Source organism: Sturnus vulgaris, chromosome 11 (genome assembly GCF_052056855.1).
Source record: "Sturnus vulgaris isolate bStuVul1 chromosome 11, bStuVul1.hap1, whole genome shotgun sequence".
Classification (NCBI taxonomy): domain Eukaryota; kingdom Metazoa; phylum Chordata; class Aves; order Passeriformes; family Sturnidae; genus Sturnus; species Sturnus vulgaris.
The window spans coordinates 14,698,188-14,770,276 of record NC_142253.1 but is presented as its reverse complement, the minus strand read 5'-3'; the positions used below and the strand labels follow the sequence as shown (position 1 = coordinate 14,770,276).

General features: G+C 44.8%; 1 long non-coding RNA gene across 1 annotated transcript; it reads right to left on the bottom strand.

The window, feature by feature from the left end:
• Nucleotides 1-36,403: 36,403 nt before the first annotated feature.
• LOC148222501 (uncharacterized) lies at nt 36,404-49,368 on the bottom strand. The gene is made up of 3 exons (XR_015805915.1): nt 49,230-49,368; nt 37,159-37,365; nt 36,404-36,845 (listed from the first exon to the last, which is right to left on the bottom strand). It is a non-coding gene; the product is annotated as an uncharacterized LOC148222501 (long non-coding RNA).
• Nucleotides 49,369-72,089: the final 22,721 nt, after the last annotated feature.

Sequence of the window (72,089 nt, the reverse complement as noted above, 5' to 3'; positions counted from 1 at the left end):
AGCCACCAACTCCAGCTAAGAGCAAGATGACCATGTGTAGTTCCCCCAGGGAAATACTCACCGGCTGCCTTCCCACAAGAGAGGAACTGAGATTGCTCCAGCTGTGCTGGCTCTGTGGGAAGCAGTGGGTGGCAGGGGCAAAGAACAGCCAGCCACAGGACAGGATGGATTTTTGGGTTTTAATTTGTTTTTTTACAGGCTGAAGGGAGACCTTTAGACTCAGTGAAGCTCCGGGGGATATGAGTTCTCCATTTAGCCCCTTGGGCATGGTAGTCCTTACAGCAGCCAGTTTAACTGGGAAAGGAAGGAGGGTTTGGTGCTAGGCAGATCACTCTTCCTAGAGCAATGGCAGCAGAAAGCTGGGCAGGGGTGTTCCATACAAGTCCAATCCAGGATCAGATCAGGACCATAAAGTGTTTCAGTTCAAGACAAGCACTATCAAAGCTGTTCCACAACTGCTCTGTCTCCAGGTCCCACTGTCTCACATTTTCTGCAGTCCTTACCAGCAGTGGGATGGGCACAGCTCGAGCTGAAGAGAAGATGCTTAAAATCTCCAAGCCCCAGCTTTGGGAGCACTGAAAACAAGCCAGGCCTGGGTGGAAAGATTCACTGAAGCCACCAATGTCTTCTCAGCAGCACATGCAGGCAGTGTGGTCATGTTGTAGGAGTATGGGAGCACCTTACAGCTTCCTGGCTGCATCCAGCTAGGGCTCTGTCATCTGTTCTAACATCACACATTCTTTGGAGACTTTCACTAGCTGAGCTCTGCTGGAGGAATACAGTGTGGCCTATCAACCCTGTTTATTGGGGATTTGTCTGGACCACCCCCACTAAGGATCTTGCAGATCTCACCTGTGGAGCTGAAGTAAGTCTGCTTTGCCTTTAAAAAGGGGCAGTGCTAAACAGACTACTTTTGTGACCCACTTGCTTGCCAGAGACTCAGCTCCTCTAAAAATTAGGGCCATTAGAAAAGACTCTGCAAATAGCCTTTGTCACATTAAATCTGAGCACTAAGCCAGGCTCAAAGAACACAAGGCAAAATCATGCCATGCCTGTCCCAGCTCTGCAGCCAGGTAACCAGGGAGACTGCACTGCTGAGCAGGGCTGGTGATGGTGTGAGGCTGGGATGGAAACCAGCCTCCAGCAGCTCTCAGCAGTGTGCTCAGCACTGCAGCTCCTTGGAGAGGCTCAGCACAGAGGCCAAGACTTGAAGCCCTGCAGCAGAGTCAGTGCTGAGCTCTCCATGGACCCCTCTCAGGTGTCAGGCCCTGATCAAAGCAGGTCAGAGAGGACAGAGATAGGTCCATAATTTGTGGCCAAGCTCTGACTTCACTGCCAGGACCCAAACCCCACCTGGCTGTGCTCACAGGACTGCACCACCCCTGTGCTAGGGCTGAACCCCAGCTCTCTGCTCAGCTCAGTGCTGAGTCCATCATTTTCCAGTGACCAACCCTTGGTGCTCTTCCACCAAACAACTCACTGGGACAGTTTGTGTTCCTGCAATACCCCACAGAGGCACAGCCCATGGCCAGACTGGGCTGACTGTGTGTGGGGGTCACCTTGAGTCCCTGCCTTTCTCCACTGGGTGCTGCAATGATAAACACACCCCAAACCATTGCCGACTACTCTGGTGGGTGCATAAATCAGTTCTGTATGGCTCAGGCTAAGGTGAGCCATAGCTCATGGGAAGCTGTTCTCAAGGTGGTTTGAAACTCTCTGCCTTCACTTCCCCAGCCTTCTAGGGGTCATTACAGAAGATCTGTGAGGGGCAGTAAATGCTTGTGAGATACATAATTGAATGGAATAAATAACTAGTGAAATGTGAGGATAAGTATCAAAACTGACTAAAAGCTATCCAAGCTGAAGAGAATTAAAAATACATGAAGCCCAGCTACAAGCCTAATGAACAATTGCTTTCCAACAGCTCCAAAATAATCTTTAAAATATATTTTTAAAAAATACTTTTAAAATTACAGATTAAAAAAAAAAGTAAGAAAAAGGAAATCAAATAGGACCTTGTAAGGATTCATTTAAACTCTTCATGTAAAATAGCTCTGGTTCCTACTTCCCTCAAGTATGGATTGTAAGAAATCCCCAACCATTTTTTTGCCCATTTAAGCAGGTTCTCTCTCCCTGTGCCTCCTGGACACTGTGTGCTCTTCCAGTATTAAGGATAGCCAAATGCTTTCACACCTTTCACTCCATAACCTGTGTCAGCCTTCTGTGTGGGGATGGAGGGCCACGAAAGGTCAAATGCACCATTTGGTAACAGACTCTCCCTTTTCTGGACTTCCTGCAGCCTTTTGTTCTCCTCACAGTGGCAGCTCCCAGCCTTGACACCCCATTTACTCTGGGAGCACTTAGCACCTCTTGGTCAGGAAATGGCTGGAGCTCCTCCGAGGCACAAAAGCCTCAGTTTAGCACAAATCCAATTTTAAATGCAAAAGCCGGTTCTTAAAAACAAAACAGAAAAAAAAAGAAAAAAGAAAAAAAGCCATCAAGGCAGCAGACTGTGATGGATATTAGCCATGCACATAAGTGTCCTGCTGAATCAGGGCCATGGCCTATCGATTACCACGCTACATTAATGACGTAATTTTCTCAGAAATGATGATGGAGTCTGGATCGTGGCCAAGGTTATCCAACACATACTGCATCAACAGCCCCAACAACAGCCCATGCATCTGCCCCCATGGCCTGGCAGCACACCTCTACATGCCCTGTGGGCCCAGCACCCTGGGTCCCCGGGGTTGGCAGCTCCTTGTCGTGCCAGGGGCAGATCTGAGCAGGGGACATTTGTGCTGATTGCAGGTGGGCTGTGCAGAGGTTGCTACTGGGCCTGTTGGGTTTAACTCAGCCAAGCACCACAGAGCTGCTCACTCACTCCCCCCACAGTGGAATGGGGAGAGAATTAGGGAAAAAGCCATTCCCCCTTGTTCTATCACTGCATGCTCTTGTAAAAATTGCCTCTCCATCTTTTTTATTATCAACATTATTCTCTTCCTAATTCCAAACAACAACACCGCACAAGCTGCTAGGAAGAAAACAAGTTTTACCCCAGCTGAAACCTGGACACCACGTGTCCTAAAATGTGACCTAATTAATAAAAATTAATTGACTAACATTAATCAAGTAAAATGCATTAGCAATCGCTCTAAGAGCTGTACAGAAACGTTGCAAAGGAAAGTCTATTCAAGATTCAAACTACAGCCTCAGCACCATCCCCACTGCCTATATTTAATAGCACCAATGCTTTAACATTCCAGGCCAGTTCCCCACATGGAGTGAATCTCCAGACTGTTTGGTGCCTGCCAAGCACCAGGCTTGGCTCTGGCTCCCTGCTCCAGGCAGAGCTGTGGACAGGAGGAGCAGCCATCCCACAGAAGATGCTGTTTTTCTCTGCAGTTCTCAGCTGCAAAGGGCTGATCCAAACCAGAGGCACTGCCAGTTTGCTGTGCATTCCCTCTCCTTACACCCCTTTGGCCAACATCAGGAATATACAAAGCCAGGACATACAAATCCCATCCCATTCATCCTGAGCACCATCATGCACTGCTAACAGGCTTTGTGGCCTCTTCATATTCCTGCAGTAGTGCTGCAAGGTGCAAGCCTGTAGTTACAGCACCTGATGGTGAGCTGGTCCTGGGGAGCTGCACTCTGTGTGTTGGTGTATCTGTCCTGAAGCACCCAAGTCATACATTTCTGCATCTAGTCAATGTACAGAAGATTTCCCCTCTCCTCGTCTTGCATTTTCATCCCAATTTTAAAGCCACACAGCTTTCTGTCACTCGAGCCTATTGCCAGGATGGGGTTTTATTTGCAGCATATAGGGGACAGCAATCTCTCCTTCTTTCCCCAGGAGCAGTATGGATTTGTGCAGGAATTACCGCTGGAGATCCAGGCACAGGGACAGACCCAGCAGGGTCCAGCCGTGCCCTTTTTGGAAGCTGCAGCTCCTCCATTCACATCTGCTGCCCTGAATTAAAGCCGATCCACGCCCAGCTGCTCTCGCAGGGCAGCTCTGAGTTAATGATGCAGGAGAGCAGTCGGGTGTGACTTCGAAGGACGGGGAGAATGTGCTTCCAGCTCTTCCATAAGAGTTAATCATTAACACCTTTCATGGTCGCAGAAGGTGCTGGCCTCCTTGCAAGCTCCCCTTATCAGCCATAATTATTTCCTGATCCGCTCTCGCCTGACTACCTGGCAGACTTATGCACAGCACCCCTGAAGCACCTGACCACATTTATTGCCCTATATTCCCAAGCCAAATGGGTCTCTGCTGTGTCAGCTGCAATATTTACAGCATAACAGTTATTTCTCCCTGCCCATGCCCAAACATAAAAGTTGTTCTGCTCCCCACTTCGCCCTTTACACCATCCCTCTTTCTGTGACAAAACAAAACAGAGCAGTCATCTAAATACTTCAGCATTCCTTTCTCCTCTTCTTCCCCAAAAGCAACAGCTCCTCTTGCATACAGCCCAGGGAGGTATTGCTGCTATATCCCTAAATCCACTTTAAGTTTTCAACTATTTTAATTCTATTGATATTGCCCCAATATCAAATGAATACATTTCTATTGACACTTCTGGTTTTTTGGGTTTTTTAATTTTCTGACAAAGTAGCTCGTCTCCATAGAGGAGAGAGATATAAATCCAAGGGATAGACAGAAATGTATCACCCACATGGTGTTATCTGCCTCAGGAGGGGAGTTCAGAGTCACCAGCTTAACTCTGTAATTGAATAAAAATGGACAGCATACCCTGACCAGCAAGGTTGGTCAGAACAAATGCAGCCCTCTAGAAATGGGAGAGTGGAAATTGCCAAGAGTGGGAGGATAGCTTGTATTAGATAAATAAAAGAAACTCAAATAAAAGCAAAAACTGGAAATGCAGCCCTTACTGCATCTCTGATGCACAAACCTATAGCCAGCAAAAGAAGAAGCTGAGTAGTCTGTAGGTAGCACATGCCCATGTAACACACATGGTGTCCAAGAGTTTTACATCAGAACACATACAAAAGGGAGCAGAGGTCTCCAGGCACAGAAGGGAAGAGGGGAGAAATGGGAATATGATAATTCATGATCAAATTCATTTTTTCAGTGAGACAATAGCATCTATAAAAAGAAATAAAAATGCCATGAAGGGGGATTTCATCTTCATTACCAAAGTTTAGGAAAAAACCTTTTTAGGGAAATTCAAAACCACAAAAGGAGCAGGGGATGTACACAGAATAATCCCAGGGCCAGATTACACTGGTGCTGTTACCAGCAGCAGTGCCTGACGCATGGCTGACTCCACATCCTGGAGGTTACAAGGCCACTCTGAAACATTTGCAATCTACAACTCAAACCAATGCTTCCTCTTTCTTCCTAGCACATAACCCAGCCAGGAACTCAGGGAGTTCTCAAATATGACCAAGAATTTGGAAATGCTTTGGTCTGCTTGTCTTGATTGTTGGACTCAGGCCACTTTTAAGGCTGACCAAGCAGATCTGCCCCGTGCTCCAAGAGCATAAATAATACACTGGCAAAGTATAAAATCAGAAATTGTTCAGAGCTTACCTGCACATGCAGTTCTCCATTCTGTGAGCACATGGTGCTTCCTTCTGCTCTCAGTCATCTATTATTTTGCTTGGGATTGCTGCTGGTAGCACTTTAAAAATTCCAGCTTGGGGCTCAGGAATGGTCACAAGCACATATAGGATCTCAAAGGATCACTGAAAGCTGGAGCAAAGGAAGGTAAAACCTTCCATTTTTAAAGCCACCATGAGAAAATGATCCTGTGGTTCACCTAAGTCATAGTGTGTGAGATTGTCTCATGCTCTCTCTTAGCAAGGATAGACAAGGCATGAAGAAGAATGGACTGACCAGTGATTTTGCAGCTTCTTTCTCCATGTAGGAGAATGTCTCAGCTCAGACAAGAGGTGACACAGGGAGGAGACCAAGGTCTGCAGAGACAAAAAAGACAGAAAAGTGATTAAAGCAAAAGTGTTCAGTATTTCTCACAAATATCTCTCCCTGCCCCCTTCTCCTCCAGATAAAAAACTCTAAACCACCAGACCAAAACCCAAATCTAAAACCAGTGCAATCACAGGATGCATCAAAAAACATCGGGATGCTGATGCCAACAGATGTGCCCATGGGCCTGAGGTTGTGCCAGAGGATGGCTCCTACTACAAACAGTTTCTGTCTCACACTCCTCCTACACAGTACTGGTTCCAACCAGGGAGAAGATAATGGTTAAGATGAGCCTCTGGCCAGAGCCAGTACAGATGTTCCAGTGATCATGGTCCCACTACTGAGTCACAAGCTGAGAGTTGATCTTGGAAAACAAGCTACGTTTCACCCCAAGCAACACTCAGACATGCAGCTCCTGGAAAATATAATTTGATTTTTTGCAACCTTTTATGTCAGGCCTTTTCCTGTTGCTTTCTTTTGGCTTATTTTTTTCAGCATTAAAAATACACCCAACTTTAACTTACTGTGAAATACACTGCAATAAGCACCCCTGCAAGTTGATGTCAGCTGTCTGTCCACAAATAATCCCAAAGTCCCCCTTGACTGCTGCCTGTCCATGTGCTCTGACCCATAACTAAAGAGGTCTCCTCTAGAGCAAGCCCAGAGCTCATTCCCCACAGTGCATTCTCAGACTCTCTGCCGAGACAGCCAAGACCAGTAGCTGCTATGGAAGTCACTCACTGTGACATCATGTCCCATCCATGGGGCACACAAGTCAAACCACTCCTGCAAGACCCACTGGAGCGAGGGAGTCACCAGGGAGCAGCCCAGGGCTCCCTTTTGCCTGCAGAGCACGTCTGGCTCTTTCATACATGGACACCACAGCTTGACCTGACCACTGAACTCTCTAATGCAACAAGCCCTCTGTAATCAGCAGCCGTGGAAATTAATAGCACCATTCTTTCCATTTTCAATTCAGTTTGAGAGACTTTAATCAAATCTGATGAGGGACAATGCAGCCAGCCATGAATTTATGCATGAAGCACGTTACCTGCACTACAGTTATGCCTTGTGCCAATGCTCCTACAAGTCTGCTACCAGAAAAACCTAAACAACTTCTAAAGGTATCTTGGCATAACCAAACCATGCAGGGCAAGTTATGGCTGTGTATTCTGATTTGTTCTGGTTTCTTTACTGTAGTTCACCTCTGTTGTAGATGAGTATTGGGATGATTTGCTCTCACAAGGGATGAATATTGTGTGTATGTTAAGAGAAGCTTTATTGATGTATAGTTATTGTAGTTTGTTGTTTAAATATCCTCTGTTCTCCCCACAGACCTCTTCCCCCCTGTATTGTTGCTACCAGGCCATGCCATGTGGAGACAAGGTGTGTATGTGTGCCCCTTGCATGGGGCTGTTGGGAATGGGGAAAGCATGACAACACCTAACCTCCAATCAAGGTGCAAGAAATCTCCACCCCTGGACAGCAAAGAAGAGCAGACTGACAGAGTTTGGGGGGCCAGGGCTGCCTGATGAAACCCCAGAAGCATAAAAGGCAAAGCAGATGTTTTATAGAGCTCGTGGCTGCTGGGCCACCAAGTCCCAGCACACTGTCCTTTTTCCTTCTTCAGTCTTCTGTTGTATTTTGTTAAGATTTAATAAACCTTTGAAATTTTAAAAGTGAGCATCATTTCTCACACCTCCCTGCTTAATTGGCATATATGGCCTTCTCTGTGAAAGGTCTAGAAAGGATCCTACTTCCTTGGTTTTTAGTGGATTTCTGTGCAAAGTTCTACCTCCAGACAGAGTTAGGACCCCGACTTTTAGCAAATACTTGCATCTTCTTGTTCAGGGCTTACTGAGCTGTTTGGGACACATTCCCAATGGTGCAGTTCCTGGTTCACTGCAGGCATAGGTGGGAGCTTGCTGGCTTTTCCCAGCCTGGAGCCTGTGCCCGCCAGCCCCAGGGCATGCAGGGCCCTTCACCCCCATCAAGCTCCATCTTGCCCATCCACTGCTCAGCCTTGTTAACCACAGTGGGGGAGCAGGGAGTTGTTTCCTGCCTTCTGAGAAACATTTCATGGAACTGGAATAGGTTTATCACTCTATTTTTCTGAAGGAGTTTTTGGTTCTCAGGTAAGTTTTCTTTCCTAAAATCTAAGTCAAATATACATCCCCCTACAAGAAACCCCACAGTAGGGATGTAGGAAAAATTGGCTTTTGGTGAGCAAAACTTGTTGTCTCACACACTCCTACCACCAAAAGTCCTGAAAAGTCCTGATGGAAATAGCTGGGTTTGAAGCACACGCATCTATCAGCTTCCAATGATCACAAAAAAAAAAAAAAGAAAAAAAAGGCTTCTGAGTTGCCTTATGTTCTGAAACAAGCCGAGAGAGGGCTGGTGACTGAATCTGACTGAATCACAGCAGACTGAAGCTCACAGAGCAGTGCAAATCGCTGCCCTGTGCTCACACGGGTGCCCCAAAGACGCTTCCAGGCTCTCCCTCCTCCCATCTGCCAGAGCTGAGCTCCCGAGCTGCTGCCTGTGCTGAGCTGCCCGGGCCACTCACTCCCCAGAGGGGATCCCCAGTACCAGCAGGGACAGATGCCACCAGTCACATCCATTCCCCGTGGCACAGGCAGGCTGTCAGCCCCGGTGACAGCTCTGCTGTGACGGCTCTCGCAGCCAGAGCCCAGAGCCCAGCCAGCACTGCTGAGCTGAGTGTGGACAGAGGGCTGGGCCTGCCTTTGCACCTCTACAGTCACAGTGGGCACTTTCTTATGGTTAAAGAGCTTTCACTCCACCTTCCAGGCCTTTTTTTTTCCTCCATTTTCCCATGTTTGGCTTTTTCTTTTCACATAAAAACCAACCCATCTTTACCACTAACCATGTATGTGTTCACATGCAAAGCCCTGGGACTGGACTACAGCTCCCAGAGGAGAGCACTGGAAGGGAAAAACAGAGAAACAAACTGTATCAATATGATTGCTGTTTTGCACAGGGGCTCCACCCTCTCTTTCAAGACCATGCCTTCAGTTAATGAGAAACAGGGTATTCCCACCCCTTGTGCACAATCCCCTTTTTATTTCATACACAGTGAGGAATTAAGACATGAGACTTTCTCAATCACTTCCCACAAGAGCTGTCTCTGGCTTTGACTTTGATAATCCAGCTTGACTGATCTTTCCCTGGAAGTGGCACTGGCATCAGTAGCCAAAGTGATGGATGGCCTTTACAGCTCAAACAGCTTTCAGGGTAGCTGGTTGAAGACAAGTGCCTAAACCCAGAAATTTATGCTTTCTCATGTTCCTAAGCCACAGGATGTTTATGAAGACCTTTTTTCTTTACTGGTGGCTTTGAAACAGGAGCAAAATAAAAAGGGTGAGACTCTCAAGTAGCTGTACTGCACCCATTGCTAGAGGAGAGTGAATTTTATGACTGGGAAGCAGCAGCATCTACCCAAATTTTACATAATCCCAAATTCCTGATGACATTGGCTCATATACTGCTTCCTAGTTTCCTTCCTTTACCTGAATTTTAACTCCTGTGGGCCAGGTGTGACAGGAGTGAATGCTGCTGTCTGCAGGCAGAAAATGAAGGTAGGAGACAAGAGAAGACAAATAGCTCAGCTGCCACAGAAGACAGTGGCATCAGTGCAGTCTCTGTGCATCCTGGAGAGATGAACGAGTAATTTTAGGCAGTTAGAGACATTGCAGTTGTCAGGTCACAGTTTCAGATAAACTCATATTCTGCTAAATCTTCCCCAAGTTATCTCTGCCATCAGAGGATCTGTGATCGCTTGGGTAATGTAACAATGGCTGAAACTTTAAATGCAGTCAGATTGATAGGCCCCATTAAGATGCTCATCACAAGCTACTAAAAACCCACTGATTTATGGCTAGCAGCAGGAAAATTTCCTTACAGGCAGTTAAATTTTTCTTCTTCAGCTTTCAGAGCTGCTTTTGTAGAGGTTGCACTGTTTAAGCACTTAGAGCTTAATGAATACTCAGGCGATTGTCTCATGTTAAGCTCCCTGGATGCCAGTGATGACTGAGGTTGAAGATAACTTAGAAAAGAGCCCAAAAGAAAACGGTGAGCACCAAGGCTCCTCCTGATAAGCACAATTGCTTAGTGCCCCTCAGAGCTTAAATTCATGACTAAGTTACCACAAAATGAATGCAAATGCACTTCAAATGACCTCAGCAACTTGCTGTGTATACAATCTTAACCCTTAGCAAAGACAGGGATCCAAGTGACACAGACACGCATGGACTTAGCAGCAGACATAGGGCAGAGCCATGCTGAACACAGACCCAAATCCCTTCAAAGTCATAAATAGGAAAAAAATTCTTCATTTGCTTCTTCCACACTGACACAGTGTCCAGGGCAGGAACTGAGGGGGTAGTCCAAGATGTTTCTGTCTGACATAAACATAATATGTATTTAACATCTTGGAGGTATAAACCTGTGTTGGCTCTCCTGGAGGTTTACAACCAGGAGATTCTGAGCACAAGCAGACAGCAAAACTGAGCTGTCTCAACACCTGAGAAATGATGGGACTAATACACAGCTGTGCTTCATCAAGGAATGTGACATCCAACCTACTTCCTCATTATAAAAGCAGCAGGACTATGTTTTTAGGAAGATGGCAATTTCAAAATTTGTTGTGCTTGAGGACTTTCCCAACTATCACACAACCACGCAGTAAACAGATGTACCAGGGTGAATTCGGGTAAAGAGTGACTCAGGATTTCTGAGGCATCATCAAGTGCAAACAAGACCTTTGAGATCAATTACCGGCAGCCTAAAGTAAAACAGAACTGACAGATGCACTGAGTGTCACAGGGCAGTCACCTTTTCTCTTCAGAGATGATTTTTCCTGGAGATCAGACCTATGAAAGTGGCGACTTCACAGATTCCTCACATTACATAAGGAAGGCAACGCCTCTCCGAGGTCACTCCATGTGCCCCATTACCTCTGGGAATTGTCCTATTTTAACCAGGAGAAAAGCCACCAACATACTGAGTTCCTTATGAATTTTGAGAAAACTGAGAGGCAAACTGAGCAAGAAGTCCCTGCTGGTGCCCTGCTAAGGGAAGAACTGATGAACTGAGCTTTCCCTTGTCACCAAAGAACACCCAGAAGGATGTGTTAGAAAGAAGGTCTGACTGCTGACACTGCTTGTGACACTGCTGGCTTCGCCTTCCATTACTCTGTGATGCTCCCTGATGTTCCTCAAGCAGCTGAGATTCTGTCTTGTAGGACACTTCCTGCTCCTGACCACTTGTGCCAGCCTTGCTGGGCTTGGCCTTTAAAGAAACTCTGCCTTTACCCAGAGCTTGGGGGCAGCTCTGGATTCATAGTTCAGTCTGTGGTTTTCTTCTCAGAAGAAGCAGCAATTCCTGAAAACCTCTACTGGCTTTCAAAGGGGGCTTTTTCTCCTCATTGCTTGTAGTGCCTGAAACCCTCTCAAGTCAATTTGTTGCTGTAAATATTTAGGGACTCCTCCAGCTTCCCAGAGTGCTGTGGGCTCTCATCTGCAAGATCCCTTTGGAGCAGGTCTGGAGGATACCCAGCTAACCAGCCACTTCCCTGCCACACTGGGGGATTTGATTCAAAGCCTAACTGGGCAGGAAGCTGAGTCCTGATTTCAACAAGCCTGCAGAACAACTCATCTCTACGCTATGTGTGAGAGAAATTCTTAAACCTTTGTTCACAGTGAGTGGCAGCTGACACTCCTCATATCACAGAGAAGAAAGGAAGGGATAGAAAAATGTCTGCCTTCCAGCTCTTACTGAGGCTTTAAAATGAAAACTTTCCTGAGGGGGGGTGGTGCTGGTTCTTGTCCAACTTTCTACATTGTTCCTTTGAAGCATCCTGCTCTTAGATCCCTTTGAAAACAAGGTACAGGTAGTTTTAGTGGGTAAGTTATAGTCTTCCCCAGACAACTAAGAAAACTACAGACAATCCAAGTGAGAATCCTTCCCATATCTATTATGAAATGACCCTGAGGGACTGGAAACACTGAAGCAGCCTAACAGTAGGGTAGTGTACCAGCACAGTATCAAAGCCTCTAAAACAGAAGTTCCCCAGATTTTCCAGTACTCCCTTGTTGTTCAAAGACTCCAAATCCATCAAAGCTCAAACTGTTGCAGGACCAACAGATCACGTGAGAGACATCAGAGGATTATTAATTTGAAAGAAATGGGTGGAAAGTGTGTCAAGCACAACCAATCTTTGAACTGGGTACTTTAGAAGATCATTGCAAAATAAAACACAACTGCACATTCATTTCTCTTTAGGAAGAACATATTGCACAAAGCCACAAAAGCTACATGACCTTCATGTGAAGGAGAACAGAAAGACCAATCTTCACTCATTGCAAATTGACTTGGAAAGGCAACAAAGCAATGCCAGTTTCCACCAGCTGACGATACGACCAAATGTCTGCAGTGCTCAAAGATGAAACTGTAAGGCCTATTCATTGCAAACCCTTCTGGGCACATGTTAATCAGGGAGAAATTTCTTTCCAGAGATCATTATGGTGCAAATAGAAGTCCGTGATTTTGGCCTGTTATGAAGATTGTGCCTTGCTCTGAAGCATGCAGTGGAGAGTGGTATCTATTAACTGTGTCTGGCTGCAGAAAATCCTACAGTCTGTGCTTGTGTCTGGTAGCTTCTGTTTATTTGTGGCATCACCTTTCCTGTGTTGTCTCCAAATCCCTGTGCAGAAGACAGGCCAAGAACAGAACAAATGTTTTTTCCATTGACACTGTCTGGTCCAGCAGCACTGACAAGGGGAATCCATGCCTTGTCCCCATTCTGGCATCTTATGGGAGAGATACAACTCAGTGCCTCTGAACTGAAGGTTGCTGTTAATGCACCCTTAAAGGATAATGGCACTGGCCATCTGCCTAGAGCCCACAGCACAGGCAGGGCTTGGTTCAGGATCATTTCCTTCCAAAAGTGAAAGGGGATGCTCTGCATTTTCTACAGTGATGCAGAGACCTGAAAGGAGAACTTCATCTTTGTAGAAAAGCCCCACTGCTCCTGTTTGTAGCAGATGGCGTCCCTACCACCCCAGGCTGTACCACTGACACCTCTAAAACACCCCAAAACTTGGTGGCATCACCACTGAGGTCATATCCAACGTTTTCCACTCTAAGACCCTTGCAGGATTTAATATTGGTGACACTAACGCTGGTCTAACATTAATGAACAGAGAAATGAAGATAGCAAAAAAACATACCTATGACTGGTATTCAACTACCCAGCAGCCAACAAACATCAAAAACAACCAAAAAAATCCTCCCAAAAAAACCCCACAAACAAAAAACACCCCTTCCAAAAAAACAACCATAGCTACAAAAAAATCCATCAACATGAATGTCTCCTAGATCTCTTATTTGCACTGGAAAAACTCTTGACAAGAAAACAGTACTGGCCTGGTTCCATAAAATTGCACATGAGAGAATTCTGACAGCCTTCAGTTTGGATAAGGAAATCACAAGCAAAGAGATGTTTGTAACCAGAATTCCCCACTCACAAGTGTTCGGGATAGTCATAACAGCAGTAGGAAACAGATTTGTAAAGTTTTTTTTCCTATTAATAAAAGCAGCCAATACATTTCTTCACACTTATGGCAGTACTGGGCCCAGTGGCACAGAGACCCCCCTGTGCCCAGTTTTTAGGTGAGCTGAATGCTGGCTGAGGCAGGAAAATCCAAAGTTGGAATGAAAAGTCAACTTTGTTGCCTCTAGCTTTGATCTGCCCATGTCCATCAACTCTGTAATAGCCATTCACAATTCAGTCCTTTTTCTTTAGTTTACAAGTTAATTAGCAGCAGACTGAAAGAAGAAAGGGCTGATACTTGTGGAGACAGAGATGCCAAACTTCCCAAACTCCAGTAGAGAGAGAACAGCAAATTTGGAGTTAGCCTTGACTCCAACATCTTCAAGAGAGCACTGGGTATAGAACAACACTGACACAACTTGTGCTTCCCAAAGGATCCCAACAGCCACATCCCAGCTGCTGTGCACACTCCTCAGGGGTCAGAACATGCCAGGAAGGCTCTTCTGGTGTTTCCCCAGCAGGAACACCAGGGAAGCAGACATTAAACCCTTAGCTGCACCTCCAGAGGTACAAGCTGTAGCACACAGTGTGTCCATGGTCTAGAAGGCTGCTGTAAGGCAGAAACAGTGAATTACAGGTGGCAGGGTAAGAAAGGTCTGAAGCTGGGAAGGCTCTGCAAAACGGTGGTGGAGGACAGACCCCTGAAGGGCTTTGAAGTGCAGATCTGGCTACAAGTAACACTAGCTAGCACATACCTAGATTGTACATCAAAAACCCTCATATGCTCAAGGAGGAATGTCAAAACCAGGCACAGAGTTCATAGCAGCCAAACCCTTCCACCTCTGAGCCCCTGGGCTCTTCCCCAGGGGGCTGAACTCAGATACCTCTGAAGTGGAAGACAGAAGAAGGCTTGGCTGGGTGGATACCACATGGACAGCCTAACCCCAGGGCAGGGGCAGCAAGAGCTGCAGCCAGCAGCACTGTGCAAAGGAAGCCTTTACAGTGACCTCCCAGCTCCCCTGGCCTTCAGCGAGGCTGAGCCCAGGAGACACCAGCCCGAGTCACACTCACATCCAGCCTCTCTGCTCACCAGGACTTGCCTTGGGTTTTAAGTCATCACACCTTGACAGTAACCTCTTCACCAAGGCAACCCATCTGACTTGCAAAACATGACACAAAAAAGGATGGATCAGAAAAAGGTGGCAGGCATGAAAGAAAGGGAAAAAATACAAAAAAAAAGAGAAGAAAGGGAAATATGGAGCAGAGCAATCTTGTACTCTTCATTCATGTCATGTTCCAGCACAGCTCATAGCTTTCCTCTCTGCAGCCTCCACATCGATGCAGGCAGCACAGGAATCAGCAGCCTGGGCACAAGCACTGGACTCAAGTCTGACACCGAGTGCCCTGCAGGCATCCCCTCCTTATCCACACATCCTGACCAGGGGCCAGAGGCACTGATGCTCACTGTAATTAAGCCCTGCTTATATTTTCTCCCTAGGAACTGTCATAATTAAGTCAATGAATTATGGATGTGTTACTTAACTGAGACTATGAACCAGCTTGTAAAGAATTCACTGGAAGTCTCGGTCTTGCATTACAGAAAGGAATGTGACATTCAAGAGCAGTATCATTAGCAGCATGGCAGGGTCATGCCTGCACTCCTGGGTTCTCCAAGCCTACAGATTTCTTTGAGCATCAGAAGAAATGACAGGATCAGACCTAGGGCGTTAGTGTCTTCCTTCCTCATTGGGTCATTGAAAAGTCTCTGTGTCTGCAGAAGTTTCACTATTTACAACATTGCTCCAAGCAAATGCTTTGGATGGGTGGGAGCTCCACACACTTGTTAAAAAAACAAGGATCTTCATGGCTATGGGGAGGTTCCTCTGAAGACCATGCTGAGGGCTAGGACAGCAGTGACTGGCACAGACACAGGCCAGGCCATGTCCCAGCTGTGCTTTCTCAGAGCAGCTGCACAGAAGGATGATATGGAGAGATAACAAATCACATCTACAGGTAATACTTTAAAATGCTGTTTCCCATACAGTCATTGCTGTAAAATGCCAGGGACATGGGGTCTTCAAATGAAACAGTTTCCAGACAGAGTCTGTCCAAGGCAATACAACACATTTACTTTTAGACATTTTTTTTTCCAAATTAATAACATTCAGCAACTGAATAGAGTCAGATATTAATCATCATACAGATCCTGTTAAGATAAGACGATTATTAAAGGATAAACCACAAAGCTACCTTCATTTGAACATGGCTCTTTGAACACAGCTCTTCTTGCCATCTACTTTCAGATTAATATTGAGCCACAACTTTTTTTCATATCAGAGAGCTCCCTTTCCTTCTTTCTCTCTAAATATCACTGATCCATCTAGAACAGAGAATGGAGCATAACTTATTTTCATATTTGAAGTCCCAGGTTACATACTCAGTTCCTTCCCTGTTTCTGAAGTCAGCTCTACCAGAAAAACTCTTGTTGGGCTAGACTGTGCCCTTTGGAGTCCCAGAGCAGGACAACAATCTTTCCAATGTGAGCAAAGGTGGTATGGTGTATCCCATACTCTTCCTCCCATTTCTTCCACAATCTCCAGAAGGCATTCTGTTGCTAACAAACAGATTGTGACTCACTGAGACATTTAAAATTACATTCCTGTAATTTCCATCTTCACTCATTCAAATCCAGCCTGTTGTGGCTTGCCCATTTTCTGTTTGGCAAATCCTCACTGGCTGTCCTCATATGGCAGTAGAGTATGTTTGAACATCAGCTCAAATTAAGTTCTAGCCAGGACAGTGTTAGAACAGACCAGTTTCTTTAGGTGGTGAAAAGCAAAATGAAGCAAGAACCCGAAATATCAGTGTCTCCTCAATCAGTATCAGTAACACAGTGCCAAAGAAATGAAAAGTAAGAGCTCAAATGCAGCAATGCAAAGAAGAGCCCCAAGTCACCACGACATCAGTGCATTATCAAAAGCACCCTACAGAGATGCTGTAAAGTCCCCAAGGTGTGGGATGCAGTCCCTGCTCTGCCCAGCTGGGAATGGGAAGGACTCACCTCCTGCCAGAGCTGGACAGTGGCTCTGGGACTGAATGTGCAACAAGTGAAACTTAACATCCCAGTTTTTATTCTGCATATTGTGATCTTTAGACTACAAGAACATCAGCCAGTTACTCAGGAGGATGTCACAGGGCCTGGATTGTCTTTCCTGAAATGCAAACTGCTTCCAGTCAACAGAGAAGGAGGGCAGGCATTGCTAGGGGTGGTCGGGAGTTCAGACACTGCTAAGATACAGCAATACTTCACTGCCTACTCTGCTATTCATACAGTTACTGGTCACAGTATTTGAATATGGGGCTTTTTAAGAAGAGACCTGCTTGGTTTTAAGGACCACAGCATTCACAGAATATATTTAAGATGCTTTGTTAGTTCTTTCCTCCCAGCTGATTACAGGGCTCTGCCCAGAGTTCTGCTCATGCTTTACTACCCCGCCTGACATGTAAGCTTTCCCAGCTTCATGCAGTAGCTTTCACTGGACAGTGCAGTCAGAAAAACAATGTATTTCACTTCCCTTGTATTAACACCAATCCTAATTAGCATTTTAGAGCTGATGGGACTGACTTGGGCCAGGGAGCCATTGCTGACTCCTGGCTCTGGCTCCAAGCACTCCTGCAGAAACTTCTTTACCTCACTACCCAGCTTTACTGTCCATGTCAATGCCCCAGGAGAGCCTTGCTTAGAGGATCATAGTCCTGAAACTCCTTGCAGGTGCTCCTCTCAAATAGCCTGCTCTGGAGGATTACTGAGTCTACAGGCAGAAGAGAGAGCAGAAATGAAAATGGTACTAAAATACCTGGTCTCAAAGATACAAGTACCCCAGAAGTTATTTAGGGAAGGAAGATTTCTATTCATGCTGAAAACACTAAAGAAACTATTTTAACCAAATAACTGCATTTTAAAGGAGTCTTTGTGGAACTGAAACAGCCCAGATACCATGCTCAGCTTGACTGGATTTTCCTAGGACTATGATGAGTTCTATTCTTAGGTTAAGGCATTCTGTTTGTGGATCTGTTTGGGTTTTTTTGTCCTGTAGGTTCCCAGAAGAACATGGCCTAAATATCTGAGGGTCTTGGCATTTAGAATTGCAGAATCATGGAATATTCTGTGTTGTAAGGGACCCAAAAGGATCATTGAGTCCAACTCCTGGCCCTGCACAGGACACCCCAACAATCCCACCATGTGCCTGAGAGCATTGTCCAAACATTCCTTGAATTGTGCAAGGCTTGGTTCTGTGACCACTGCCCTGTGGAGTGTGTTCCAGTGCTAAGCCAGCCTCTGGGGGAAGAACCCTTTTCCTAATATCCAACTTAAACCTCCTCTGACACAGCTTCATACCATTCCCTTGGGTAATGTCAGCATTTTCAACAGCATTCCTTATCTGCCTGGTTTCCTAATCTGAAGGGCATTCATGAAGCAGGTTCTCTAACATCCATTTGCAATTTCTCAAGAGTAAACACACCAGAAGCTGCTAAACGTTCCCTCTCTCCCTATCACACACTCTCAACTCCACTTCACAGAAAATGCTATGTTTACATAACATATACTTTGGGTTACAGATTGCATTACCGTGCTCCTGGTACAGCCTGGCCAGGACCTCTCAGCATCCAGCTCTGTTCTCTTTTGCACATAACTTGGCTAAGTTTTAGCTCCTTGTGTTGCAATTTTCCATAAAAGGCAACTACCTCAAGCTGGATTTTTAAGCTATTTCTATTCTTAAATCTAAGAAAATTGATGTTTTTACAGCCCAAACCAATCTCCCATGCCACCTAAACCATACAGACATTTCAGTGAGAAAGACTCCTGTCCATATGTTTGAGTTTGGGAGCAAGATGTGTGATTTGGGAGCATTCTGAGGTTTCCCCGAGGCACACAGTTGTATCAGGTTGCCATTTTCCTTGCTTTCCTTATTCCTCTTATTGCCTATTTTAAGTTTTTCCTTCTCTACATGAGATAGAAGAGAGGAAATATAATCCATTCCAATGATTACTGGTCAAAGTTTAGGAATTTTGCAAAGGACTGAATCAGTTCTGAAGAACCTTAAAATGCTCCAAATATTGGCATCACCTCCTTCTCATGGAGCTCTAATGGACAGGAATCATAGAACGGTTTGGGTGGGAAAGGACCTTTAAATCCTTCCCCTCCAACTAATAATCCTCCCACAGGCAGGATTTCTTTCATTACATCAGGTTACTCAAAGCCTCAGATGAGCAAATAAATCCAATAAATCAATTGAAACTGGACTTTTTATATATGGTTATACACTGCTCTGCAGAGGCACCTCAAGTCTCCATCCTGTTTTCAGCAGTGCCAACTCTGCATTGCCTTACTCAACAGAATTTTATTAAAAAAGGAGAAAAGAAAGACACCCTCCTGTACACTCTAGGAGTTGGTAATACTCATTTTAAGCTGTGACCTGGGATCTGAACTTCGATGTCCAGAGGATATTCACCTTTTAAACTACAGTTTCCACTTCCCTGCTTACAACTCATTCTTTAATGCAAATACAATTTGATGGTATCTGGTGCATAAATCAACGATGTGGCTAAAGTCTCAGTCAACTCTTCTCAGAATAAATGTTGCCATTTAAAATGTGACAACCAAGCTTGTAAAGGGAAGGAAAGAAATGTCACTTGCAACCCAAGTGGTTCTGTTAACAAACTGGGTTCCTGCTTCGGGTTTTTGTCTGATAAAGCCACTTATCTGACAGTATGAAAGGTCATAAGTAGTTGTTGGAACAGTGGAAAGTCCACAAAAGGCTTTTTTGCCATCCTGCAACTTTTGTTTAAACTTTTAGTTGAATCATTATTTCAGTTCCTGGAGCTGAGTCATTTCATCTACCTGGCACAGGAACATGCACAGAGCAGCTCTGCACTGTGGGGCAGGCACAGGGAGGGTGAACAACCTCGATCTTACAGGACAAGTTCCCTGTGTGTGGAAATACAATGAGCTTCTCCACTCATCTCAACACGTTTTTGTGAGGATGCAGAACTCTCTGAGTGAGAGAATTACATTTCTCATCAAAGCTCACCCAGCAGATCCCCGGGCAGAACCTCAAACCTTCTCCTCAGTCTGCTGTGTAGAAGGAGCTTCACAGAGTGACCTTGCACAAGATGTGTTCTACAAGGAGAAGGGTTTAGATATGACCAACAACTGTCAGAGGTGTGGAGACTCAGTACCAGCCTTCTGTACTAAAATCATCTGCCTCTAGCACATCTGTTAACATCCTTTTATAGAGGCCAAGTAATTAATTCATTAAAAGACATATCAACACTCTGAATTTGCTTCTACAACTGCCTCAGTATGGCATGCACATGCCATTTGTTGAAATATAATAAGACCTTGTAAACCACAAGCATTATTAAAATATTTTTTCCCACTCACACTCCCTCCCCCTTCTTTATAGGAAGTCTTTGTAAAACCTTCTACTAAACATCCAGATTCTCCCACTGACACCAAGAGCTACTTGTCTGGAAATAACCTTCTCTGTGCCTCAAAAAGCACCCGGAGCAGATGGCCAGAGCCAGGACACTCCAGGATCACAATCTCACACTGTCTCTCCCCTTACACATCAGAGGAATAGTCAGAGGGAAACATTAAACATTACAGTCTTCCTAAATGAAGAGACCAACATCTGGCTGCAGTGAGGAACAGAACAATTCATGTCAGTATTAGGGATGTCAAATGCAATCTGAGTTCAAATCTACTAAATGCTCAACATCAGTGCCAGGCCAGGGCAAAAGAGAGTGATGGCAGAAAATGCTGTCCAGGAGAGCTATCCAGAAACAGGGATCTACACTAACAGTAAAATTTGCACATCTTCTCTAAAGAATTGGGGGGAAAGGTCCTTTCAAAAGTCTGGGGACTGCAGCCCTCATTTCAGTGGATACAGGACTGCTTGCATCAAACTTTATTTTTACAGAGCGTGAATCCTTTCTCACTCAGTGAGAATCACTGGGATCGTTCTGCTGTCAGTGTCTCTGACACCAGCAGTGCTAAAAATACAAAAACTCCAAAGTCAACCATGTGCTGTCAGTTCTGAACCTGACTGCTGCATTGCTTGCATCTACTGACAAAGAGCAGGAGCAGGTTCTGACACCTTTCAGATCAGTTTGTTTAAGAGTGCAGGACTGGGCCCACTCTCAGAAAACCTGCCTCCTTCTCCATCTATCCCCAACAGTAAATATTTGACTTCCCCTCCTGGTCTGAGGAACAATGGCAGCCTATAATTATAGCTAATACCATACAGGCTGCTGTGCTGTCACTCACTTTTGCTCTCAGCCTTGCTTGAGAACTGAAGAACCATGCAGTTCCCTTTTTGGCACTAAACTACCTGCATAGCTCACACCCAGCTCAAGAAGTGACACAGTCGTGACTCCTTTCCCTCTGAAAAGGATGATATGAACCAGAAAGCAGCAGAAGAACCTTTTCTAAAATCCCTTTGCCATTTTATAACTTAAACTACAATGATGGTTGAAAATGTATGTTATCCAATTTTCCTACCATACCACAGCTAGAGAGCAAGCCAGTAGTGAGTCCTTCATTTTAATTGATTATTTACATAATCTTTAACATCCACCCCCTCCGGAAGAGAAATTATCTTGCACCATATGAAGATAGCTGTGCTAATTACAATTTCAGTTGCCATGAAACAGTCTGCAAATGTGGTCCCTCCCATCATGTTATAAACAAGGTCTTGGGGTGTGGTTTGCTTAACAAAGAGCAATATCTGCAGCTTAATTAACTGTATGTTTTCATGTATGGTAGGATTGGGCAACCACATGCCAAAAGCTGTTATAGAGGCCAGAACTGGCTTTTGCACCAACTTAGACAAATTCACAGAGAAAAAGTCCATTGGACATAGCCTCTGGCTGTTAAAACAATTAAATGCCTGTCTGATAGAGAAAGTGTGTTCAGGGTAGAATTGCTCCGAGCCAGCCTCTTCCTGGATCTGACTGCACATCTGAAATTTGGGAGATAGGCTTTGGTGTCACCTCCTTTGGCCACTGTAACATGCCAGCTGGAAGCTGGGTTTCCTACCAGGTTTGATATAGAAGTAGCCCATGGGATGGGCCTGTTCTTTCTCATGCTCACTTCCATGATAAGTGCATTGTTTAGGGGAAATGGAAAAAAGGAAAAACCCTTTATAGTGCAGTTGGATCTGCTTTGAAACAGCTGTAGTTGGGTTGAACACAGAGGTTCCGAGCCCTCATTTTGTCTGGTTCACACAAGGTAATTTTTCATTCAGTGGCACAGGAATCTCATTTCCCTTAGTAGAGTTGCTCTTTTGTGTCTTATCTCTAACTAGGTGATAAGTTGATACTGTAGACTCATAAAATAGCTTGAGATGGAAGCAATCTTTTAAAGGTCATCTAGTCCAGGGACTAGATGGGCAGGGACATTTTCCACTAGACCAGGCTGTGTCCAACCTGGCCTCACTCCCAGGGATGGGGCAGCCACAGCTTCTCTGGGCACCTGTGCCAGTGCCTCACCACCCTCTTTGCAAAAACCCTCTTGAAACATATTCCTCAAATATTTGAACATAAAGGGGAACTCCCTGCATATTAACAGGAGTTTTGATACCCAGCGATTTCCAGCTTGGTGTCATCTATTCGAAGAATTTGTCTGGCATCAAGAAACCAAGGCAGAGCAGAACATGTGTTCCTGCAAAGACAAAGTACATGACCCTGACAGTATTTTCACTTGCCCAACAAAGCAATGGAAAGAAAGAAATGGTCTCAGATCCGTTATTACTATATCACACTTCTTCCAAATGGAAAAGGAGGGGGCTTCTCTCCACCATGCACCAAGCCTAGCTTCCAGAAGAGAATGGAACAAGGAGTTGATAGCCCAGTAATGACTGTTTAATTAAACTATTTTGTTCAACTCCAATCTAAACATTTTTTTTTCGTTCTTTTCACAGAACAGATTTGGAGAATTAACACTCGGGCTGACCCAAAACAGTGCCATGGTTCATTAGCAAATTAGAGTTTTAAACCTAACTATTCCTACAGCAGTAACAGCAGGGCAGGATATGTTCTCATGAGAAGATTAAAAGAAAATGCCGCCCGGACTACTGAGATTGCTGGCCAGACCTAGAGGGCTCTTGTACCCCTGTTGGCATTTGTGCTGATGCACACAGTTTTTGTGGCAGAACTTTGTTCAGTGGAGATAAACCAGGTGTTCTCTGTGTCCAGCATTCAGGCTCCTGAGAGCATTGCCCTTCTTTTAGTCCCTTGTCTTTGTAAAGCTTTATATAATAAATTTTGTTGGATCATTTCCACACTGCAATAATTGTGAAATCTCTGTGTGGTTGGCAAGGCACAGGGGAGAGACCACTGCCCAATGCTCCCATATACCACAAACAAAGTTTATTCCAGGGTAACTATGCCAAGCCCACGACAGTTTCATTTTGGAGGAACTTTTCCAGCAAGTCTCAGCTTAGTAAGGAAAAGGAAAAAAAAAAAAGAAAACTATCCTTCCTTGACACCTAGAGAAAAAACAAACCAAAACATGTGGCTTAAGGCCAATACAGGGCTCTCCCAACCTTTGAGCTAAAGACTAAAATACTTCTAAAACAAACAACTATTTGTTTTCTGTATTTCTCCATCATCTTCCAGACAGATAATAAAGCAATAAAATGGAAGGACTGCAGATGCAAAGGCCTCTCTTTACATTCATCCTTCACAGCCATTTTCTTCCTCCTCACACACTCTTTGCAAGATAAAATCCTACCTTAAAAGCTACCTCTTTAAACCACTGCCAACAGCCTTATTGATTTTGGTTTTTTCTGGACAAATTCTCAGATTTCAATGCACTGAGGTCTCTGATCCAAGCTGGGTTAGGTACCCTGAAGAAAAGCTAAGACTTCAAGTGCCTGTTTTCCCCTTGTCCTGAGACAGTGCATGAGCACAGGCTGGGAGGGAGCTGGGGTGAGTGATGCTGTAATTACCTCAGAGCTTGTTCATAAGACACAGAAACTCACTCCACCAACACAGTCAGGATAACTATAGAACCAGAGAATGGCTTGGGTTTAGTTTTAGCCCTCCTGCCATGGGCAGGGGCAGCTTCCACTAGAGCAGGGTAATAACTGAGCAGGCAGAGCTGTGCCACACACCTTCAGCAGATGCTGGATGAGATGAACTCTGCCTGCCATCCATTTTGGTTACAAGAAAAGGGCTGATGTTTCCCAAACGCCCCTTTCTTGCCAAGTGTGGGCTGTTCCTGCTCCAGCAGTGGCCTTGGCTAAGCTGTGAGCTCCCAGAGCCATCAGTGGTGAAGCACACAGGGACTACAAGGAGCTGGGAATTGCATTGCTGCTGTTCCTATAGGATTTAGTCATCTGTGCACTTATACGAGTCAGCTCTGAATGTATAGGCAAGATGGAAATACAGTCCTACATTAGCAACAGCATCTCCTAGAACAGGTTTTAAGAGAAACTTTACTACTAGATCCTGAATTCATTCAAATCAGCACAACCCATTGACACCAGCAGAGGGTCAGCTCACATCAGCTGGGGATGGACCAATTTCCATTAAACTTGCAACACTCTGGAACTGCATTTGAACAGGGCTGATTGTGCTCAAACCAGTAAGTGCTTCTAGAAGGCTGATGGACTGATGTTATTGATTGGGATGATGTGGTTGCCAACAGAGAGGCTGCACAGAGCATTTCAGAGCTCAGTTTTGTTGCAATACTGAGCTGTGTTGTCCTGTAAAAGTCTTTGTAAAATGTTGTGATCAGAGCTTTGTTAAAGATGCAATTAGTGTGCCCCTAGAAATGCTGCCAGAAATGATTCCATGTGGCTTTCTCAGGTAGGTCTTGCTGCTTTTGTCTTTACTTGCTACTGCTTGAGAATGACTTTTCTCCTTTAAAATTTTATCAGCTTGTTTGTAACCCTCTAATGCCTCTTGCAGCCTCCTTAACTCCCTCCACCACCTCCCAGACCTTTGGTATGACCACAAACACCCAACCCAGGTTTCCCCCTCTCAGCACTGCTGATACCTGGGGGCTGCTGGCACAGGCTATAGGCCATGTCTGTCACACTTACGAATTATCTCCGTGCAGTTTCCTTATTAAAAGTAGAGAAGCTTATTTGATGCTTTCCTGAGTTTTTCTAGGGGACTGATTCTTTGCCTTTCTCCTTAAAGAAGTGCAGTTGGGGTTTCTTTGTAACAATACAGACTCACATTATGTTCCCTCTTAGAGAATCCCCCAGCCCTTCACAGACTGCACAAGCCTAACAAAACAAGACAATAAAACACAAAAACATGCTAATTGAAATATTTATCATTAACATTTCAGTGCCTAGTCTGCAGTATAAGCCAGTGAAATCAGGCCAGTGCTACAAAAGCAAACACTACTTTTAACTTTGCAATCAAATGAGGAGGAAATGGGAGGAGAGTGAGCCAAGCCTCCCCTGGTGTAATCAGGTGCAAAGCCATTCAGGCAGTGGCTTCACACCTGTTTACAAAGTCCAGCTCTGACCCAGGTCCTGGGCATACATCAAACCAGCCTCAGTTTGTGGAAAAGTGGAGCAATGATCAATCCCTGACCCCTCCCAGTTTTGTGGGAAACAGCCTCCCAGCGGGGACCACCAGCTGCCAGCTTCCTACACAGGCTTGGGCTCTGTCAGCTGCTGCCATGCCTCAGCTAAGGTGGACAGAGAGGGCTCAAAGATATTGCATATCACATGAATACACCTAATCTAGCTTTCTATTAAGGAATCGTTTGCTATAATGCAAACAGGTCCTTGCTCCCAACAGGGAGCAGTTACATTGCAGTCCTTCACCCAGGCAGGAACAACAAAAGAAAGGACATAGATAATCATTGTGGAAAATGCATGGCCCAAAAAGTACTGAGTGATGGAGCATGAGGCCACTGCTCCCACTGGCATTCTGCTGGGCACCTTGATGAATCCTCTCTCTTGCTCAGACATAGAAAAAGCTGCTCTGAAAATAACATTCTAGAACACAGTAGATCAGTTGGCACTGAAAAATGTTTGTATTCAATTGTTCTTCAGTTCTGTTAGCCTTTTGGCCATCTTCCTAAATTTGACAGCAACGTCTGTCATATAAAATCAATTCTGGATTACTATTTTTTTAATGTCTTTATATGAATATTCTGCCTTTTAAAAGGTAGAAGGCTGATGAGAGCAGGGAAACCAAGAGACTAATGGATCCCAGTGGAGTTACAGAGAACGATGTTAGCAAATGTCTCTGCTGCTGCTGTTACAGCAGTGTTGTAGTACAGTGGCCCAGGGATGCCTAACCATTTAACACCTCCCTAAATTTTATCAGCTTCTCTTTCAGACCTGAAAAAGCTCTCCAGGGCCACTTCTTGACAGCTTTATCCCCAGATGTAACAGCTGATTTATTCTCAGATAGCCTGCCCAGAAACTTTGTCTTGTTGGCACTTTTAGAGACAGGCCTCTGTTTCCCTACTTTCAACATCGTGCATTTTATGGACAAGTTTTACCAGTCACAAACCCCTGGACAGCCCCTCACAAGGAGTGACACAACTGGAACAGCAGACAGTGAGGGCAAGGAGCTTCCACCTGGAGTGTAACTGCACAGGTCCCACACCTGAGCCTGTCTCCACCAGGGCAAGGGCAGCAGCTCCAACACAAACACAGAGTTTGCCAGGGCTGGCTCCCCTGCTCCTGCATCCAAACATTTGAAACTTCATTGTGAGATCTGGGAATGGGGATCACATCACTAAGCAAGGGTCTCAGTTTCCATTCATGTGGCTAGAAAGAAAAAGGGGAAAACCCCTTATAACCATATTTTTGAGTGCCAGAGGCTTTCAGTTCTGCAGATCTCAATTAACAGCTGTCCAGCAGAGACATCAGTTTGCTCTGCTCTCTGACTGAGCTGTGCATTCAAAGCTGCTCGTGGGGAAGGGGAGGGCAGGCACAGCCAGTGGGACAAATATAAATGTCTGCCCAGCTCAAAAGTCATTCAGAATGACTTCAGGAGATTAGTCCTTCAGGCAGGAGTGAATTTTAGGTATCATTCTTTGATACCACAGAGACATACATCACCAGTTTCTATCACTGTCAGTAGAAGGTAATGTCAGGTCTCTGCAGGCAGCCCTGTGACCTTCTCTTTAAAGATTTGTCAGCTTTACACCATAACACTGATATCAGCCAGCTTTTAAAAACAGCCTCCAAGTGCACAGGCGTGACCCTGCTCACAGTTACCCTGATTAAGCCAAGAACAGAATTCATTCCTTATTACTAATAGGGGAAAGAGAACAAAAACGAAGCTGCCATAAATAAAACAAAGTAAAGGCCAACTTCTGCCCTCAGCTGTAGGCGAGCTGGAAGGGGTCATTCAGGGAAGACAAGACATTTGAGTCTGAGGAACTGCAGTCAAATAGCCTCGGCCAGTCTAGATACATCTGTGCCAGTGGCACAAGAGCTTGGCTGGATACCCGTGAGCCACTCAGGACAGTGTGGAAAAAGTAGTTCTGGATAAGTTTATCAACAAGGGAGTATAATCTGTGCCAGAGGCTCTGCTGACATAGGTAGGCAGAGCTCCCCAGATGTCCGTGCCTCTGATGACCAGTGACTGGCAGATAATGGTTTGGATCTGAATAGCTTTAACAACACCAGCATGTGCTGCATTTCAGATTGGGGCAAGATGGCAAGAGGGTCCCAAATGCACTTTTCAGACCTGGTAAAGGGAAGCAAGAAGGCAAAGCCTGATGCAACTGCCTGAAGCAATTAACCAATTTACTAAAAAAGCCCCCCTTGTGACATGATCTTTTTCTTAAGGTTGCCGTTCATAGCTCTGTTCCTTTCTGGTTTGTCAGCCTTCTTTTTCCCCCTGTATTAAAATGTTCAAACTCTGCAGTTGATTCAGACTGGAGGACTATAAACATTGGATACACACTGCACCAAAACAAGGTACATTTTCTTTTAGGAAATAACATGACCAAAACACAGCAGAAGAATCAATTTAGGTCATGTTGGGTTAACCCATCCTTCCTTGTGCTCCTCCAGGCATGGGTGTACATCTGTGCCCTTCCCTCTTAGATGATTTACATCTCACACAAACCTGGCCTGGCTCTTAGGTACTCCAAAACCTGAGCCAGCACAGGAGTGGCATTGGCTTTAATCCACCTTGGTGCCGTCACTAGTCCAGAATTGTGACAGGTTGTACCTATGTCACCACAACTGAGACTGTGCTATGCTTCTCACAACCCTGGCAACAGAAAACAAAGTGAATTGTACCAGCAGCAACAAAAGACTAGGAGCAGGAGCAAAATCTAAGCTTCCAAGGAGAACTTCAAGAAGTTTGTTCTGTGGGGACTCTGTTCTCTCTCTCACCATCTTTTTATTCAGCCAGGATTTATTGAGCCACATTGTAAGAGAGAGTCTCTCCTTTCATCTCACACATTTTCATACGAGTTCAAGTTCACTGCAGCTGAAGGAGTTGTGCAAAAGGACCCTGTTAAACTGTAACCAGTGGTCGGATGTGCCAGTTAATCATCTACTCTGAAGCTTGTCCCTTTTGATAATCATTTTCCATGGCTGCAGAATTAAAGCTTAACTGGTCATTGGCTTCGAAAATGACCTTGTCTGACAGGGAATGTGGAAGAGGAAACAGAACACTAACATGACCTTCTTATGTAAATTTTAGACGTGGACAGAGGGGAGAAAAGATACTTCTGGCACTTTCTAATTGACTCAGTGATTTGTCTCAAGCAGTCTGCAACGTCCCCACAGTCATCTCCAGGCACGAAAGGAACACCAGCCCCTGCCTCCAGGAGCTGCAGGGCAGTGTCAGAGAGAGCCCTGCCAACAGGGCTTAACACACAGGAGAGACGTCCTTGGAAAGCACAGGAACATCACAGCCTGTGCACCTGACTGGTGAGCTGACTGCTTCCTTCCTGCAGTACTTGAGGAAGCATCATAAGTATTTAAAAATCCAGAGTACAGGCAGGAGAGCTCCTGAGCAGATACCAAGTGTGACAACAGGTCCTCACCACATCCACAATCAGTAGGCACAAGTGTTAAAACCAGTCCAGTTCTACAATTTAGAATAGTAAAATTGTGTTAAAATCCAGTATCATGTCTAGAATTATTTTTGCCCTTTAAGTCCACGATAAGATGGAAATGAATCCTAAGTTTTCCTAGGCAAACAACCAACACTAAAAAGCAAAGGGCGAGGACAAGACAAACATCATGAGATGTGATGATATATTACAAAACCCATGCCAGACTTCTCCCAGCAGCCAGCACTCACTCAGACAAGATGCTGGGGAGTCAGGGCTGGTCACACACATGGTTACTACAACAATTTTTGGAATGGGGCAAGAGGGAAGATAATTCATTACCAGATTTAAGGAAACTTAGTCACATAGTAATGAGGGTAAGACAGATTGTCAAAACAGAAAAAACTCTTAGCATGAATCCTCTCTTTTCAAAAGCACCTTGGTTAAGATTTACAAAAATTTACAAATTTTACATTGCTGATTGGGAATGAAATTTAAGATCCTTGAAAACATTGCTCAGTCCAATGACATGATAAATCAATGAGGTGAAGAAACATCCATTCATTTATATAATTACTTATTTACCCAAGATAAAATGTAATTTATGTCGTTCTAAAATACTGGGAGAGTTAAATGTCTAAGGAAATACTTCAATAATAATAATTTATTTTTAAAAGGTTTTGGATCAAATGACACCAGAATCGGAAATTTCCAGAACTCCTGACAAATCAAGACCTCCCCAGCCAAAAGGCCCCTTCTTTCCCTGCTTGTGCCCACTGGTGTGCTGGACAGCTGCAATGTGCAGGCTTGGAAGGAACTCCCTGGCAGGACTGCTCAGCTGCTGAACTGCAGTCTCCAAGCTTCCTGGGTGCTCTTCTTCAAGCAGGCTGCCCTGGCTAAATTGCCCAAGAACTGGAAAGTTGGTCTCTGCAGATCCACTCAGCTATTTTGCCCAGACAAACAGGATCTCAGGCCACCCATTCAGTCACATCTTGCTGTTTTGGAGATTACCTATGAGGAAACTTGGAGCTGCATTTTGGATACTATAAATGTTCAGAGCCTGGAACACCTTCCTCTCAGAGCCTTGGTTTGATGGGAAATGCACCACCCAACTCCAATGACTTGCAGATACAGCTTGAGATCACACAAGGAGAAAACCCACAGCAAAAAGGAAGATGAGGCTCTTAGAAGAGTCCTGCAGCTGTGAGGCATCCAGTGCTCATTGTTGTACAACAGGAAAATTCTGCAGTGCCACAAAGAGCACAAAGATGCTGTTTATATCCACTGCCTGGTTTCAGCAAGCTATTTTGTACTAAATTTCCCTGCTGATCCAGCTGCATTGTGATAGCAGGTGTCTGCTAACATCTATCACATGTTATTGCATTTTTCCCTTCCACCTTCAGATGTAAAGGACACGATGCATCACTGCACAACAGGAGAGGAAGAAGACACTGCCTAATTTCCCATAGGATGCAATATTTATCCTGTAAGTGTGGATTAACTGAATAACTTGCTAGATTTGTGTCAAGGCTTGTAAGGAGTAGTGACTAATCCTAGCTAGTGGGGATTAACAATGTTTGCTGTGGGAAATGTGCCAGACTTTTCAATTATATCATGTCTTACAAACAGGCTGGAATGGTTCTACATGAATACCACAGTGTTCTTGCTACAGCACAGTGATAACAGGATATGTCCTTTCTAGTTTTTTAATACCACAGACTAGAGCAAGCCTCAGCAAGAACATCACCTGGATGGACAGCAGTACAAGAGCCTGCTCTTCTCTTAAATTAGGGCAAAAGGATCAGGTGTGCAGTTAGAAAGCCCTAAAGTTACACCTTAAGAAGCTATGGTTGAACACACACACACTCACACACTTCCCAGAAGGAAGGAGTGAGCCCTGGAAGGCCATGGATGGCAACCTGGACAAGTGGTGCTGAAGACTCAGACTGCAAACAGCACCCAAGGCCACTCTCCCAGTGGTGGAAAATCACATGGCTAGAGTCCTCATCACCAACAAGGGAAAAAGCAGAAAGAAAACCAAGAGGTCCAGCTGGCAATATGAGCATCCCACTGTGCTCTTACCCAGAAACACCTCCCCATACAACTGTGTTGTGAAAGGTGCAGCTCACTCAGCTTTTCCTTTTGCTGCCTCAGCATAATGAGGAGACACAAGGCTCCTCATGGTACAGAAAAAAGGTCTGACCAAGGCACTCACAGCACAAAGAAAGGCACTTTGTTTGGGGCACTCAAAGCAGGTTGAAGTGATACAGGCCATCCTGAGCACTCCATTTCCATACACCTATAGCCTGACCAAGAGCTTGATTCAAGGCCAGTTTGCATCTTCTGTTTGGTTTGAAAAATTTCTGGATATCACAGAATCAACCAGGTTGGGAAAGGCCTCTGAGATCACTGTGTCCAACCTATGACCAAACTCCCTGATGTCACCCAGCACTGAGTGCCCCAGCCAACCTGTCCTTAACCATCTCCAGGGACAGTGACTGCACACCTCCCTGGGTGTGCACACACCAGCCTCTTCCAATATCTGATCACCCTTACTACATGAAGAAATTCTTCCTGATGTCCAACACGGTGCAGTTTAAGGCTACATCCTCTCACCCCATGACTAGTTACCAGGCAGAAGAGGCCAATTCCACCTAAATACAACTTTCTGTCAGGAGTTGTGCAGAGCAGCAAAGTCATCCCTGAGCCTCCTTTTCTCCAGGCTAAACACGCCCAGCTGCTCCTCACAGACCTTGTGCTCCAGACCCCTCATCAGCTTCATTGCCCTTCTCTGGATATGCTGCAGTACCACAATGTCCTTCTGAACTGAGGAGCCCAAAACTGAGCCCAGCACTGGTGAGCACAGAGGAAGGATCACTTCCCTAGCTCTGCTGCCCACATCTGATACAGATATCAGGCAAACTACAATAAGCACAAAGATAAAACAAATTACAGAGGCTCAGCTGGTCAATATTGCTCTCCCATTCTCTGACCTGACAGAGTTCAATTCCCAGGACCAAACTCTTTGTCTTCTGAGTGTAACCTTCTTGTCAGTGAGCCTTATTCAAACTCAGCCATGGGAGCTTTATGCTTGGTACAAGACAAAACCCCTCTCTGTGCTCCTCCTGGAGCTCTCCTAACAAGCTACATATTAACACTTATTTCTCCCACATGTATCAGTAGTTATTACTACTTAATAGTGTTCCAGCATGCTTGGGAGAAACAATAGCACCGAGGTAATTAGAGGAAAAGGAACATCTTATGAGTCAGGCATGCACAGCTGAAGAGTGTTTTGCAATGGCATGACTGCCCAGTGACAGCTGTTCCAGCACACCTGAGATGGCCGAGTCATATTTCAGATTGGTGACAGATTGTCCCTGCTGACTACACCCACCTTCACAAGGACTTGGCTGGAAAGGCAGAGAAACCCATCGTGAAACAGTCCATAGTCACCTGGCAAGGTCCTTCTGTGTCATCAGAGATACTTAAATCCAGATTCTGTTTCTGAACACAGAGAAGGGATTTGAAACTGGGTCTTGAGCCTGACCTAGCAATGCTTTCACCAGATGACTACAGGGAAAAGCACCACCACATGCTCGTTTTTTAAACATTTCCATATAAAAGATTTAATCTCTGGTTTATTAGATGAGCTGTAGTTACTTTGTGAAACAAACAAAAGCCACAAGGAAAGGTGAGCTTAGGCCTCACACAGGTTTTTTTCTGGCTACTGTACATCACTGGTCCAATGTGGACAGACATCATCACCCCATTTTGTAGTCAAGAGAGCAGGGGGGAAGGGGAAGGGGAAGGGGAAGGGGAAGGGGAAGGGGAAGGGGAAGGGGAAGGGGAAGGGGAAGGGGAAGGGGAAGTCACAGGCATAGCTGCTGCTCTGCCAAGCCAACTCAGCCGCAAGACTGGCACAGTGAGGATCTCCTTGCTCATCTATGGACATCATACTATCAGCAGAGACACGTTTCTCCTGTTTAGAAGCAGTTATTTGAGCAACAAAATTTAACATTTCCATTTATTTCTTATTCTCACATCCTTACAATCTTACGAGTCCTTCTTGTGATTTTTCAGCTAGCTCTGAAATTTGCTGGGATCTACAGGAAGCCTCTCCTTTCAGTAGGCAGGTCCCCAGGGTCACCTAAGCCAAAACCAAAACTGAAGCATGATGTGGAGCAGCACTTAAGCTGCTGCATTCCCTAGCTCTACCCTCTTGGGATCTCCATTTGCCTGATTGCACCTGGTAGCAAGGCTGGGCTGGAAAACTCCAACCTGAGGTGGGAATAAGACAGGAGCAGTTGTAAGGGAGAGGATGGGAAGGGCAGAGGTGGGTAAGGCTTGGCGTAGGGGGGAAGGTGATGACAGTGAGACCCTGTTCCAAAAATACTGGGCTTTGCTACTCCAGATCCTTCAGTAAAACACGGAACAGGAGACCTACTGTCAGCCTCAAAGAAAGCTTTGGTCATTTCCAGGCTGTTTTAAACAGCTGCTCCCATAGCATTTGGATGTCCTGTCTCCACCTGCCCGCTCCTGCCTTCCCTGTGCTAAGCATTATGTAAATGAATCATGCACCAACCTCCTTCCTTGATTTATTTGCCAAAAAAAGATTTGTGTGGGGTGGCAATTAAAGGGATAGAATGAGATATTCATCAGCTTGTGTGCCTCTGAACCTGACCACATCTTGGAGCAGCAGCTCCTCACGGGTGTTCAGATACTATGGTAATAGGTGTTTGGACAAAAAATACACCATCAAAAAGAAGAATTGGGAGAAAAAAAAGGAGACTCCCTAGAGAAAAGAAAGTGTAGGGGTTAAGGAGTTCCATTTCCCACCATTTTTTGATCAACCTTCAGCCAAATGCAAGATTGTAACAAAAATGTTAGGATAATATTTTACAGATATAAATTGTATGCATCATGTACTCAGTATGCATACTACATAAAAAAATTTAAATCCTTTTCTACTAAATCCCACACTCTCCTGGAAGCAATAAAAAAGAAAAGAAAAGAAAAAAGTGCTCATATTCTTTGTTTAACTCACTTTCTTATGTAAGGTTCATGTTTTCTTCTAACACAGTGGTAGGAGAGTTGTGAAATACAAATAGCTTCTCTTTTTACTCTTCATCATTATGTACAATATTGACTGCTCCCACTCACTTGGATTAGCTGTATTTTGTAAACAGCAAACACACTTTGAAAGTGCAGATTTTTTTCCAAGGCTTTCTCAATTCTGCTGACGTAAAACTTTGCATTGATCTATTAAAACTGCTTTTACATCCAAGTACCTTCTAACAGGCTGTACCCCTTTCTATGGTCTCTAACCTGTACTTTTCACCACTGTTGTAAAACTGCTAACCCCAGACCTACTACACCACATTTCTGACCAAGATTTGTTTGAGAATATCTGACTTGTGGTGACCCAAGCACTCTAGAAAACATTCCCTAATTCTTCATTTTCTTTCATTCATAATTCTTCATTCCCATTCTTCATTTTTCATGTGTGATGGTCTAACCGTGCTGGCAGTTCTTGTCCAAAAAGATATGAGATGTAAAACTGGTGAGCATTCCTAAGGGGTTGGTTGCACACTTGCCTTTCCAGTATTTAGAGAAATATTTTAGCAATATCAGACATTGCTTGGAGCTCTGGTTCTGTACACTATGAACATTATCTAAAAGTATTTTTGTAAAAACTCTACATGAAACATTTGGGCCTTTCAGGTGCTCTTTAAACATCTAATTTCCCAAAGTATTGATTTTGAGTCTGTCTTAGTACAAGGACTTCTTTTTTGCTTCTACTGGGTCAAAACCATCATCATCATCATCAGGGAGGTGTTCAGCTTCTTTGGCAAGAATTGAATGCTTGTTTTGGCACTAGATGGGTTAACAGCTGACAGGATATTTTAAAGTCAGCTATGTCAATTAATCTGTCAATATTCCAGCTTTTCCACTATCTTGGGAGTTCAGTGCTGCTTTTGTTGCTTTTCCACTCTAATGTTCCAAAACCTCTTGAGCAACATCCCCCCTCCCCCAGCCTCCCATTTGTTCAGCTTTTTAAGAAACCCTTTCCACTTATATTGTGAATGCAATCTATGCCAGAAACATTAACTGTAGGTTTTATAGCTGTATAAAATCTGGTATAAATATCACAACTCCATCTTAACTACCAAATTTTTGCTACATACCTTTAGTGTCAATGATTACACTATTTAAAATATTAACAGGCTGCTGATGGCACAACATTTCCTCATTTGAAGAGAAATTTAATAGAGTTCCTCGGACTACAGATGCTTTGGAGAAATTAGTCTTTGAAATTTGGACTGTCCAACTGGACTGTTTCTTAATTACAACAAAGAACAGGCAGTTTCTGTCAGCTGAGGCTACCAAGAATAGAGTTGCTCCCTTCATCACTGCTTTGATAAGCAGATGGCCTCAGCCACTTCTTCATTGTGGAGCTGGAAATGGAGCTGGTTCAATGCAATCAAGGGCAGGAATGAGTTACAAGCAACAGGCTGGCCTTGACCCTTATCTTGAGCTAGGAAGTGGCACCTCTAGAGCAGGGTAAGTCAGGAGAAGGATTATTTGTTTTGGAGCTGATGCTTCTTCACTGCATTACACAGTATAAAGGTGTAAGATGATGCTGATCCTGTCACATCTTTGCCTAACAAGATTCATTCCTTCTTGTATTCTGATTTAGTATTGGGCCCAGAGAAGAGCAACAGAGCTGTTGAAGGATCTAAACAAGAAGTCCTGCAAGGAGTGGCTGAGTGAATTCACAGAGAGGCATGGCCTGGAGAAAAGGAGGCTGGGGGGATCTTATCACCCTCTACAACTCCCTGGACCTCTGCTCCCAGGTGACAAGAGACTCGACAAGAGGAAATGGCATTACATGCTACATACTTGCTGCTGTTCTCTGTTACCATCAGTGCACAAATTAAGTATCCAAAACATCTTGGATGGTTTTAATTACAGACACTCTCTCAGTGGAAAGATGGCAATGACAACAAAGAGTATAAGGACATTTCTTCAGTTAGCAGCAGCACCCAGCTGAAAACAGTCCTGAGTGGGGCACTGGAATAATGGATTATGTTTACATGATGGATCTACTAAGGATGTTCTTCCTAAAGGCAACTTTCAAGTAAAAGAAATATGCCATCAAAAACTGAGGACTACAGCTCTAAGGAATAAGATTTCAACATCTGCCCTGGTTATTTAAGGATCTATTTTCTTCGTTTGTATCAAACTATGTGTCATTGTTCTTTTTAAGATTACACCCTCCAGAGAAGGCAAGTGGATTACTCAGAGGCAGGTCCTGACCAGCACTGCTGTGTACAAGCAGGCAAAGGGGATGGAGTCATCTGGCTGCTTTTTGGATGGGAAAGCATCATCGTGGTAGCCATAGAAACAAAGACCATAGGCAGGGCTTACAGCACCTGGCCCCAGGCTATGCCTTGCCCTTCTTGGAGCACAGCAGGACTGGGTGTGGGCAGTGCTGAGCAGAGATCCCACAGGAGAACATGAGCTCCTCAGGAGGTGGTGTCTGACTCAACAGGGCAGAATGCAGGCAGCACTGGGGCACTGCACCGTTTTAGGGACTAGGACTTGGAAAATAATTTAACACACAGAGCCCAAATCAGAGTTATCACCAAAGACTTTGTGGCTGCTCTCGGAAACAAGCCTATTCCCAGTGATTTGGTGATAGGCAAATAGCTGCTGTTTGTGCTTCCAGAGCTTAGGAAATTTAAGCAAGCAGTAAGTATTCTTCACTGCCTGTCCTCATGAGCCATTCAAAACAACATTGAAATAGACCAGCTCCCTTTGAAAGGCCTTTATTAAGGAATCAGCTCTTTATTGTGGGTGGGGGTACTCGTGGGGTGCACACACACCACTGCTGCTCCCAGATGACGACACAGAAGAGGAGGTTCTGTGCAGCTTGGTCCACGAAGGGCAGAGCTGGGGCTTCTGTCCTCACAGGAGTCCCCTAGGAAGGCAATTTTGGCTCCCTGTCTAGGGTCCCATTTCCGACCAGGCACTGTTGTGTCAGGGTGAGGATCCTGGGTGTCATGAGAGCACAGCTCCAGAAGACAGTTCCCAATACAGACAGACCATCTTGGCTTGTTGAAACTTCAGCTGGCTCGTTTTATAGGGGATTTATTTATCCAAATGGTACCCATAATTCCTCAGTTCTTCACTTTGCATATCAGTCCTATGATGTCACCTCCCCTGGTGCCATGCCAGAACAGCAGCAGCAATACCTGATGGACAAAAAAGGTGGGGGGTACACAATCAAGGGATTGAGGGATGGGGAAACCAACATCACAGCTGAACTGGGGCACTTCACAACACCAACAATTAACAGCAATAACGCCATTAACAATTTATCAATTAACAAACAGTAACTTTTGGTGGAACTGGGCTAACTTGTAAATTTATTTACAGCAAACATCACCTGGTTTATCAGCACTGCCCCAGAGAGCACCACTCCAATAGAGAGAGAAAGGTTCTGTGGATATAATTTCTTCAGTAACCCCTTTGAATCTGATGTGCTATTGAAGTGCAAGATCTTACCTGTGCATGGTCACAAACACATTGGCTTTGCAGCAAGCTTTGCCCAGCATCATGCCAACTCTCCCAGCCTTGCTTCCTCTGCTGTACCCTGATCCAGAGGGACAGAGCAGACACTGCTTTGCTGACCATCTGTAAGCCATGTAAATAACTGAGAGCTTCATTTGCAATTTTTGTGCACGTAAATCTGACAACAGCATGTACAGCAAGCTAACAAAAAAAGAGAAAAAAGATCAATTTTTACCTCATTAGGTGGGACTGAGTGTCCACAAAGTGACTGTGGGATAGAAAAAGGGTATCTCCTGCACACAAACTCATTTGTCTCTTCCTGACCTGTGAGTCCCCACTGTTACCAACCAATTACCCTGATGTCTCCAAACCCAAGGTAGTTTCAATGCTGTATTGACCAGTTTATCTTCATCAAATATTCAAACAGGCCCAGAACTCCCAGTCTCAGTAGCCTGGGAATAAGTCTGTATCTGATTTTAAAATAACCACCTCCAAGCTGGGCAGAAAAGTTGTTCTCTTTTGCAGTTGGGGTACGGGGGGGGAAGGGAGGAAGAGAAAAATCCTTGAAGTCTTCCTATAAGTGAAAATTTCAGCCATATCCTCAACCTTTAAAAAATTCTGTTCAAGGCACAAATACTACAGCCAGTGTGTGAAAACAGCTTTGCTTCTATAATGATCAGACAAGTCCAACTAAAGTATCTTTCAGCTTCAGGCTGGATTGGGCCCTTAAACTGAGCAGATCAAAGCAATGGGCACCAACAGAACAAACTAAGATGCCATTCTTGTTGCTGAGTTGTAAAAGCATGTCATGATTTAGAAGAACACTAGTGTTAACAGCTTAATTATGCTATAAAAACCACCAAAAAGACATTGCTTAAAATTCCTGCACACTGATACCAATCAGAACAGCCTTTAGATCACGGCCCTATTTCCTGTAAGTATATATAAATTTATATAGAAGACCCCTGCCATGATTCACTGAGTGTTTATATCAAAGTGATTAGGTAAGTACTGACTTTTCAGAAGAATCCAATGAAAAACAAGGCCAAATGCCAAATATTTAGGAAATAGGGGTATTTAGAAATGAGATTACAACATCAATGTCAGAAATATCTAGAGTTGGAAAAGAATCAGGTAAATTGCAACATCAATTCTATCAAGTAACCCTTCCTCTCCAAATTCACTTTGATGTTCTAGTCAAATATTTCAGACTGCAGATCAAACCCAGGTCTGGTTTTGGAGGAAGTGTTTTTATGAAGAATTTCAGGAGTCCAGGACCTGGGGGGTTGCATCTGTAGGCCAATAATCATGGTCAAAAGAATATTCATCACTGCTATGGAGCAGGGGCTCCCTTTCCTAGCAGTTCAGAAAGACTGAATGAGTTCTTGAACTACACATATATATATATATATTCCCTAAATGCAGATGCTTTCATGCACCCACATCAGCCAGCATAGCAAATTCCTACACCTATGGCTCAGAAAAAAATTGATTTATACTAGAGAGAAAGTGAGACTGGCAGCTTTACAGCTTCTTCCAGGTGGAAAAGGATTTGCTTTGCCAGTTTTTCTGCAAGTAGAGCTTTCTTCACTGGATACTACAAAAAATAAAAGTACTAAAAATTTAGAACTTGGACATAAACCTTCAAAGGATAACACTGTCTTATGGGGCAGTCACTACCCCAAAACACACACACAGCCAGGAACATCATGTAGCTTTACCCTGATCTCCTCAAGGTGCACAGCTCAGGAGATGACTTTGATTCAGCAGGTGGCTCTGTCTGAGCCTTGCTGCTTGCAATTGTTGCAGGGCATTGAAGAGCAAAACTTGCACCAATCTTGCCATTAAATGGCAATACTCCATGTCTGGATACCTTAAGGGCTGAGGGGACCTCGAGGAACTTAACTTTACTTCTGTGAGGGCTGGAAACCCATCAGGAATGTTTCATTTCCATTAGGTTTCTGTCACAGCAGAAGAGCCTAAACTGGACAAAAATTAATAAATAAATTGATATTTCCAGGTACAGAGATGGAATGGTAGAAATGAAGACTGGAAAAAGCAGGTTTGGTCTTCTTGGAAGACAAGATAGAGCCTTGGGGGGTTACCATAGTGCACTCAGGTCTAGTACTCCCAAAGAAAATCAGCACTATCCTGCAGGGATTTCCTCATCTTGAGATCCTACACTGCAGCTGTGGCAGCCCACTCATGGATTCTCTGCAGCACATCCCAGGCTTTGCTCTGGAAAATCAAGGACTTATATAGGAGAAGAGAAATAATGACATTTTTTCAGTTCTCCTACACTGTTGCAGACAGACCATTTGCACTGCTTGTCTCACAGTGGAGTTAACTCCCTCATGCAGCACATCTCCTGACACTCACCCTGAAAAACAGGCAGCAGAAACAGGAGATAATGACTGTGTGTGAAAGGGTACAAAACATCAGGGTCAAGAAGGGGAGTGGGAAGGCTGAGGAACAGGGATTCATAGCCAAGGGTTCTGATCATACCATGGATTCACCCTGAGGCCTTGAAAAATGCACTTGGCTCCTGCCCCTGGCCAAGGTCAGGTAGAGCCCTTCATACAACCTGTGCCAGAAGCAAAAATACTTGAAGGAAAGTAAGGGAGAGGTGCTTTAGGACAAGCCAACACCTTTTCCCAGCTACAGAGAACCTCAGATGAATGGAGTTCTATCTCTGCATACTCTTCATTATCTCAGTTGCTCTTAAGATAAACAGCATGGAGAATAAATAACTTTATGGCAATGGATCAAACAGGACAAGATAGTCAAACTTCTTCTCTCTCCAACCCTGCCAATTTTGTTCCAGGCTGCCTCTAACCACCAGTCTCTTGTTCTGAAAGGGATTTTGGGGGAGAGAAAGATTGTAGGTGGAACAGGAGTTCTGAGAGAAGACAGGAGTCACAGGCCTCAAGGGATGGCTCATTAATCGTGGACCACTTGAAATTATTTTTGTCTCTCAACACCTTTTTTTGGGTAAAATATATTGATGGAACAAGCTGTTACAGCGATGCAGCAGGAAGCAGAGCAGATGCTGCAAACCACTTATGTCACATATAATCCATGGGAAGCAAGGCAGACTTCTCTTCATGGGGAAGCAAGGCACAAGGAAAACTGGCCTCGCCAGGCCAGGTGAGACTGGAAGAGGTCACATCCTGGCTGTGGAATGGGAAAGCAGACAAGGACTTCATGCAGGCCAGGACTGAGTAGGGAGAGCAGTTGGAGGTCAGGAAAAGCAGCATCCTGGTGTTCCCAGCCTTCTTTACATCTTCCAGGGGTGGACCCAGTGCAGCTCTCTGCACGACATAACCTCACCTCCATTTCAGGCCCTTCTTCCTCTCTCCCTCTCTGCCCCCAGCACAAGGGGCAGCACTGCCTGTGAACTGCCAGGGAGAAGCAAGAAAAATAATCTAAGCCTCTGCCCAGGCTGCTGGGTCTGAGCAAAGAACAGTTTTCTTTCAGGATCAAACAAGGGCTCCAGCTGCCCCCCAAGAATCAGGGGACAAGTTCTGGCCCTGTGAATTTGTCAATGCCCTCATCCCTCTGCTCATGCAGGACCTCTCACTTCCTATGCTCTCTCTAGTGAGCAGTGAGGCAGAGCTTGGGGAGGTGGATCCAGCCCCCAAAAAGCTGAGAGCCAGCACTGTGGGCAAAGGGAGAACATGTCCCAGCACAGTTACATGCTGAAGACCAGGAAATGGGAACCTGCCTGGAAAAGGCTTCTGCTCCTTTCCCCCTCAGAGAGGAACAGTGGAACTTGGCAGAGCACAAGTTGACTGCAGGAAGCTCCTGCTTATAACAGCTGTTCTACAGCTACCACAAAGTATTTTCTTTTTAAAATATCAGGTAAAAATAGATAGCAAAATTGAGGGGAGAAAGAAGAAACCTCACAAAACACTTAAAGGCTCTGATAAGTCTCCAGTGAGAAGGAGCACTCTATCTTACTAAATCAAGTTCAATCTGCCAAAATTTTTGGTGTTCTGGTTCTTTAAATGGATAAATTGTGAAAATTTCTAATCATAGAGCAGTGATTTAGGAGATGGAGTTACAGAGACTTTCCTGATCCAGTCAGGCATCTGTATGGTCTAGAGCAGAGAATTTTCCTGGAGAAGGCAGAGGTTTCTGGCCAGGCTGTGGGGCTCAGCAAGACCCTCCCCAAGCTGAGGGGAGCACAGCACAGCTGTGCCTATCAGCATGCCTTTGTTTCCTACCCGTGCTCAGAGGGGGTGTTGAGATGAGAGATGTTTATTAATATCATCATATGAAACAAATTGTATGAACTTATTAAGACAAACTGGAGTCTAGTCTTGACATGGTCTTTAATTCTGAAACCAGTATAAATCTCTGTGACAGAAGAGAAAAGATTGGTGAACTACAATAAAAGGGAAATGAAGGTTCAGGACAAATTCCATTTTCCTGCTGCAGACCAGTTACAGTCAAGATACCAAGAGCATGGCGAGTGTGCAAGGAAAAGTGGAGAAAAGTGACAGACATAACACAGGAAGTTCAGAGCATCCCATCCTGTTCTCAGCTACTCCAAAGGAGACAAAACAAACTGTTTTCCACACCCTGCTGTGCTAGGCTGTTGACAGAGCCCCTCTTATTTGCTTTAACAACAAGCCACAGTATCACCAATCCCTCCTAGTCTGTCCACGCCCTCTCTCAGGATGGGCCACCTGGGAAGACAATCAGAAGTAAAAGCAGAAATGAACAAAATACATCAGCAATCCTTTCCCTTGTGAACCCTGGTGCCCCAGGGAACAGCAAGAGCTTTGCCTTGTGGCTTCAGAAGCATGTGGGTTTAATACAGGTAGCAGCTAAGCATAAGCAGGGATACATTCCCAAGTTATTAATTTTTTTTTTCAGGTTTTTTTGCAATGAGCTCCAGGAGAGCTGCTGCACAGTGGCAGCAGCAGTGGCAATGTCATTTAAGCCATGCATTATTGCAAGCTGGCAGGGAGAGAAGTCAGTGAGGGTGCCAGGGGGAAGTCAGGCTGGACAGGAGGAGCCTTTAGACTTGTGGCAGCCTCAGACCAGGAGCATCATCTCTCTCAGGATGCACCTGAAACCATCGAGTCCAGGGGTGAAGGAAGCAGACAAGGGACATAAGCAAGAATGAGGTGAGAGTCTACTCAAATTCTGCCATAACTCCCCGGGTGTCTGTAGTTTTGGCCTGTCAGTGTGTCTGCAATCAGGACAGAAGCGAGGAGAAGTCCTCTCCCATCATTTAAGGTCATCTCTCCACTGAGTCTGGGTCCCAGGCCAGATGTGTCCAGGTTTGCAGACCCCCCATGGCCGGGTCAGTCACCATGGAGCAAAGGGAGCTCATCTCTGCAAGTGACACTCACAGCCCATAACCAACTGACTCATCTGCTCCTGTTCCATAACACAGCCTGCCTGCTCCAAGCCACGTGGAACATCTGGGGATGTCTGGGTGAAGGCTTCACACACTGAGTGGCTCACACACACACCTCTGTGCTACTCTGAATTTTCTCCAGCCATCATATCCTGGGGAACTGGTGAAAAGGTTTATTGCAAATGTTAAAGAGACAAGGTGGAAACATGCTAATGCAAATCTGTCTTTCACAATGGATACATTACATTCAACAGGAGCCTTTTCTCTGGATTCAGCAGGCTGATTATCAGGCCAACATTTAGGAAAAGGGAGAGAACATCACCAACTTCTTGAATTCTGCTTGGATCTTGCCATGCTCCCTGATGCTGCAGAGGGCAAGACAGCAGCCATAAATCACGTTAATGTTTTCAGGAAAGCACAGCATGTCACACAATGGCAACTGTCAGGTGTTAAAAAGGCCACTTAAGTAGTGTGGTGGGGGGTTAAATCATGGAGCAAAACAAATCCCTCCTGGAGTTTGCTCTGCACAGTCTTGGAAGCTGCTTCCAACATCTGAGACAGGTGGGAAAACACATCCAGGTGACTCAGCTGTTCACAGCACTCATCTCAGGGGCTGTGTGTCCTTCCAGCTCCTGTTTGTCCCCTACATGACTTTAAGGCAGCCATAGACTCTTTACCTCTCCAATGGCCCAAGGGCTGCATTCACAGAGCCCTGTACTCCCCTCCCTGCTCTGGCCAGCATGCCACCAGTGGCACAGCACAGAGCTCAGTGACAGCTCAGTGCCCTGCAGTGCATCACTGAACAGGATCTGGAAGTAGCCAGACACACAAAGCCAGACACACCTCTTCCTCTTGATTACCATTTTTACCAGGAACTTGTTAAAGCTTCAAATAAAAGTTTCATTCAAATGGATTTTTGTGCCAAAATGGGAGATGAGGGAAAAAATATAAAGACCCTCTTCATATAAAAAGGAAACATATGTCCAAGGCTTTAAACTTGCTTTCACAACCACTTACAGAACAGGAAAATCATTAAATCTGATCCTTTCACACAAAGGTCTTAATTTCAACAAAATTTTCTAATGAAAACACTTTCATGGAAACATGCATGGCCAACTTACATTTTATTCTATTCCTAGGACATGCACCTTATGGGTCTGGAAACAAGATGGTAATTGTAGAGGGAACAGGCAAATCTTTCCCCTTAGTGAGCAACAATTTTGCTTAAGGACCTTTCACCCAACAATTGGAAATGCTCTCATTTGATTTCTGCTGGCAAAGATATCCAAAACTTCATGGGGAACAAAAGCTTAACAATACCTCTGGCTCCCCAGCTTTAGAACAGAGTTTAGGCATGATTTCACCATTTCACCACTCAAGAATACCCCAGTCCTGTCAACATCCAGTCTCTGGAGTTATTAACATTTCCCTGTTGCTATGGGCCTTCTTTGCAAGTGAGACTGGTTAACCAACAGCCACAGGTCTCTGTCATCATTCTTTTCCTCTTCAACACCCTCCCCAACATCTTTGTCCTCACCAGCATCTAAAGGCGCCAGCACACACACAGACATCATGATGAAATTCATGTCAGGCAAGGAGAACACAGTCACATATATGAGAAGATGAGATTATCTGCTTGGCTGCTGCTTGCTCTGTAGAAGTTCCAAAGTCCAGGACAGTAAAATTTCCACTGAACTTGCATTTTCTGTGATGTAACTCTCTTAAATGATTTAGGGAAAAAAATTTCAAAATTGCAGACCAGCTGCTGACAAAATGCCACATAGACTGTGCCACTTGTGACTAGGCCTGTCACAGTCCATTAACACATGGAGGACTGGAAGCTTTTGTTCAACAAATAGATTAAGCACATGCAGGTTTCAACAGGGGCTACACCCATCAGGGAAGCTCTGAGACCCAACTCTTCCTTTGCATGCCCACCTGCCCAAAAACTTCACCTTCTCTGCATTCCAGGTGTCTCAGAAACAGAAAAAAAAAGCAAATGCTTCTCTCCCAAGAGCCACCAGCAATAAATAGGGCAAGGCAAGCACCCAGCTAAGGGGCCAGGATGCATCCCAAGAGGCTCAGGGGAAACACTGGCTCTGCTGCTCCAGCTCTTCCCTCCTGGTTGCATCAGCCACACCTGGCACAGGGTTGTGTCCAAGCAGGAGCTGCAGACATGTCACACTCCTGCTGTTAACAGCCCAGTAGGATGGAAAGAGTTCAAAATAGTCAGTCTGCACTCAAATGCAAGTTATTCTTGGGTACCAGATTCCCATTGCTTCAATTCTCCATTTCCAAACCTCATCCCAGGCTCAGAACTTGGTGAAGCTCAGTTCCACTCAGGATGCACAGCCTGGATGAAGGGAGTGTGGTCATTGCTGAGTTTTCCAGGTCAGGGATGGAGAATGAGCTTTCTGATCCACCTCTCACTGGAAACACTGGCACTCCCAGGATTTCGTTTGGTGTTTCCTCCCTTTGCTCTCTACTTCAGGACAGCAGGACCCTGAAACCTTGCCCTAAAGGTTTGTGCCATTCTTGTTCTTCCTTTCCTCATGGCCTGTTAGATCTAACTGGAAAAAAGGGGTTTGGGACCTCCTTTTCTAAGGATGAGGCAAAGCACTCAACTGAAATGGCAAGGTTTAGCTTAACAGGCCTCTTGAGGAGATCAGAGGGAAAAGTGCTCCCATTCAACTAACCTGGAGTGACAACCAAGGGGAGCTCCAGTTTGCCTCTAATGGGACACAGCCTTGTGAACTCAGTGATGGTACAACACAGCTCACATGGCTTGTTCAAATGCTGCAAAATTTGTTCTTAACTTCACTGAATATTCCAAAAGTCCAGAAATTCCACTACAAAATAAAAATCAAAATATGGTAAAAAAATACATTCCTATTCTTCTCCTTCAGTTCTTTTTCTGAATTTTTGAGAGGATAAAACACTAGGGGAAAAAAATTGAATGTATCCACACAGCTACTAATCCATAGATTTCTCAGCTGCTCAGTCTAAAACTTGCACAGCCACACTTTCTAGGAAACATATTTGAACTTAAAGCAGCAAGATCTTAACACAATCCAAAGTGCAAACTGTATGCAAGATCCATTTGTAAAACTAATCTGTGCAAGAAATTTTTGCCAGGGCTGTAATTGTCATGAAGCTGTGTAGACATATTTGTTTCAAATATACCAGCAGGAAAAAGGCACAGGAACACATTTTGCAGTGGGGAAGGAATGGGATCATTTGCCCAGGCAGTACTTGTTTTGTTCACTGATAAATATTCTAAAGGCAAAAATAATTTTTTTCCCTACTGGGAAGACAGAAGGAGCTGCTCAAGCAGAGTGTAATTGAGCTGACCAAGAAACCAGACATGCTCCAAGTGAGCCCCATGGAGCAGGCTCTCAGAAAAACAGGAAGCTCCCACATTTCAACTTTTAGAAACTTTCCTGTCTTTAGCTGTAGGGATACCCCAGCAAACACACAGGCCATGATGTCATTCCTCAAGAGCTGGTCCCCTGGATCCCTGCATCATTTATCCCAGCAGACAGCCCCCATCCCTGACACCTGAAGTCCTTCCACAGCTCACAGAACAGATCTCTCCAAGCACCTTGGTCCTGCCCCAGGTGCAGGCTGAGCGTGGCAGGGTGGTGGCTGTGCTTTGGGAAGAGCATGGTAACACCAGGCTGGCACTGACCCAGCTGTCAGCTCACCAGCACAGCTCCCTGCCCATGCCAGCCCTGAGGACTCCTTTCCCCACCAACTACTTCTGCAATGCTTGGGCTCATCACTGTTTGTCTTAAGCCCCAGCCATTTCTGCTGATCCAGAGAGGACATGGAAGACTCCTTCAAATATCACATTCATCACCACTGGCTTGGCAACAGCTTCTCTTCAACTCCCTGCCTGGCACATGCCTCCTTTTATCTGTGCTGCCCTGGCAAACTGGGCACTGCTCGCTCTTCCAGGCTGGCCTTTGCCTCCACCACGACCTCTGTTTATGTTACTTTCCCAACACACTTGCAAATATGATAAAGGTTAACCAGGTACAAAAGGTAAATAGGGTTACACAAAGCTGGATTTAGCAATTTTGTTTTATTGGCCACTAAGGCAGGCAATTCTTCGATGCAGGTAATGAGGAGATAGTCAAGCCAGATAAAGGATCTGTGCAATATAAACATCCTCCCAAAAGCCTGCTCCCCGCTTGCATAAGCACTGTAATCATGAAAGCAATTCTTAATGGAGCCACTTGGCAGAGGCCCTGGCACAGCAAGCTGTGAGCCTCTCCCCAGCTGATGGAGCAGCTCCAAGAGCCTGTTACTACAGCCTGCAGAGGGCAGGAGGAGGGGCAGGAGCGGGGGACACAGAGCTGGCTCCAGTCTGCAACCAGTGGCACTGGGGCAGGGCAGGTCTCCTCTAACTTGTCACCTGTGTGGTTTGGAGCAGGCCAGTTATCCCCCGTGCTCTGCATCTGCCCATGGAAAGGGATGATTTCCCCTTTGTGCCCCATCTTTCATAGGTAAACTCTTACAATGAAGGCTGTTCCTTACACACAGATAAGGGCTTCTGGCTGGAACTGTTGTCGTCACTCAAACCTGCAGCATTATTCTGTGAATAGGTGACTAATTTTTCCTGACCTTTTGATATCTGTCCCTTACCTTAGAGAAGGTAAACCAAAACAAACCAAGATCCATTTTTCCTGGCATCCTGCCCTCTCACCTCTCTGTACCAAAACCTAGGGCAACCCAGAAAGCTGAACAGGAAACCTTTTGCACCTCACATCTCATGCTCTGGCTTTGTTTTCTGCTTGGCTATCACATTTAGGCTGTCCCATGGAGCATAGAAGTGCCAGAGCTGCTTTTTCTCTCAGCAGAGATCACCAGTGTCTCACACTTTGCCTCTGCATGGCTTCCCAAGAGGTGAAGGCTTGGGCACTTGCCCACCACCAGGCGTGGGCTCAGTCTGCTGCTCAGCTCTGCCTTCCTGGCAGTACCACAACAAACACCCTCCAGGGAAGGGGAAGATTCAGGAGAGTCTCTATCCATACATTTTCCATGCAAAGTAAAATAAGAAAGTGAAGCTTACTTCACCCCAAAAGTCCCTAACTTCAGGACAGGTATAACAGTCACTTGCTCCCCATGATGTGGTTTTCTTACCAGGCAAATGGGGCCTCGTTCCCACAATGAACAGTGCACAGGACTGAATCAGAGCCTGGGCATCCACTCAAACATCCATAATGCTCATTTCCAGTGCTGTACATTAAGAATTTTACCTTGCCTAAGCTCATTTAGCTCTCAGCACTGATCCTCAGACTGATATAGGAATTTCCCTATCCTACACACTTTAAATAATAGTTGACCAGTTACCATATTAGGAGTAACTATTGGAAAGTATTAGTATAGAGCCAGTGAGTTTTAGTCTAGTAAACAGATAGGCTCAAAGGTTTAGCCTAATAGAGTAGAGCTCATTTTCTAGTCTACAGCTTGCCACTGGCACATTTCAGCTGAGTGTGCCTTTTCTGCCCTCTGTGAAACACAGATGTACTTCTGCAAAGTGCTCCAGGACCTATGAATAGAAAGTGCTGCACAACAATTTGGGGTTATAGGCAGAACAGGACCCACAGTGGTCTCCATAACTGACCATTCACCAGCTGTATCAGAGAGGCCAGTAGTGATATAGTGGCCAACTAGGAATTATCTCCAGCTGGCAGGCAGAATACATTTAAACTCACTATGCTTCTGGACTTTTAGGGTTTTTTCAATACTCAGGTTAATACTGACCTTTTGCAGAAGTATAAAACATATCTGTAAGGATTATGGGCCTTTTCTCAAGCCTTCTGAAGGTAATACACCTGTTTGCATCAACATTAATAAACTATCCAGCAAGAATAGCTGAATTTAGCAGCCCCACTGGCTGCTAAATAAAGACAGCTGTCTGCCAATATAAGATTGGGACTATAGGAAGGCTGCAATTTTATTTTCCATTTCTGCTAAAATCCTCACTATCTCCATTAGCATCCATGTCCCAGCTAGGACACCAGGACAGCAGTTGTTTCAATTTACATTCTACAAGAATATATTAGATAAGGTGATCACACAGGTATCCTCATGGCACAAAACCTACTCAAATGTCCTTGTTTTTCTCATTCTGTTTTGCAACCCAACTTGAAATGACCCCATGTCACAGGTTGTGAACAAGCAGTTCTTTCTTCACTGAAGATAAGAGAAAGGCTGCCAAGCTGCCAGCACCTTGGGCTTTGGTTTGGGTCTTGTTTGTTTTATTTTGGAACCACCCATTTGGCTTCAGTATCTTGATACATATTAAAGAGGAGTTACTAAAGATAGGCAATTTCGTATTTGGGTTTTGAGACAAATCTGTGGTTATTCTGTATGTAATCAGCATCTTAAAATACAGCTAACCTGCTTTCTTTCCTATTCCTTATATCTGGAAGTTCTCTGACAAGCTATGAGCTTCCCTTGCCCAATGTTCAGCTTCAAGTCTTATTACTCACCATCTTTGACTACAGAAAACAACCCTGTCTGAAGTTCACTCATTTTAAAATTTCAGGACTAGAGCTGGTATAAACTGACAAATCTCCACTGGTATTTAGGAAGCAATGTTAATTTTTGGGTTTGATTTTTTTAAATCAAATTATCTGTTTCTCTAGGTGGTATAAAATCATACATGACATAAGAAAAACCTTACCATGTGTTACTTAACCAAGTGAGCAAAGGAGCAGCACAGACATTCTTCTGAGAGATCTAATAACAAGTGTTCTGCTGATAATAAAGGCTAACTTAAGCCACCACAACTAATTCAGAGTGCAGGCTTGACACTTGTTTATCTGGACAAACAATTATGAAATGTTCTTTTGTCCCTGTGAGTACTGTGTAGGCAAGTGTCATGACTTTCTGGGTTACTTTAAAGGGGCACTGCTTAGGTACTTACTGCTCAGGAAACAAGAGATGCCTTGGGCAGACTGGCCAAGCTCAAGGACCACTTTTTCCTCCTTCATAGGACTGACTCCAATCTGACCCAGTTGGAGTTTTGGGGTGTGATTTCCCAGAAGTGTCAGGGTGTAGCAACTAAATAATGTTTTCCCGAGGCATTCAGATCCCTAATGGCAAATTGTGATCAGGCACACAGAAACCCTGAGTGGATTTTAAAAACAAACTTGAGAGTCTAAACAATTAAACACTTTGGTAATTTTTATGTGTATTTCTGAACTGGGACTTTACAACAATCTGTGGATTTTTCCATTTAGAAATAATTGGTAACAACAGACCACCATGTTACACTCTAGACCAGCTGCACACAGATACAACGATCCCCTCAGCATCCTGCCTGCTGCAGATGATTGCAACCCCTTTTCTTGGAAGAGGAAACAACCTGCTAGCAGGACTCCCACCCCAGGCATCAAACTGACCTGTGTGCCTGCAGTCATGGAGACAAGGACAAAGGCTCCCAGGCAGCAAAACCCCAACACATTTCCCTGCTGTTTCAGGCTGAAGGTGCCCCACTGCCTGACTGCACAGCCCAGGGTGGCTCAGCTCTGCTCACAATCTCTGCTGAACTTCTCAGAAAGAGCAAGTTCCCAGGGTAATGCCTTAGACAAGGAAAGAAAAACCCAAAGCCCTGCACAAAATGGCATTTTATCAGTTTTTCTGAGAAGCAAGAGCAGAGAAGCCGTGGTGTTACATCCTTCATGATGTGGTTGTGAGAATGCCATTACTAACACCCCACATCTCCTCCAATGCCCTCCCATAGAGAGCTCTCCTTCAGTCACTGATGAAATAAGGAGTCATTTGAAATTTGTTTTGTAAATTAGAAATTATATATTTAAGTCAACAGAGCTGGTCAAATACAGCAGTGACTTACAAAGCCCCTGCAATACTTGTGCATGGAAAAACCTTATCTGACTGTTCCCATGCTGCTAACTCATATCCTTGCTCCCAAACAAAACACTCCTGGCTGACATTGCTCACTTCACCTTTTTCTAACATAAAAAGGGAAGAGAGACCTGCTAATGAGGAGATTCAAGAGAACAGACTTTTGCCAGAAAACAAGGCTGATTAAAGCTCTCAGAGTAGGACCCAGCACCAGGACAACAAACTATCACAGACAGCTTCAACCACGACCTCTAAAACTGCTAATTGCCAGCAGATGAGAAGAATATCAAGGGCTTACCAAGGATTCCAAAAACAATTTGACAAATTCATAGGAAAGCCTATTGGAAGCTGTTAAGCACAGGATACATCTCCACTGCAGAGCACATCCCAGAAGGAAATATCATCAATAATCTTGGTTTATGCTCTGTGGCCACTGTCAAGAGACACTACCCAGCCAGTGTATCTGTGCTAGCTTAGTATGCCCACAAATACATTTCTTGCTAACATCAACCAGGCATTAAATGCATTTTTTAAGGTTTATGCTAGTTCATAGCAACTGAGAAATCAACTTTATACCTACTTACCCTTTTTGTGTGTGTGTGTTTTATATGGTGGGAACAATTAACCATACAAGGTCATGTTAAGCTAAGTTTAAGGGCACTCTCCATATCAAACCAAGAAATCTATGGAGATATGTCTCAGGGCAGGCAATCTATTGTAGCTGTGCTTATCGTGAGCAAAGTGGAAGGTGATGAAGAAATGCCCTTCACTTTAGATACACATCTCACCATAAATAGACTGCCTAATTAAACCACTTGTTTTTAAAGAGGAACTAGAGAGATTTGGCTTGTTCATAACAACAAACCAGCCACAATTAAAGTTCTCAGAATCAGTATTGTCAGGACAACCTGCCAGCTTTCCCCACCAAGCTCAGCCCATTGTACAGCAGGTGGCCACAGCAGTGGCTGCTTTAGCACTGCTGGTGGTTGCAACCACCACTGAGACCTCACCTAGGGCCCGTGGACTTAGCCAGGCAACATCCCTCTCTTTAATCCTGAACAGTGCAGCTGCATAATCATGGTGATCCATTAAAATAATAAACTCCACATAATAAAAATGTTAAGCACTCACTATGAGCTGATGGAAGTACAATAGCTTCTCTCCCTGTTAAATTACATCCTGATAAGGATTTATGTCACGTACAACATTTTCAGGAGCACAACACAATTCAAGGTGACTGTCCTGCAGGTTTTTGATCCCCATAATCTTATTTTTGAGCAGGCAGTGCTGGTACAGATTGAGAAACAAGCAATAAGGCCTTATCACATAAATTAGCTCTCTTCAAGGCAGCACTGCTATTGATAAGATGTCTCATGATAGAGTGTCATGCAGAGGGACAAGAAAAGCAAGTGACTACGTGGAACCCTGGATGTAAGAAGGAGCTCCAAGAGCTGCCCTGGACCTGTGAACTGCTGGAAAAGGCTCTACCTAAGGAAGCCAGGTAGATCACATGAGCCACTGGGACATGAAAGCATCATGCAGATTGGCAATTTCATGTTTTCAGGTGAGGACATCTTCCAGCAGGGAGATAAAGTAGGCACCATAAGGAAGAACAGAGGGCAAAAGCAACGCAATTGGAGATAAAGCTTCTAATCACAACAGGAACACCCACACAACAACCCAAAACCATCGAGCTGTACTGCTTTACCAAGCTTGTTGTGCTTTCTTTCACATCTGCAGCCCAGTCCAGTTCTGCTGAGGCCATGAAGTCGAAGTTGAGCTTCACATTTCCCTTCCCTGGCTGCTTTCTGATGGCTGAGGCTCATTAAGCAAATGAGCATGTGGCAGCTGCACTGCTGCTGCACAGCTGGCTGGGCCCCAAAATTGCAAGGTAGAGGCACTGAGAAACCAACAGGACCTCACAGGTTATTAACCAAAATTTCTTGTACTTGAGTGCACTGACATCTTATCTCGTAAGGGAGAGCTGAAGATTCACTGAAATATGTTGAGTGCACAGAAGTAGCCTTGTCATCACACCCACCCTCGTGAATCTCCTTTCCTACCAGGGACCCACAGACCATGTTGTGAGGATTTTTGGTAGCTCAGGCCACTGATGGAAACCCCAGAGCCCAGGCCATGATGGGCACACACACTCAGCCCCACTGCCCACGTGGCTGGTGGTTTGTGGTGTAGTGCCAGGGATGGTGCTTGTGCTTCTCTGAACTGGAGCCTGTGGTCACTCATCCTTCTCTCCTCCTGCTAAGCTTTATCTCATCTCTCTCTGCCCCAGGTTCCTGGCACTGCCCATGCTAGAACAGGATGAGCCATATCTGTTGCAACAGGACTGGCTCACCCTCCTCTCAGGGTCATTGGTCCCTTCACTCATCATATTATCAACATGACACACTTTTTCCCCCCCTTCCTGCTGTTTATTGCCAGGAATTGGTTTGATCAGAACCAGTGAATCATGAACCCAGCAATAAAAAAATAAGTCATGAAGTCAAGAGGCTCAAATCTCATGGCACCTGTAGCTTTCCTGCATGAAAGGGAGATGTGAGTTTTAACCTTCCCTTGAAATGAAATTGCTGCTAATAGCCCATGCTGGAGAGCAGTGGGATCAGCAAAATACACCTGGAAGTCCAAGGTACAGAGGTCTACAGCACTGCAAGCTACCCTAGCTAACAATGTTGTAAGCAAACTGTTAGAGGTGGAAATGGGAGGAATGGCCATTTTTTACCTACATTTCAAAACTGAATCAATATTTGATCCTTCACCTCTGCTCAAAAGACTAAGTACAACATTCAGAAAGGACACACACTTCACACCACCTCTGGAGGGGAAAAAATAAAAATCAAACCACAAACAAAACAAGGAACCATCAAGAGTACCAAGCAAAGCAGCAGTAAATCTGATAAAACAAACCCACCTTCCTCCTGCACTCCAGCCCAATAAAATATTTTGGTGCAACATCCCCCCCTCCATATTCTTTTCAATTTCTCAGTGTTTTTACAATTTCTGTTTACCTAGGACCAGAGCTGGCTGCTGTACCACACTGAAAGTCATCCTTGCAACATGCCTAAGAAGCTTTGGCATGATATAGCTGACATTAGATTTACTGCAGCTACAGCAGCACTGAGTATAAATCTGCTTCTTGGTGGCTGCAGACTCTGCCCAGATCCCCTCAGACAGCAGGAAGTCTTACACTGGCCTGACAGCTCATTTCAGCAGCCATTTCTCCAGGGCATGGTATTAATATATCTTCATTGTTAGTCAAATACCACAAAGACCAGGAAAGATCCTCTCCCATAAAATCACAAGCCCAAGTCAAAGACCAAAGAGGGTTTTGTACCCAGAGAAACTGCACTTTTGGGATGTCTAACCCACCTCAATGACTTTTAAAACATCAAAACCTAATAGTAGAAAGCTCAGAAGAGATTTCTATATTATAGTGCATTCTATAACCTGCACTCTTGGCCACCTCCAAGCACAATGCTTTTAAGAAAAAAAAAACCAAACAGCAGAGCAATGAATTTCATTACTGTTATTAACACTGAATGGAACTTAGCTTCCCTAATAGTTTGACAGGCAAATCAATGGCAAAGTGTGGCCACTGGCCAGCCCCAGTGGGGAGCACTGGGGAGGACTGGGAAGCAGAGCTTTCCCAATCCCTGCCGATATCATCTTACAGCCTGGGGCATCCGATTTGATTACCCTTATCTGAACCTGCATGCTATTTGCATCCAGAGTTGCTTGGATGCAGATATCACCTTGCTGACTTCCCATAATGCTGGATTCCACTAAGCCTGAAGCTCTAAAGAGGCATTTCAGATACTTGCTCCAAGCTCCTTAGCAACGTGAAGAAACGTTTGTCAGCCTAAATCTCAGCACATTGACTCAACATGATCCCTTTTCCATGCAAACTTTTTTTGAATGAGACAATTTCTGATTCTCAGTCTTCCACCAGGACTACTAACATTTTCTTGGAGTTGTAGCTAATGGAGCCATGTTGTTATGTAAAAGTAATATCTATCACTGCTGCACAGAGGGTCACTTCACAAATGGACCCTGAAGTCTCAAACACCAGAATGGAAATGGAAATGAAAATTTCTATTCATTTATTCATGCTATTGTTTTCACAAAGGATGTTATAAGGGTAGAAAAGTGCTGACCTTTGCCAGACTCCTGAATCAGGCAGCAGAAGAATCTGGAGAACAGGGAAAAGGCTAAAGGCTGAAACCTAGAGCTCCAGTAGACAACAGAATGAGGTGTGCACAAAGATGACCAGAAAGCTAACCTCGAGTCCAGATTCAAATGGAAATTAATGGGAATTCAGGTTTCCTTAATGCAGGGGTGGACACCTAGGAAAAGGTACAGCAGCTAGCAAGAGAGTAACCTACAGCTCATAATACAGAGAAAAACAAATATCTGAAAAGCAAGAGATAGAGGTAAGCAAGAGAAGAGTCAGACTTCTCAGGAATTGCTTTTACCAGACAGACACTGCACAAAACACAGAGATTGTAAATCCATTTCCTGTGGGTTGTCTCAGGTTAGACAGCACACTAGCATGGCTGTGGATTAAAACAAAAACAAAGCCCCTAAGTCTATCCATCACCTCCCACATTTCTCCATTTCCGGGACTTTTATAGGCTAGAAAGCAGAAAACTTTTGCTAGACCCACCACTTTTAGCACAGTGTTTTTGTAACCCTCTTCTTGAAAACAGTTGATTAAATACTGCTGTCATAAATTCAGCCTAGTAACAGCTGGGACAGATTTACAGGGGATGTTGGTTTTTTTTTTATGACTATCTATTATTCATGGTGTGTTAGCCCTTACAATGTGTTTAGCCAAGGAAAAAAAAAAGATAAGATATCCTCTGGTTGATTATTGACAGATTCTTGGCAGCTTGTGTCCCCAGGACTGCCTGGTCACAAATAAAATAAATCCAGCCTCTAAAAGCACTGATTCAATAACTTGGCTATGTCAGACTGGAAAATGATATGGACTGAAGAGGACAGGGGCAATCACTTGTAACAAACACTGTATTTTTATCTCTTAAATCTCAGGCACAAGTTTGTCAGAGGAGCTAAGCTGTCAGCCCCAGGAGTGTGCAGTAAATGCTTCCCCAGAAACAGCCTGACCTGATTCCTTCCTCCTCAGGAAAGCAATGTCTGCTCTAGAGGTACCACTGGCATGTGCAGGAGGATTTCAGGTGACAAGTGGGTATCCCGGGAGCTGTGTCAGTCAGTCACAAATGTCCCTGCAGGACATGGACAAGAAGCCAATCTCTCCTCAGCCTGGAGAACATCACTGCTAGCACATGCTGCCCTGTCAGCTACATGGGCACATTCACCTGAGCCATAGACAGTAGAGATCAGTGCCTGGCTGGTGTGATTTGCACCATGACAGACTTCAGGATACATGGATATCAGCTGCAAAGCCACTAAAGAGAACAAAAGTCAAGACTTAGCCACAGGCTTTTCAATATTTTGTTGTCCCCAGAAACACCAGAAGATCCTAAGACATGACACTGAATTGTGCTTTTGTTCAGCAGCTGAAATCTGATTTCTTCCCAAATTTTGTCTTGTGAGTTTCCCCAATTTTGAGCAGGAACAGAGGAAACTGCCAGTATCACTCCTGACACCAGCCTATCTGGCCAGTACCATCCCATAAAAAGAGGTGACAGGGATGAAGTACATCCCTCACTTCACTCACACACACACAGTTGTCATTAAAGCACCATCCACAGCTTTTACCTCGCCTCTATCCTACAGAGTTCAGATGTTGCTCAGGACTGAGAGCCTGTTGCACTTCAAGCATCTACAAGGTCCGATCCTGAAACCACTGTATGCAGGGACTGTATCTTTCAGAGGCTGAATTTCCTAAAAGAGGAAAGCCTGGGGATAAATCTGAAGAAATGTGGGTGCTGAGCAGAGGCACCAACAGGCACAGAAGACTGACCTCAACCCCCTTGAATGTGCTGCAAATTCTCTCCTAGGACAGGTTCACCTCCCACCCTCAGAATGAACAAGAGCAGTGGTGAGTACATCCCAGCAGCTCAGTGCAGTCCTCTCACTGGAATTTTACTGTCCAGGTTCTCTGCACACCTGCATCTCGCCTCAGTTTGGTTTGCTGCAGTCCTCTCCAGGCCACCACTGCTCATGTGGGTGTATAAGCACCAGGACAAGCCTTACAGAACTAATTTATTTAAAATGAGGCATTTGTATTCTGCTCTGAGCTGAGGATCTTTGCCAGCAACACAAGCAAGAGACTTTTTTTTCGGTCAGCTGGGCAGGCTCTTTCTGCTGGGAATTACAAGAGCTGATTTCAAGCTGGGTTTATTTCAATCTTGGTCAAGTCACTTCAACCCTCCAGAGCTTTTCTTTTCAGACTCACTTGTCTGCTGTTGACTATTAGATAAAGATGAACCTAGGCCAATTAAATAGCAGCTCTTTTAATTAGCTTTTTCCTCTCAGCAATCATGGGAAATAATGTTTGCTTGCACAGCAGATAATACAAGATCCAAGGTGAATGTATTTTATTATTGATCTTACACAGTTCATTGGGCTCACAATTCCCTCACTTAGAAATGGCAAAACAATCAGAGACTGGAGATTACTTCTCAGCAGAGCCTCCCTTCTGGTTATAACCTGAAGTGTTGTTTTAACTCATTCATCATTTGTTTGCTTTGCCTCTTGGCTAAGTACCTTACCCCACCCCTCCACATGATTTCTTCCTTTGGTCGACTCCATGCATGACTTGACTTCCAAACTGCAAGAGGTCACCTGACACACAGGTCAGTCAAACATTAACTCTGCAGGCACCCTGGTGTCACCAGGACACCAGCTGCTCACACATCCTGGCTCAGTCACCGAGGCAGGTCATCCCACCCAGCACACTCGGGCACTGCCCTGCTGACTGCTCTTACTGCTCCTTTGGCAGGAGCCATGTGCCTTTGGGAAAAAGAAGAGACCTGTCAGCTACCTGCTCGTCACTGCAGTGAACACTCCAAGCATCCTCCTGCCACTGATAGGGAAACCAGGAATCCCCCTCCCTAAATAATTAACAGCGAGCCTGAAAGCCCAGATGGGTTTCTGTTTGTATGTCTTTACCAGGCATTAGTGACCAAAGCCTGAACTTCAACAACAAATACTTTACTACAATCGGCGCTATTGTCACCGTGGGGCTGTGTGGCCTCCAGAGATGGCCTGGCCTCACCTCGGAGCAGTGTTTGAGCTCACAGGGCAGCACTCTGCACCTGCCCTTGCCTCTCTGGGACAGTCAAACACACAGGGAAAAGCTGAAGCCAGGACAGCCGCAGAAAGCGCAGCTCCACAGCCAGATCTGGGGAGAGGAGCTGAGACCATCACCGAGCTGGTTACATGAAATAAAGCCCAGATTGTGCATGGGAGGGAGACACTCATCATCCTCACTCCTGCTAAGACCTACTGAAGGTGCTAATTGCTCTCTCTGGGGAATCACATTCCCCCAACTCCAGTTATTTTGAGACACGTGAGGTTCAGCTGTTTTATCTCTGGTTGTGATGCCAGGTGGGTGAAACTGCAGCAGCGAAAGGATAAAACCAGAAAAGGTCTTGTGTTGTGTGAGGAAGGCAGTGACGCATATCAAACAGAAAACTTCAAAAGCCCTTATCCAGCTCGGAGCTGGGTGATGATGTGTCTCGTCAGAGAAAGCCGATAGCCTTCAGAGACAAAGGGCCCCTGAGAGCCAGGAGGCTGTGCCTCCCCGCCTGCCGTCATTAAAGCTTTGGGCCAGCTCCCAAAGAGCCGAGTCTCGGCTGGGGCTGCTGCCAGAGGTGCAGATAAGAGCACAGAAAAGCTGCATCTGCAAACCCCTTCCTGCCACTCCCCCTCCCCAGGCCTGCCTGGTGCACCAGAGGATTAACCTTTTGTGCTTCCCACCCTTGGTTTTTTCTTCCCATATCTGTTTTCCACCATCACCACAACCCCCAGATACAGAGGCCACAACAAAGCACGGCAGCCTCATTTCAGGCTTTGAACACCATTCCAAAAGCACCACTGTGTCAGTCTCAGCCTTGGTTTCATCCAGGACATGCAAACCCAACGAGCACGGCTTGGAGAGAAGGCACAGGTGGTCCAAGGGCAGTGCCAGTTTCAGGCAGAGACCTGTGAAATAATCACACAAGTCATACTGCAAATTCAGACAGAAAGGGAGATGTATCAGATCCCTCCAGGACAGGCAGGCTGCTCTTACTCATCCTGTAATTCATCTGGGAGAGAACTTTCTTTGCTTCCCATTGCACAGTTATCATTGCCACATCTTCAAGTATCTTAACCTGTGTCTTGGAAAACCTTCCCTTTTATAATTATCAGGATTTTAAAATAATTTATCCCTTTGTCCATTTATCTTTATCAATATCATAACCAAGGAGTTTCTGAAACTGTGATTTGGCCTGGAATGGGGACAGGATAGCAGAGAGTCAATACAGCAGGAGATGAGAAAATATACAACCACCTGTATCTTGCACAGTTTTTCTCTGAGTGTCTACGTTTGAAAGACAAGTGTCTGCTAGGGAAGGCAGGACCCTCCTGTGAAATGGAGAATGTGAACCTCCTCCCTCCGAATTATTATAATTTTGAAATTAAGCGGCTCTCAGGCAGAGATATGAGGGTAGGAATACCAGTTCTTTACTAGTAGATATAACAAGGCAAACAAACAACAACAACTATGGAATGAATAACAAACAGAACCAGGGACCCTGTGACAGCCTGGCCGTCCTTCTCCAATTCCAAAGAGTGAGAGCAAAAAGATCCACAACTGCCCCAGCCCTCTTCCTTTACCTGCTTCTAACTCGTGGTTTCTCTGTCCCTCCGAGAGAAACTCCCAAAAACCAGAGGAGTTCCCCCTCCCGACGTCTCAAACACCCAGCCATCATCAGCGCCTCTTAGCAACTCAATGGGAAAAAATTCCACAAGTAACAAGGAGAGAAAAGGCAAAACCCAACCCCTAACAATAGGAAACCCACTATTTTGTATAGCTGGATCCTTTGCAGCCCGGGGAAGAAAGGACACACGCCAACAAAATCCTGGGTGACAAGTTTTCATCTTAAACTTGCAACAGCATGGGCAGGTTACAAAGGAGGCAGCTGTGACTCTCCAGAGGTCACCCTTCCTAATCGTCCTCTCAGGAGAGAGGGCTTCTCCTTCAGGCACACACAGAGGTGTCACAGAAGAGCCAGCACTGCTGGCAGACACAACTTTTGGGTGCAGCTTTTGGGCTCTGGCAAAGCTTCATGCAGTTGTGGTGCATTCCCGAGCCAGTCCACAACCCTGACACCCAGCGGCATCACACTTCAGCAGCTTCAAACTCTCTTCTCATCTGTGTCTGGAAACTTTCTTTCCTTTGGAGGCAGCAGCCTGGTGAAAACTCGTGACAGAGAGTGACAATGTTCTGATGCCTCCTGGAACCCTGCTGCTTGTGACCTCTGCTTTCCTACCTGAGCAAGAGCTGCCAACAGACTCAGAGCGGTTCCCCATTCAGAGGGTTTAAATGGAAAAAGGGCAGGATTAGATATTAGGAAGAAATTCTTCCTTGTTTGGGTGGTGAGGCACTGGCACAGATTGTTCAGAGAAGCTGTGGGTGCCCCATCCCTGGAAGTGTTCAAAGCCAGGTTGGATGGGGCTCTGAGCAACCTGGGCTAGCAGAAGGTGTCCCTGCTCATGGCAGGGGGTTGGAACAAAATCTTCAAGGTTCCTTTCAACCCAAACCATTCTATGATTCTGTGATCTCCAAGCACAGCTACAGGGGGTGGCTTTCTCCTCTTCTTGCACTTTGGAGACAATATTTCAAAGAAAGCTGCTTAAATCAGCCAAACCAACAAGCTCCTCTGTTTTAAAGGGAGCTGCTGCCCTACCAGATACAGCTGCCATACCCCTGGCAAGCTCTGCCTGCAGCAGTGCCAGGTCTGAGCTGATGGTAATTAATATTTTTAGTCACGTCACACTTCCGATACATTTTACAACAGGCAGAGATAGATAACTGCTCAAAGACCAGGTGCTTTGGGCTTATAAGGAGTCATCCTAGAAAGCCAACTGCATCAGGTTACTCTGGATGCTGAGGTTTACATGAAAAGGAGACCAACTATTCTCTAGGGGGTTTTCTACAAGCTCTTTCCATTAATTGCTTTGCTAGTGTCTTGCAGAGAGAGTTCTGGGCACACGGGCAATAAAACCTAAGAAATGCACCCTGCTGGCAGGTGGAATTGCTGGCCAGAATCTGCTCACTTTGCATTTGCTTCCAAACTTGAAACCGTGCCCTAAAGAAACCACAAAGCAATGATTCTTCAAAGAGAACCTCAACAGGGGGACAGAATTGGTTTGGCTTTCCTTGTTGCTTTCCAAAGTCCCAGAAAAGAGAGGATATTATTTGTCTATGGAAATCTCATATGCAGAATTACATCTGCAGAAAATAATAAAGGGAACACTGATGATAGAAAATCCAAGAAATAGCTCCAAGATCCATGCGTTCATGGAAAAGCTAGTATTTTTCTTGACTGTAAACACATTTAGAGAATATAAAAACGCAAAGAATCAGGTTACATTACAGATCTGTGAATACCCAGCTTATTTTACACACATGCAACCCTCAGCCTTTCAAGCTACAGCTCAAATTCTGCAGTGATCTCCAAAAAATTGAGAAACTTCCAAGTCTGAAAAAATCCTGGCTTTTGCTCTTGCAGCTAGCTGAGACCCTTCACAAGGTTTTCTGTCCAGTTAATGCAGCAGCTTAAAATTAACATGGAAGCAATTGAATAGTTTTGATGGAACCTGACAAGCTGGTACAAGAATAGATGAATGAATGGGATTTTAAACTTCAAGTCTGAGGATTTCTTTGAATCCAAAGTGAAAGCAAAAAAATGCCACCATTGTAAAATCCCATAAGATGTTTTGAACTTCTTTGAAGGGCTCCTTATAAGGCAAAGACTGAGTTCCTCAGAATCTGAGTTTCTAGCCCTTTCTCATGGTAACAGGTTCTGGGTATGATAGTGGAGAAGAAGTGGATTCCAGTTCTTAAAGGCAATATCCACAGCAGAAAAAGATGGTGCAATCCAGGTGTCCAGTTTTTTGAAAAATGGGGCTAATTTTTCTTTTCCTTTTAAATATGTAGGGCCTAGACACAAAGCTTGAAAGGCTGAAAGGGAGAACAGCACAGTGAAGGAAAAGGGCATTTCATCTTTCTGTTCAGATGCAGCCCAGCCACAAGTTCTTGAGGTGAGTGCTCATTACGCTAATTTTTACAAGTCTATTTATGTATTTTGGAGAAAAAGCAGAAATGAAAGCTATGTGAACTATTAGGGAAAACCAGCAGGGAGGGGAAAGGGTTATAAATTCTTGTTACAAGCTTTACATCCTATTCAGCAAGGGAACTGCCCAGAGGAACACAAGCTACTTGTATGAGAGACAGTTTCACTCACTCAGCTCAAGATGATTTTGAAGCACACAAAATGCACCAGTGGAACACAGCATTGCCTATACTCTGCTCAAAGGAGCAAATGTTCAGCCAGAGAACTATTCAAACAAAGTGAACGGCTGCCAAAGGCACAAGTCACAGGGGTACCCAAAATAAAAATACCTGCAAGGTGTGTTTTTGAAAGCAGACCTCTTTCTGAGAGACATTAAGATGCAAGAAGTACTTTGACAACAGTTTATCAGGGCAATCTGTTAGCAGCATTAGGTGAGTTAAAAGAAGTGACTTCAGAATTATTGCACTGAGTACAGTCAATGCATACAGTAGAGGGAATTCAGCTCTGCACCTCTCCTAGAAATTATGGTTTTTTATTTTTTCCGTGCCAGGCCCCCTTTACTTGTATCCACTCATTCTCCCAGCATAATGGCATCCATCTGAATGAAGAAAAGCATCTTATAAGTCCCTCAGATTTTCCTGGGTTTTTTTTTGTTGTTGTTTGCCATTAATTTTTTCTTAAATAGTCTCCTAAAAATTGTTTGCTTACATTACAACCTCTTCATATTTGGCATTCCTGCCAACACCAACAGGGAAATGAGGAAGAAAGGGCTTTACAATTAGAGAAGAGGGAAAGGATTCAGGTCCTGTTCCTGGCTACCCTAGAGGAGCCCTTTTTGAGGCAAATCAACTTGACAAGGATTTTCAAAATACTCCACATTTCAGATACCGATCAATGAAATATAATAAAACCAGTATTTTCAGGAACCTGAAACCAGTATTTGCTGTTTATAAGAACATTACACCTCACCATCTATCAGCTCTTAAACTGCTTGCAGACTTCATCTTACCCACCCTACCTTCTTGGGAGGGCTTTAGAAGATCCTTTGGTATCAAGGGGATCATTTTACCATTACTGCACACTAACTTTTAGCAATTTCCTGACGCCTATGGCTTCGCACTTCACAAATATCTCTCAAAAGTAAAACTGAACTCTATCACCTTGGTGCAAAGCCAAAATCCAAACTGGCACCTACATGATATGAAGACGGCTGAAATGCAAACGTTTATTCCTACTGAGGACACTCCAAGAGATGCAATAAAACTGTCAGACAGCCCCTCAAAAGGAGAAATAAAGCCCTCCAAACACAGAGCCAGTACAGCATCATATGGAAGTCAGAAATCACCACTCACCACGATGATGTGACTCATCACCTGATGGACAGACAAACACAGCAGAGCTAAAAGAGGAGCAATGAATGCTCTTCACATCAGCCAGAGACATGGAAACAGACTTGGGATGCTGGGGGAAACAGCACAGCCTGTTTGCCATCACACCCCACATGACAGATCTTATATTAATCCTTTCCAATTAAGAAAGGAGCTGGAAAGGTGAACTTTCACTCCAATGCAGAGCTGGAGAGGAGGAAGCTCACAGCCCCTCCTGCTCTCTTCATCCCAGTCCCTTCATCTGGCTGTAAGATGTGCAAATATCACAATGCACAGGATTTTGCTCCAATCACTTCAGTCAGATGACATTCCTGCTCTCTGGACTCTCTGGAATTGCTCTGGACCTGTGAGCAGCATTTTCTTGGTGAGGCTTTTAAAGCATCTCCTGCTGCACAGTGCTGTTTACCTTATATTCCTTATGTTCTGACATAAGCCTGGCTTGTGCACACAATGGTCTCCTTTTAGCCATGATGCATTTACAGTGATCGTTCCATGCTTTCCCGGGGTGTTAGTTTAGCAAACACAGTGTGTTTGTCACTTAGCCACAGCACAAATCACAGCACACTGCTCACACTCTTCTTATGGGGACATGCAAGACTTGCCAGGAAGCCAACAGAGGGTGCTGGGCAGACAAGAGCTGCAGGGACAGGCTGAACCCCCGTCCCTTTGCAGATCTGGAGACTCTCCCTTTGGAGTGTCTGAAAAAGCTCTGTCACGAACTAAAACAAAAACCACTTTAAAACCAGAACTGCATTGGAGCAGGTGGAGAGTGAGCCGGATGGGATGCCCTCCCACAACAATTTGTGAGGTTTTAAATATCTCCGCTCAGAGAAACTAAAAAGTCAAAAAAATCTCACAATATCTCCAGAAATAAGAATGCTGGGGGAGGAAAAGAGGAAGAGAACACTTTGTTTCTATTCATTTTCAGGAATTCCATTTCAGTTCCTACATATTTTTTTTTAACCTTCAATTAATGCTAGCTATCAAAATGAAGCAGCATTTGGACCTAAAACATTGAAACTTTGCCATTTAGAAAAGGTCAAACAGTTTTCAAAACATTTTCATCCAATATTTTTCAGCAAGTGAAATTCATCAAAACCAACGTTTTCCTACAAAATTGTTCTGTCTCAGACAATTGGCATTTTCTGAGGCATGATGCTCCTTGGGGGATCTCCTTGCCAGCCCAAGGGGCTGCTCCTTCCCTTTGGCCACCAGCTGTCCCCTTCAGCAGGCAGCCCCTGCCACCCTGTCAGACCTTGGTAACACACCCTGGCCTCAGTTCAGGACATCAAGTCAGAGTCTGACACCAGACCTGGATATGCACATCCACAGGGGTCATTACATACCTCCCTGAGTGTTTTATCTGAATTTTGTATCTGTTTCATCACTCAAAACTCAGTCACCAGGCAGAGGAGTAAGGAGAGATCTCTCCAAGAAACCTGCAAATCCCAAACACCTGCTTACACTTGGATGGGATTTACTGACAAATGACTGTAAAACAGGAAAGCTGCACAGCAAGGGCTTCATTGCAGCTACAGAAGGTATTTTCACAGGTTGTGAGCAGAGTTACACAGAGCCTGGCATGCAGTTGCTTCTGCTCTGACTCCATGCTAAGAGGTGTCTGGCTCACAGTCAACTCCATCTTTGCATAGGCAGACAAGCTCAGGTTTGTCTGTGCAGACATGAGCAACATGCTGGGGCCAAAGTCATAGTCTAGTCCATAAACCATCTCCATCAAGGCACAGCAAACCACATCAATTAAAGGAGAAGAGACTGAAGCCTTCACCAGGAACTTACCAGGGGCTGAGTCAAGAGGAATGCAGACATACACCTGTGCTGCCAGTGTTGGCTGGCACAGGAAGCAGGAATAGCACCAAACAACAGCCACAGACTTCCTCCAAATTATACAGGACTATTAAAATGAAAAGGTAGAAATGCCATATTCTCTAGTCTACATACACTGTCTCTCCCCAGCCCAAGCCATTTAGAAAACAATAGTAGGAAAGAGCAGTACTGAAGGAGCACCTTCACATTTCAATAGAAACTAAACAACATTCCCTCCCAGAAACTATCAGGATCTAGGGCTGCAAATTCATCTCTCTACACCTGTCACTCTGTAATAGCAACTGCTTCCAAAAACCCTCTTACAAACACAGCCCTGAGGAGCTATTACAAGTGGGCAGGGCTGGGAACTCACAGGGTCATCACCTACTCACTGATACACAGACCCACAGCACTGTCTCAATTAAAGCAGCCTCGAGTTAAGCCTTGTTCTCCAGATCTGGAGCCTCCTTGCCAGACATCTACAAAAGGCTGTCAAAGGCTTTTGGACTGTGCCAGTCACCACTGGCTGTAGGTGGGAAAAGTGTTGTGCCAGGAAGGTTTTCATCAAGGACCTGTTTCCAGTAAATCCAGCTTTAAACACAGAATGCCAGAGGGATTTCTCTCACACACAAAATGCTGGACTCCTCACAGCACTCCAGCCAGAGAGCTGAAAAGGGCCATGGCACAAAGCCCTCCCTTACAGTACCACCATGGTGGCCTCAGCTCCAAGGGGGATACAAACACACACACTTTTCTTTCAACCTGGAAGAGAATAGAAGCCAGGACTGCAAGAACTCAGTGTGATGGGAGCCAGGGCAGCAGATGGGAGTTGGAGAATCTGGACAACACCAAGGTAACTTCTGATTCCTTCAGCAAAATCCTAAATATGTGGTTCAAGCCCCTCAAAAACCAGGTGCAGAACTGAGTGCACAGGTTATGTCATCACCACTCTGTGCTTCAGGTGGATTGTTCATATTACTGAACAAACTGCTGCATCTAGTATGGGATGGGTATATTATGCTCTTGCAGAAAAATCACAATTCTTCTATGACTCAAAAAATTCATCTTAAGGCTTTTTCAAATTTCCAGGTCCTCCTTCAAGAGAGGTCCAATTCCTAAATCTAACTGTGAAAGGGCCCAAAAAGGATATCCTTCATCCCACTTGAGAGACTGAGGTTTTTTTCTGCTCTCATACTCCCTGCAGAAATAATATTGCCCATGTTCCTACACAAGTCCTCAGGAAGTTCCAGAGCAATCCAGGGGAAAAGATCAAAGCCTTCTTGTAAAAGATATACAGCAGGAGCTATCAAACAGCTTGATGGGTTTTCCACTGAAGCAAGAGCTGCTTAAGCATTTTTCAACTAAAAAATATGTGGTAAGCATTTACCTATAGCCTTAGTTTCAGTTTCTTGAATGCTTCTAGCACTGTTTAAGTTTTTAAGCAGCACAGAACAATGCCCCAAATCTAAACTGCAGGTTGGATTTAGAGAAAAAAAGCAATAAGGTTTTCTAAGATAAAGGATGGCCAGAACTCCATTTCCAAAACCTATGTTTCTACCAGCAGTGACTGACCCTCTTGTACACCTGATCTGTCACATGCTGGTGTTCTTCTACCTCTCCTGAGCCTTTCGTAGCCACCTTAAAGAAGGGCACAAGACTTATTCAGTCCCAGCTCTTCCTTATGTACTTTTTTTTTTTCACAAGATCTACAGATTACCAGTATGAGCAAGAGCTGGCTATTTCACATCCCTCTTCCCCTACAACCCAGTGAGCTGTTTTGGATCATGTTTCTGCCTCAGCAAGGATAAAGCAATCCTTATCCCAGTTCCAGCAAGTCCATGAAGAGGCAGAGCTGGGTGCAGGTGCACAGCACAGGGATGCTGGAAGCAGAGCAGGGAGCTCTGACCCTGCCTGGCCCTGGCTACTGGCCTTGGTTTGCTTGCACACCACAGAGAGGCAGCAAGAGGGGAAAGAATTAATTTGGAAGAGCTCTTGGCTGCTGCATCTGCACCTTAAGCTTGACAGGATGGGGCCGGATGGAGAGAATGACTGTGTTTATTCAGCAGGTTTACACAGAGACTCTCTCTTTCCAGGAAACATTCAATCTGTGATGCCACCCAAAAGTACCTGGCACCTGGAGAAATGCTGGGCTGGGCTGATACTCAGCTGCTCCTGCACTGGATGGACACCAGTGTTTGTGGAGGTGGTACTGGCCAGCTGCAGAGAGGATTTATTTCTCCTCAGACTTAGCCCCTTTTTTACTGATGGGCTATATTTTCCTCCCACCTGTTCAGGTAAGGAAGATAAAAGGAAACTGTTTATGACAAAATTAATGTTTATGAATTCTACAAAATAATTACCCAATCTTCCCCTCTCTTCCTGGTCAAACTCTCCTTCCTGGGAGGAATTTTGGACAAGTCGTTGAGTTCGTTGGGGGTTTTTTAGCAAATTTACATCTGAAGCATCCCGCAGAAAAAGGTAATTCAGTTCTGAGATGTCATTTAACTGCTCTGCTTTGACCCTCATACACACAAGGGACACCAGAATACTGGACAGTCAATGTTTTTGTAGGAACAACAGAGCCTCAGAAGGGCCAGGGATTTTGTGACACTGAGAGCATTTTACTCAAGCCTGCTTTACCCATGAGACCTCTATCAAGTCTCATTCCTTGCAAACAGCAGGGTATGCCAGTGTAAACTGTTTGCTGAGGAGGTAAGAGTCTCCATTCAAGGAGGCAGTACTGCTAGGAAGCTGAAAAAAAGTGATTTCTGTTCAAGTCCTGTTTCTCCTCCAGCACTTGTTCCATGCAGATAGTTTAGCTCTGCTGCACTAAAAAGACACCCAAAAATCAGGGTGAGGAGTGCCCAGGCTGATGAGCAAAGTCAGCTTTGGGGGAGGGCAACTGGGAGCTGATTAGACAGACATTAGGAACAGGTTCATCATCTTGGACATTCCCTTGTCATGCATTGCCCAACCAAGCACAACTGGCCTTGGAAACCAGAAATGAAAGGATAAAGGCAGTGGCACGAGGCCAGCTGCAGCCTCTGGACATGGGAAAATAACCTGAACCATCTACACAAAAGTTGTATCAACTGGTTGTTGAATAATGGACTCTGTACCACAAGAGCAGCACCAGCTGCTCTGGTACAAAACCATGCTGGTGGCTTCTGTGTCTTGGACCATGGACCAAACAAGGGACAGATCCACTCAAATGAACCCCTTTTGCCAGGTACATCTCAGAAATTGTCACAAATTTACACCCATTGCATCAAAACCTCTGAAAATTCCAAACTTCTCCAGTAATCAGAAGTTCATTTCATTAAAAAAAACTTCATGCATATTTTACAGGGTACAAGTGAGAATGCTCCCTCCCATATGGCAGGAGGGGGTTTTCCAATGCATAAACTATTTCTAGGAAGTTATAAAGCCAAATAAAGATTTCCTGGAAGAAAATGTACAGATCAAAATTAGTATGTGCAGAACAGGCCCCACACAAACAGACTTCACTGAGCACGGCAGGCAGCAAACCCTCCTGGCTGGGCAAGGAGCTGGAGCCCTGATGGCCAAAACACTTGTCCAGCTCTGCTCCTTTCAATAGAGCAACTTTGACAAGCATTTGTCTCCTTTCCTTCGTCAGTTAAAAGCTGTTTGGGACTGGCCTGAATCAGACAGATTGGGAGGTGAATTTGCCACATCTGGTCGTGGAGGCAGCCAAGCCATAAGTCAAAGGCTTCTGGCCCCATGGCTGGGTTTTATTAGAGCACTAAAAAGGTACAAACAGGACAAGATAACTCCAAATAGAGAAAAGGCAGACATGTCACATGAGGCAAATCAAGATAAAAGCTCAAAAGTAAAATCTCTCTGCCTGTGTCTAATGCCTCCTGGGATGAATTCTGCTCTCCAGTTTATTCCAAAAACTTTTGGTGAGCTCCTAACCCACACAAACCCCAGTGTCTTTTCATTTATCCTCAGCAGATTCGTGAGGCTTTCCCGTGTCTGGGAGGCTGCAGGTGTATATTTTGTCTCCCACACCCCTGCCTGGTGCCCCACTCTGTCAGGCAGCCCAGCAATCACTGACACTCCTGGGGGAGCAGCAGTGCAGGGGTCACTGCAGTCAGGAGCAGGCAAGTGTGCTTTCATCCCAGATCCACCACCTACAGTGGAGAGGTGAGCACCCTTACATCCTGGGGAATTTGGAGGACAAAAGGGACGTAGGATGGGACAGGGCTTTTCCCCATGCTTAGAGTTGTGATCCACAGCTGCCCCCAGGATTGCAGCACCAAGGCTTTGACCCATCGTCCTACACAGCAGCACTACTTGAGGAAGCTCCCAACTTAGTCAGCAGGTGATGCTGGGGTACAGCCTGCCAGGAATTCCCCAAGGAGATTTCTCAGAGGGCTGATTCACTGAGGTCTAATCCAGCTATGGGAACAGAACAGCTTCAGCAATCTCCCAGTTTAACATTTTTGGAATGGGGGGTGCCTTGGAACAGGCTAGAACTATTCTTGTTTTAGAAGGTTTGGGTACCTTATGTGCCTCTTCTGCTTCTGCCAACCAGTCTGGATTATTTTTTTTTTGTTGTTACCAGGAAACACAAAATTACAATAAAACTCACTGCAGTTTGGGAGGAAGATACTGAAAATCAAAATCTTGAAACAATCCTACATAATGAGAAAACTTCCTCTTCACTTCAAATCCATCCCTCTGGTCCAAAAATGAGGATGAGACTACATGAACATTTGTAACTCCCAGAGAGACTGACTCTTTCCAGTAAAGTCTACAGACATGGGTTCAAACATGTAATGACAGAAGACACAACGAAGGATATGAAAGTAAGGAAATAAGGCTCTAAATTTTCTAAGCAGTTGTTTATGTTGGTAAAGTCTAAATTCAATTGGACTGCTCCCAGACCAACATTTTGGGTAGAAGCTGAGACACTGGGTCAGAGTCTAGTCAAAAATTTGATCTCTTTGAGCAGTTTGCTGGTGGCACGTGTTAGAACAAGGGAACAGCCTCAGGGCTCCTCTAATTTAATGTGGTCACTGAGGTCTGGACTGAGGGATTAGGACTACACAAAGCCAGGCTTCACCCCAATGGAGGCAGTGTTCAAGGAGAAGCAATTCCAGTCTGTGTCATCAGCAGGAGGAACAATGGTGCAACAGCCTCTCCCCACACTTCTCTCTGCAGGGCAGATAAAGTCAGCCCTAAAAATTGCCACAGGAGGTTTAATGGCCTGATTACACTGGAAAGTCTGGCTTTTGTGGCTACAGTCTCCAAACAGATCCAGCCTTCACCAGCAGCAGCTGATTTCCTAAGGAGTTCAGTGCCCTGCATAGCAAAAAATAGCAACGAGGCAGCTGTAGGAAGAGGAGAGTGGAAGGGGAGAGACCACTGAAGCAGCTCGACTTTTCTGAAGTTATAATGAGAGTAAAACTCAGAAAGGGAGCACGAAGCAACCTGAAAATCAGCACAGATGGAAAAAAGGATGTTTCTGCCATTATGATCTCTGGCAAAATCCTGTTTCTCTGCCACAGATTTCTTGTATGCTCCGGGCAAGCTGTTAACATTATTTTGCCTCTGTGCAGTCTCAGCTTGGTAAGACAGGAATAAAACTACATTATTTGTGGAGGAGACAATCTCCATCCCAGTGCAAACCAGACAGGCTGTGCCATTGCGAGGGGGCAGGTACCACAACACCCCTCACACCCAGTATCATCCTGCAGGAACCATTCAGCTGTGATTTCTGACCCACTGCATGCTTTTCCCATCCAGCAAAACTGTGGATTAGGAAAGTAAACGAGGATGGCGACTTCACACCAGGCTGTTGTAAAGACACAGGAAAATAAACACATCAACAGAAGGTACAACTGGAACATGAAACATTTCAGTTTGATGATTATCTAGAGCTACCTGCACTAGTTGGGTCTTTTCAGGAACATTGTGCCCTTTCTGGCCCACAGCTGTTGGACACTGAACCTCCTACACCCTGCTAGCACAGGCATTTCAGACACACACAACCCTGTGGATTTGTGCGTGCCCACAAGCAGCAATTCTGTCTAGCAGTGTGAATAATTTGAACTCTCAAGGAAGCAGAGGAAAAACAACTCTGTCCCCTTCTCAGAACTGAGAAGTACTTCCAAGTACACCAGCTAAGAAATTACCCCAAAACATTTCTGTGAGACTCAAAGGAAATGCATACTAGAGACCTGCTTGTAAGAAGAAAATACACATGGAGAGTTCTGTACTCAGAGCAATGTTGTTGGTTGAGTCCTGCCAATCCCCTAAAACTAACAGTCTGCTTACCTCTAGCAGGTTTTCTCCCTTTTTTATGGAAAAAAAAAAGGGCTTAGCAAGCTATGGAAAAGTCCCCAAATGATGAGGGCTCAAGGGGAGGTATTTGTCAGCAGGGACACCAAAACAACTTGAGTTTCTATTTATTTGCTTGTTTTAAACAGGTTAGTTCTGCATAAAATCAGTAAATAAAAAAATCTGCATCCACCATCCCATAAATTGCAATAAGCTAATTAAGTCATAATATTTGTGATTCAATATACACCATGCAAAGGGAAACTAATGAATTTTACATAACAAGCAAGCAAAGAACATTACTCGTCAGATAGCCTCAGAAATTCATTAAACAGTCCTTTAAGAGAAGTGGCTCAAGTGCAGAGCACTAAAATGATAACAAAACCTATTAAGGAGCCTGTTTAATTAAGCACATACTTGCTGGCACATCTGACACTTATACAAGGTGTTTGTGCTAAGACAAATAGAGTCCTTCTTTTGCTGTACAGCCAAGGAGATGGTAGACAAGTCTATTCTTAAAACACAAAGATAACTCTGTGACTAAGCAGTCAAATACCACACTGTGGAAAAAAAATCTATACAGGCACTAAGGGAATTGTGAATCTTTCCTGTAAAGGCCTCGATGAGCCTTGTGTGTGCTCTGAAATGGCTGAGTGACACAGTTTAGCTCAGAGTCATGCCACAGATATCTGTGACATGCTAGAGGAGGATGGAAACAGCTCATGCTGGGCTGCTCAGATTTAAAAGGCTGCTCTTGAGGAACTCATAAAACATCAGCAAACCCCAAGGGGTGGGGTGGACCAAGGAGGAACCTCCTTGCACCCATACAGAAGGGGCTGAGAAGCAGGGAGACCTTGTGCCTCCCTAGGGCATATT